This window comes from Diadema antillarum, unplaced genomic scaffold (genome assembly GCF_040938485.1).
Source record: "Diadema antillarum isolate AM-2024a unplaced genomic scaffold, OU_Dant_1.0 seq00000194_RagTag, whole genome shotgun sequence".
Taxonomy (NCBI): Eukaryota; Metazoa; Echinodermata; class Echinoidea; order Diadematoida; family Diadematidae; genus Diadema; species Diadema antillarum.
The window spans coordinates 29,522-98,060 of NW_027271257.1; the positions used below are offsets into that span (position 1 = coordinate 29,522).

At 41.0% G+C, this 68,539-nt stretch overlaps 1 protein-coding gene across 1 annotated transcript; it reads left to right on the forward strand.

The window, feature by feature from the left end:
- The first annotated feature begins 15,122 nt into the window (after positions 1–15,122).
- Positions 15,123–58,123, forward strand: LOC139728722 (plexin-A4-like). The gene is made up of 26 exons (XM_071639663.1): positions 15,123–15,251; positions 15,982–16,147; positions 17,624–17,832; positions 30,274–30,381; positions 33,372–33,482; positions 38,811–38,904; positions 39,588–39,757; positions 40,202–40,350; positions 41,939–42,053; positions 43,646–43,782; positions 45,514–45,678; positions 46,530–46,623; positions 46,990–47,241; positions 47,639–47,797; positions 48,375–48,606; positions 49,238–49,377; positions 49,864–50,129; positions 50,787–51,000; positions 51,802–51,958; positions 52,527–52,624; positions 53,298–53,367; positions 54,056–54,252; positions 55,054–55,223; positions 55,820–56,032; positions 56,880–57,033; positions 57,656–58,123. The coding sequence occupies exons 3-26, from the start codon at positions 17,725–17,727 to the stop codon at positions 57,755–57,757; spliced, it is 3,675 nt and encodes a 1,224-aa protein (XP_071495764.1). The 5' UTR covers positions 15,123–15,251; positions 15,982–16,147; positions 17,624–17,724; the 3' UTR covers positions 57,758–58,123.
- The last annotated feature ends 10,416 nt before the right edge of the window (positions 58,124–68,539 follow it).

Genomic DNA, 68,539 nt, shown 5'->3' on the forward strand with positions numbered 1-68,539 from the left:
GACAGGCTTAATGTGTGTTGCGTCAGAGCGCTGATGATGAAAGTGCTCCAGCTGAAAGTGGGTTAAGGGTGCTTCCTCCCCCTCTCCGTCCGTCCCCGATCTCATTGTCTCCCGTGCCCCGCCCGCGCACTTGTTTCCTTCTCGGAGCATCTTCCTTTGTTTGACGAGAACTTGTGCAGGCGTCAAGAAGTTGTTTTATGGCACAATTAGAAAGGATTGTGTGAAGCACTCCCGCGGTGCGAGCCGAAATGACGTAAATCGAGAGGGGACATTAGCGCAGAATGTTCCACGGGTGAAGGATTCTCTCCCTCTTTATTTTTTTGCCTCCACTTAAAACAGAAAAGGTGCCATTTTTGACTCTTCACACAAGCCCCTGACATCTTATCTTCTTTAGAACCAGCTTCTTTTTTTTTCTTGATATTGTTGCTGAAATGGTTTGAAGCTGGTGGGACGGCTAAGCCGCGACTCGGATCCCAACGGTGCATTTGCTCCTCGCCTGCTCCATCTCGCGGAGACGGCAAACAACGCGGAGGCCTGTCAAGGAGTGAAGCGCAAAGTGGAAGGACCCCAGGGGTGCACCTGTTAGATGAGCCTGTGCGATAACGCCCGACGAAACATCAAAAGATGCCTTCTTGTGGCGCGGCATTGTTCTGCGAAAGATGACGGCAAGTGCACTGTCCAGCCGTGAACCTCTCCCCGGTGAATTCACCTTGCAGGTACAGGGAGGGTTGTGACATTTACCGTGCATAACTTTGATGGGAGATGGGGGGGGGGGGGGTGAAACCAGCAGACATAGAAGGCAGTGAGGAGTGGAGATCAGGTGGGGGTGTCACATGACTGCAACCTTGTCCCGAGCCAGGCTTGACTGGGTAGCGAGCTCGTAGCGTGAAATCTGGCAGCAGTGGAGAAAACAACAACAACAGAAAAACTTGCAAACCCCGCAGCCTGCATTCTGCCACACGTCACCATACACTGGGGTGCAACGCGCTGCTAATCACATCACCTCCCCACAAGCAAAAACTTGTTTGGCTCACAAGCGTTTCTCAGTCGCCATTCAGCGAGCAGATGACAGCAGGTTCGTATTACCTCCGGTGCCGGTCGTTAACGTGAAGACGAGAAAAGTAATGTGTTTTACAAGGAAGGAGGTGACATCAACAGCTCTTGTATGATTCAGGAATGTTTCATCAAAATCAAAGAGGGTTGTTTTGAACCCCTTTCAATCAAGAGAATGAAATCCTTATTAACTCAGAATAGGACCATTCAGGGATCTAGTACTTCAAGAGTTAGGAGGGAAGTAACTAAACATTCAAGTGTACAAATACCCTGGAAATCAAATTTGTGTACAGATAGAATACTCAAAAAACAGCCATAATTCCCCTGTGATAGCCCTTGAAAGTACAATACATATGGGCAGTTCCAGCGTTACGGACATTACATTTCAGACAAAATTTGCAACTTCAAAAGATCATTATGATAACAAAATATTTTCATTCTGAACTCATACAATGGAATCACTCACATATGATGCTAAGTCATAAACAGTGAAAATTTTAATCCATTTCACCACATCATATGGCACTTACTGCATAAAATGTTGGCCGTTACGGACATTACATTTTTTGGACATGACTTTTTGCATGCCTATGCAATCATTGAAAAGTCTGTGAGTTTAAGCACATAATTAGACCAATGTAGGAATAAATTGAAAGGTAAAGAAATGTTTAAAGAAAATATAATCACTTTTAGTGAAATAGATGGCACATGTCCCTCCTAGAGCCAAAACTTTGGCGTTACGGACATTACATTTTAAGCGTTACGGACATTACAGATTTGTCCACTTTCATTAAGTGGCAGGAGTCACATGCTTGTATTAATATTTTTGATCATTTTCACTTGGATGGTAATCAGTACACATTTTAAAATGTTGCCATAGCCCTTTCATGAGATCTTTTATTTCAGGAATTGCCAATTTGAGGACTATTTGTTCAATATAGACCCGTACTTTAACAATTTGTAGACTTTTCTATCATATTGGAATTTAATCAACTTATTTAATGCCTGCAATACAGTTGTGATTTATAAATAACATATATAGATCAGTCTTTTGACTTTCTACTACATTTAAACTTGTAATTACTCAAAATATAATTTTAAAGAAATGTTACGGACATTACACTTTTTATTCACATCTACATAGCCATCACTGAGCATAACCCTGCACAAATAAACAACTATTATTTCAACCAAAACTAATGCATTATCAAAATCACATAAAATAATGGCTCAACAAATGCTCAGTATGTATTTTTACACAATGAATGTTTAGTTTTACTTTCTTTCTTTTTCCCTACAGTTTGTTGAAGTACAACAGTCTTTTCCAGGGTCAGAAAAGTCTGTTTTGGAGAATATTGTTTATTCTGCTTCCAAATAACCTTGGAAGCTAGAAATGTGTTCTTAACCAATTGTGGGAGAGGGTCTAATTCTATGATTCCATCCTGTTCTAAGAATGGCTCTCCTTCACTACACTTAAAGAAGTATTCATGGATCCTCGTCTTTTCAGAAATTTTCATGATCGATGGACTATCCTCATTACATAAAGTCCAACCTTACTGTAATACATGGTACCCAGCAATCACTTTTCTGGATTGCTCTAATATCCAGATGTGGACTGGCACATGATTTTCTTTGCATAATTCGGTGCAAAATATGACTAAAAGTACATAACACTTTATTCTTTACAAAGTAATTGTAATTCAGGACATAAACATTGATCGCTATGGTAAAACATTATATTTCTACCAACCAAAATACTGTTGCTAGAAGGAATAATGAGGAAGTGTATTTCATTCACATTCCATTTGATTCCACATTATTGAATAATAAAACATGAAATTTTCATTTAAATTATAATATTGAATAGTCAATTAAAAATATCCTTGCTTAATAAAGTGTCATGCGTGAGCATATCTCCCTTATCCAGCAATATCATTTTATCCAGATGGCTACCGTTCATTGTATGGTTGGATATTGAGGTTGGACTGTGTTTCCTTAACAGACAAGTCAGACCACAACTGACCATACATTGTGTAAAAGGCTTTGTCCAGGGATGTTTTGACTGTTTCTCTTCTTTAACAATGTTTTAACATGACATTCTTGCCAGCATACTAGTATAATACTCAACTTGATATGCTGTTGCTGTATTACAGATAGCTTGTATCCATGTACCGGTATTTCATGGCAGAAATAAGTAGATCACAAGTAATAAGATTGTATAGAGGAATGCAGAAGATTAGTCAAAACCTTGTTGAAACACTGCACTTGTCGCTGAGTAAAGTCCCAAATCAATTTTCATACAAGGGCTGGGGCATTCATTGTGACAGATATCAATATTGTAGGGTAGAATACAAACTATTCCTCAAAATCATACGTACAATGTAGCTAATACTTTTTCCACAAATGTGTAATGTCCGTAACGCATTGGTTATGTAATGTCCGTAACACTTTTTAAAAGGAATTATGCAGGTTCCCGAAAAACTGCGTGGATATGTTGTGTGATATCACATTTTAGCTTTGCGTTTGAATTTAGAACAAAATTAGACCAAAACACAGTGTGTTACAAAAACTTTTACATCTAAAACGTTACGGACATTACACTTTGACAGGGGTGGAAATTCAGAAAATTGAAATGCTCATCTTTTAAAAAAGAATTATTTTCTTTCAATACCAAGAAGGATGATGTAAAAATGAGTCATCAGCTTTATCATAGCATAAAAATGGTTGCCTGAAAGTCATTTTATAGGGAAAATTTCTACTTCAGAAGAATTACATGCAAATTATACTGAATTTTTCTGCAATGTCTTAGAAAACAACACACGATTTCAAAAGCTAAAAAAATAAAATTTTTCCAAATTGTTCCAATTTTTTTCATCATATCAGTTTGATATGACCCTTCCCGAATACTTTCCAGGGTAAAACAAAGTGGTTGCTTGATTTTCATTTTTCCACCCTCAGGTAACATTTTTCACGGAATTGCCCATATATTGATAAATCAGATCATATCTCTATAAAAATTTGACACTTGTACTCCACGCATTTAAGTTTTGCTCCATAAGCGCCAGTACTGATGTGTGTGTGTTCTAGCTATATGCATACATTTTTATGAATAATATCGAAATTCCATGTCGATCGGTTAGCTGATTACACTCATTGCATATCACTGTCGTTCGAGACATATTTGAAAAAAAGATAGCGATAGTGCAGTAGTTCAGTTTAAAGAATCGGGTGATCAACCAGTCTATTTCAAGTCATTTTTGTTTTTGTACACTCTTTATCAAAACATTCTAATATTTTGCAGAGGGCATGTTTCAAGTACAGCAAACATAATACTCAGGGTATTGGTACACTTTAAGTCCACCTGTTACATTGCCAAGGATATAGTATATCTGTGAATGTGTCACATTGAGAAACAAAAAAAAAAGGTGAAGAAAAAACACAAAAAGGAACCTGTGTGCAGACATTTTTGCCTGAGTACATCCACAACCACATCAAGCGTAAAAAGGGCCAGACAAGAGCTGGCGCCCTGAACTTTATAGCTGATATCCGCTTGGGGCAAGCTGGAACACGCAGAAGGGCATGAGGAACAATGGCTTTGGGGAAAATGTATGGGGGAAGGAACTGACAGCAGGGGGGGCTGCTGACGTAGGGGACTTGCCTAATTTTCAGCTGGTTACACACGGCAGGACGAAAACAAGCTGTCCGCGTGTTGATTTTAGAGTTTGATACAGGGTGCGCGTGTTACTCGGGGGCTTGGTTGCATACTTCCCTGTCGCAGTATTTTGACGGATGGTGTGTCGCGTGCGCCCCTACGAATTCTGCCGCACGCAAGGCTGCCGTGCAGTCTGGGGTTACCACGGGGACACAGTGTTGGGCTCGATCAAAAGGTTATCTTCGGCAATCCGCAATCCTTTTTTGAGCATCTGATTGAGCTTCCGTGATGCATCATGCGATACATGAGCACCCTCTGCACCCAAATGCCCCGGTTATGCATGACAAAAGTTGCAACGGCGATGAAAGGTTGACAAACACCTCCATCGCGGTGGAGAACTTTTAATGTCCGACAGGATGATTTACAGAAGTTTAACGCTGAAGATGTGCAGCTGCTCCTCTTCTCCTTCTCTGCTCCTCTTACCAATAAAAGTCCGTCACATTTCTTGTTGATGCAATCTGCAGCTTTCTCACTTGACCTTTTTCACGAGGAGATCATGCTCCATCCACTTTATTTCACTTGCTATAAAATTTTGTGCCCCTCTTCATCTAGATTGATGGTAGAGACCATACATCGAGTCTGTTTGAGAGCAGTAATATGTCATGCATTTTTTACCGGATTTATTTTTTTTTTTTACAATTCATATTTCCCTCCTTCACATAAAAGAGTTTCACATATTTTGAAACTCTTCAATTACAAGTTTTGAAGGTTAATATGCTTAAGAGTCCTTTTTTTTTTCCTCACCAGAGTTCCAAGTTTTCGAGACGGGCAGAGTTTCTTTCCCCTTATGGTTGAGACAACTCTGCAATTGGAGCAAGAGCATTAAGGGCAATCATCCATGAAGTCGACAGAATCGTCTGTGACACGGTTACAGCAACTGCTCAAATTAATGGGGGGCAAATTCTCACGTGGCATTTCAAAGTACACGTACATTTCCGCAATCCTTGGATTGGGCAAAGCAGTCCTCTTTTTCGCGCTCTTTTCAGCGGGAAAAAGAGAAAATGCGACTGCCGGCAATCACACACTCAATCTGTTCTCCTTGTCGCAGCCACTTGGCTAATTCCTCCATTGGTTCCTTTACGGCATGAGCTGTGATGGTGTAGAAACTTGTGATGTTGGTAGTGCAGGTCAACCACTGTGATAGAGAGCTAGTGTAAAATGGTCAGGGATTCTACTTTTGAGCCATCCGATATACCTTGGAGACCTCCTAAATACTTAAGTGGTATTAATTAAGTACTACGGGGGAGCGTGGAGCTCGCAGTAAGTCTCCTGAGAGAAGTTTTTTTGTTGTTGTTTTGGTGCTTCTTTACTGCGTGCCATGAAGACGAGCGAGCGAGACTTGAGAATAGAATTGTTTGGTAGTTGTGTCATTGAGCAAACCACATGAAATATAAAGAGCTCGAGTAGTCGGTATCTGTTACTGCGCGAGAATGAAGAGTCGCCATGGCGACCGTTGCCTCGCCATGCAAGGTCGAGTCTCAGTTTGGGTTGCCATTTCCCTTGTCCCACATACTTCTCATCGCGTCATGGTTTTTCCCTGCCCTCCAGCGGCATGTTTTTATTACACGCTCTGCTGGTGCATCTCTTTGATCTAGCTTCGACCTGTTACTAATTAATGCATTTTCTCCTCCACTCTTTGTTGCATGACTCTCTTTTTCTGCATTTCGTCCATCTTTTGGTCCTCTAGCTCTAACCCTCTCTCTCTCTCGAATCTTGTTCACGTACAATTTTTATCATAATTGTTTGGTGGAGTAGAGCATTATCCTAAATTTCTCTCTTTCAGCCTCCTCCAGATATGCACCTCATCATTCCGTCTTAGCATCTCTTTCTCTGAAAACGGCTCCGTGTCCTCTTAATACGGCTGCCCTCCTCCTTCTCTGTTGTCCTTTTTCTTTCTTTTTTTCTCTCTCGCTCTTTCTTTCTCCCTCTTTTTAACTCTGCTTGTCTCTCTGTCTTACTATCTCTCCATCTATGTATGTTCCGTTTCGTTCCCTCTCGTCCCGTCTCTAATTTGTACACTATAATTTTGACATTTCTTCCTCTATTCTTGTCTTGCTCATCACCATTCTCCCATGTCCCTTCCAGTAATCTTGCTATCCATCACTGGTTCTCCGCGTCCCCCCCAGTGGGAAATGGCATCGTTTGACATTTAGTACTGGCGTATTTTCAGGTATCGTAAGTGTTTACAGTGCCAAACGGGAACGAAACCCATCCAGGAAGCCTTGTGCCGTTGTGTTGCGTCGTGTTGTTTTTGCGAGCCGTTTACCGATGCTTATCCACTCCTGTAAGGCATGTATAATTCAGGGAAAGTAGTCAGCGGCTGAGCCGAGCGCTGGGCCACGCAACCCTTTCGTCCTTGTAATCAGTAAAGTTTTTGAAAAGATACTTAGGAAGAAGTCGTCATAGATAGGCGAGCAGCCGTCAGGGATACGGGGTGTTGAGACACGTCACGTGGGATCGTGGTCGTAACCTTTTATTTTTCAGTAACTGCAGCCACTCCTGGTGGCCCCGATCCCGACCGGGGCAATCTTGCCTTCCAATCTGTAAATTGCTCGTCATGGTATCGTACCAATAACAATCTGAGAGGGGGATAAAAGGGAGTGCCGTGTGTGTTAACGATATTGAAGCATCTCACTTCTCTCTCAATGAAGGAAAAAATCAACCTTTACGCATATCCTGGCTCCTCGGAAGAAAAGACGAGTGATGCTTTGAACACAAAGAATCAGATCGTGGCAAGAATAAAGAACAAGAGGATTTTAGGCAACCTGCAGATGTCTGATACTCACATAGAAAGTTTACTGGACCATACCCTCCCCCACCTTCCTGATATTTGGTAGTATGCATTTGTGTAGTTATGTTGTGTGTGGTTTTTTTTTCCCCCATTTTTTTTTTTTTTTTTTTTTTTTTTTTGATGGGGGAGGGGAGGGAGGGATTTATGTGTAAGTTTTAGGTGTTGGTTTCACAAACACTGAAGGATGACTTTAAGTATTCCAGACCCAGGTTACTATGAATCTAGATGTACACTGAGGGAACGAGATAGAGCATGCAGTAAAAGCCTTTTGCCGCTATTTTGTTCATCATATGAAAGGATGTCGTTCGATAAAGGATAATTCACAGCAAAAGAAGCAGATTATGACAATGCCAGATATGAAGTCACCGTATAAATAAATGCATGAATTCTAGTCTGTGGAAAGAAGAACTTGTTATCATAGAGACAAAAAGAAATGGCCATATACCATCAGGAAGAATTTCATATCTTCAGTAGATAGTAAATGTAGCCAGACCATTAGGCCTATGTAATCATAAGATATTGATACTTCAGGGCCATTTTGGATCAGACGTGGCTGCTTGTTGTCAGAATATGAAACCTATATCCAGGGTCACCGATGGGAAAAGTGAAACACTGCTGCTAATAATTTCAAGATAGAGATGGTCCAAGAAGAATAGGAGATCTTTTTTTTTCAATCATTTTTGGCGACCTGGAAACACCATATTATGGATATTTATGGAATATTGAGGGTTAAGCTCAAAGGAATAGGCAAGCACACCATCTCCCTCCACATCCCCTCCCCCCCCCCCCACCAACCCAACCGCCAGGGGGTTTATTTATCGGCCCCTCGCTCGGACATACCTGTTGGCGAGGGAGTGTTTGCATTTGTAATGGGGGAGCAGCCACTCCGAGCATCGCAGGCGAGTGCACTCGTGTGGGGACTAATGCTCGTGAAATAATTCATGCGCAATGTTCTCGCATGCACGACCGATAAGGAGCCGGAGGATGAGCGTCCCCTTCGTACGTATTTCCTCTTTCTCTCTCTCTCTCCCGCTCTCTCTCGCTCATTCTGTCCCTCTCGGCTGAAGACGAGAGAGGATAGAAAGAGAGAGATTGTTAAAGTTTGGCTTCATGCGACTGTTTTACTATTCCAGTTAAGTAAATAAGCATAAATGTTGAGAAAACAGTACTCCAACAGATCTAGCTTTTGTCTTCGCTCCATCTTCAGATATCTCTTCCGTTATCCCAGCGTTGTGCTCACTCGGCATTCTCTGCGGTCCTCAAAAGCATCTTCGTGGCTTCCACGAATGTCTGCCGGTACCTCCTTTTCCACGCTTGACTGTCCCTCGGCAAACCAGTACTCTCCCACTCGCAACTCATTCAACTTTCTCTTTGTTTTCAACTTTATCACTCTCAGCCCGCTGTTTTGCCAAACATGTGTCCCACTGTTTAACTTGCCACTCCAGAATTTTCGCTTTTTCTCGTTTTTCCATCTGTCTCTTTCTGTCTGTATCTGCGTTTTTATTAATCCATTTTCTCTTTTGTCTTGCATGCAATGTTTTTTTATCTTTCTAAATGCCTCTTTTAAATCGAAATCCCATCTTAGATGATGTTTGCATATCTTTCTTTTTTTAAGCCGTGCCACCATCAACATTTTCATCATTCTCTCCCCATTTCTTTTCACTACTTTTTCTCATCTCTCATATCTTCTCTTCCTCTCTCACTCTCTCCCTCTCTCTCTCTCTCCCTCCTACTCACATGCGTACACTTTCTCTCTCGCTCTCGTTACCGACCAGCTCTGCCGTTCCTTGCCACTCTTCCCTGCGTGGCGTGCTTTAAGACGTCTCCGCCTCGTGCACTCCAGAAAGGCATCCCTGCTCTTTGCTCTGTTTTGTTTCAACTCCATCCCTCATGGGATACCCACTTACCGCTTCAGCAAGCACGTCATCGGAAAGGTTGTGAAAATATTTTTGAAAAAATATATATGTACATATAGAGAGAGAGAATGAAAAAAAAAAAGATGCAGCACAATGCCCTGGAGTTATCTAGGGGTTAGAATTCCTGCCCAAAAAAAAGGAGAAAAATAGATAAGAAAAGGAAATTGCAACGAAGAAAAAAGCGAGACAAAAGTTAACTGCTAGCTTTCATTGTAGTAACACCTGTCCTATTTTTCGCTCGGGCTGCGGCATGAAAGGGCAGAGGCAGAAATACAGATCTCAATTAGCCTTACCCGTGAAATTCTCTCTCGCTCCGAAGAGAGAAAAAGCGAGGGAGAGATAGAGAGATTTAAAAAAAAACAAGAAAGGAAAGGAAGAAGAAAAGAGCGAGAAAAGAAAGAAGCTGTAGGAGCCGTGCCTCTTGCGGATGCAGAGAAACGAATTAGTCGTGTCAGTGAACTGTAATGACCACGTAATGGCAGACAGTTCGGGGCGTAAATGCACGTCAATCTTGTCCGTAATTAGACTAGTGCCAGCACTTCCGAATCTCTGAACTTACCGAAGCAGAAGATACCTAGTGGGCTTCCTTTTTCTTTATTCACTTTTTTTAGGATACAAATAAAAAATTTCAAATCTGGTGCATTATTGCAATATGCTTACAATGCAAAAACGTTGTATGATGTTGTAACTCACAAGCACTGATTTACATTTCCCAATGAAGATGTAGGAGTTTTTACATCTAATACTAGTTTTACATACGCTGTAGAAATGCAAGACAATTATTTAAGTGTAGGACTAGATAATGTACAAATGTGCAAAATTGAATCATTACATCTGGACGTACATGTATGCAATACTGTTTTTAATTCTGAGAACGGTTTCACGTCTGATCCCGGACACTTTTCTCGCAATTAAAAACAGTACCAGTAAGTCCAGATACAATGATTTAATTTTGTACCTTTATTGAATGTTACCTTGATGAATCAGAAATTACATCTATTGACTAGATTACCAGTTTTATTTTTATTAGTAGTGAGTAGCCTTGATTTCACTTGATAACAGATCATCAAATTTAAACCTAAGGGCTTGTGGGTAGTGGTCATCATTAGCAATCAGAAGTACAGAGTAGAGTAGTGTCAAAGGTTTATTGAGATTTTCCCTACACCCTGTTGTAGATGTTCAATTTTTGTTCAAATTTGTGAGTTGAGGCTTATTTCAGCTCAAATTCAGATTTCAGGCAAGAATCAAGGTGATATTACAAACGTACAGAAACCTAAGAATACACACAGTACCAGCACTCCATTGTCTCTGGTACCTATGAGACAATTTACTTCAACAGTAAAGTCTTGTTTTCTCAATGGATATGGAAGAATTTATTTAAGGAAATCCATAGAATGCTTGACCTTTGAGCCGTGAAATACAGGTGCGGATTGAGCTAAACTACTATTGATACTGTTCTCGTTCAAACAGCACTTGTCGGACATCATTCGATGAAGAAAATGTGAATGCCATTCCACCAGCCTAGCTGTGACATGTTACTCATGTATGTGTCTGTTAGCGCAAATTAAGATCGTGTTAACAGTCTCGAACATTTTAAGTGAACCATTTCAGCCGCCAATCAGGAATCATCTGTGCGGAGCATGTTCCTGTTTTCCACGCTCAGTTAGCTGCACAAACTTCAACAGAGCAGTGACGGTTTCAGTCGCTTGTGGCTACAATCGACGGTGAAATGCTGTGCAATCGCAAGCAAGCGTAGAAGTAGGCCACAAAAATATTGGAAGATTTGGGAGTCATCAGCGAGGTTGCTGGGAAAAAGGCGGAATGAAGACATCAAGGCAGCCATATTTATTTGCATGATGTAAGGAACTGACCCAGAATTTTTTTTTGCCGGATGCAATGATATTATGCAAACGTATTTTGCAACTCTATCGAGCGTAATTTATAGTCAATCATCCCCAGTCTGCACCTGAACGGGGTGGTAACCATCCATTTTCCCCCGGCAGGGGGAAGGATCGTGTAGTCTGCATCGCCAGATCCAACCAGACTCCTGTGTGTGCCTCAGCAATGGCCTCAGTGTGTGAGCAAGCATTGTTGTGAAATTGTTGAACCCTTCTGATACAGGTAGATTGAGTGCTAGACAATATTCACTAGTAGTAGCCCTGTAGCCGTAAGATGGCATGCCTAACTGTTGAAGTAAACATGCCGCAGCATTTACTTCGCGATTACAGTGAAGCGGTTACGCACTCTTGCCGAATCGTCATCTTTATCTGTACGTCTGTGCGTGTGTTTTCGTCAAAGGGCAATCAGAACAATTTATGCCTCAAGCAATTTAAAGTTGATATGTATTTAAGAGGACAGAAATAGCATCTAGAAATTGTCCAATGCATTTGCCAAAGCAACCACTGCCAAACTTGACCCACAATATTCATGGAAAACTGGCAAATCTGCAAATGGAAATTGCATAGGAATATTACAGGCCTTGACAAAAATGTAGCTACAGGATTCCATGGTTATTCCATCTTACAAGCTGCTGTCAACTTAGATTAGTCTGTTTACGATGATATATTGCAACTGAGACATAACCGTTTAGGTAGCGCTCAATAAATATGAGGTCATCGTAAGTGGTGAGAAGTTGGGGCATTGCCTAAAAAATTTAGAATCTCATTATCGTGGTCCAATACATCATAGTCCATATATTGGACCACGATAATTATGTACTTCCATGTGAAATGAAGCTAGAAAGACGATGAAAATGACATGGTCTCATTTCTGACTCATGAACCACGTTTGACCTTTCTCTTTTGCATTCTTTGGAGGTGGTTTGTTTTCACAGACTATCATGCACTGTTCGATCGTCTGCTTGCTCTTTCGTTGCGCATCACTTATTTACGGCTTCAGGTTATGGGCAACGTGTCGACAAGACAAAACTCCCAAATTGCTTTTGGGAGTGTGAATTGTGCGTTTGCCTCCCAAGTAACCTTTCTCGTGAAAAAACAAAACAAAACGTTTGTTCTTGTGTGGAGACAGAGAAGTGAGAGAAGGAGAAAGATTGCTTAATTTGTTCTATTTTTTGTTTGTTTGTTAAGCCATGGTTTTAATCTCTTGATGATGTTATCAGAGTCAAGCGATGAATAGAGATGTGCATTGGTGATGGTGACATGCATGTGCAGAATTCCAAACTCTGGCCATTGCTCTCTCTCTCTACGTCCTTGTTTTGTTCAATCTCGTAATCGCGCCGCGAAGGGATCGCTCGCTTTGATGAATGATGATCGCCATGTGGTGAGAAGGAGTAAAAATTGCAGTGCATCATAATTCAACGGGAAGGGGGGAGCCATCCCTAGTACCAACAGTTTTTCCACCCAATCCCCGGGTTTTATGGCGCATTATTCCGTGAGGTGACTGACACGTTCCTGTCCTCTCGACTCGGCTGTTACCAGAGCCCTAAGAGGCCCATCAATTTCATTGCCCTCGCAAAACAGGCAGGAAGCAAATCGGCATCTTGATTTGTTAGTATGGAAATGTGTTGCACCGAGGGGGCCCCCCCAGCTCAGCTCGCCGCGAGTGGAGCGCCAGCTAAGTGCGACAGATAAAGAGCCGTGATGAATGGGAGTGTGTGTTAGAATTGATCAATAGATTTTTGTTTCCATATTCCCTTGCAGATATTGCTTTTGATCTCCATACATATCTGCCGTTTCACGCAACACCTCCGTATCTGTCATCTTCAACAGAGATACAGAGCATGCTTGAAAACAGAAATGGATGCCACCTCACTATCTTTGGGGGCTGAAATTCCCCACAGTTCTTTGGAAGTGTAACAACACACACACCCCAATACATCTAGGCACAAACTACAGTTATACTTTTTTTTCCTGTCTTTCTTTCAACCGCTGTCTCTGACTGAGGATTGTGACCGAAAAAAAAATCGATGGAACTGTAAACTGTGGATGGAGGCTGGTTTAATGGAACACCGGGGACCTCTATAGGAGATAACTATCAGATGGAGAAGTGGGGGGATGTACACTTTGCACTGATGTGTTCTCTCGCGAGCTGCCAGTTTGTGTGCTGAGGGAGAGAGAAAGAGATATATATATATATATTTTACATGTATTTAGAACAGAAGCACTCCCATGGAGATAGAGCATGTGGGAATGGATGGAAATAAATGTACTGATATATCAAAGGGGAGGGGGGGGGGAGGGACTAAGACCCAAAGAAGACAGAGAAATTTTAACGGGCACTTTGAGGGAGAAAAAACTTTTAATCAGTTTGTCAAATCTCTGTGTCACCGAGATAGAAATGCTGTGCTTGGCAGCCTCTGTTCTCTGGGGAGCCATTGAGAGTGTATAATTCCCCCAGATGTCAGTCAGTCCTAATGCACTGTGGCTATCAAGGGGTTTTGTCTGTTTGTGTGCAGTTTCTTGTATTTGTTTGTTTGTTTGTTTGTTTGCTTTATGAAGGAGACTTTGCAATATCTTTCCGGAGAGATCAAAGTTTGCATACTAGTGGTTTTGAAGAAGTTTTCTGGCAAAGTTGCCAAGGGAAGTTTGCCTTATTGTTCTGTTGGCTGCTAATCTCTGTCTTTTTTGTGTTTGTTGTGCTAGTTCTTTTTCGGGGGGGTGGGGGGTACATTTTGAGTTCAGAGAAAGATGAAGGAGTGACTGAGATTCAATATGGTGATAGTGAAGTGTCTGGATTCACTACAGTTTCATTAGTATCATCTAGTTCTTATATGAGGTGAAATTAGCAGTATTTCAAAACGGTATTGATGATGGTGGTTGTTGTTGTTGTTGTTGTTGTTATTGTTGTTGTTGTTCTTCTTCTTCTTGTCGTCGTCGTCGTCGTCGTCGTCATTGTTGTTGTTGTTGTTAGGTCAGAACCAATCATAGAATTGAGACTGAAAACTGGCGGGCCTTCATTTTGTTGAATGTCTGACTCACCATTTTTTAATTCAAAGTGGAATGCAGCTTGAACTGGTTTCTAAAGCTTAAAGCTTACAATGTATCCCATGACTTGGAATAATGAGTTATTAACCTTACCACACTGACATATCCTGTAACATAGTACTCTCATAAATACCTCCTTTATCTCAGTCTTTTTTAATTGTCATCCATAAAGATCAGAATTGGAGTCGTCTGAGCAGATGCTCCGTCATTGTTCTGTACAAATGTTCATGCCCCTAACTGATTAAGGAAAGTCATACCTCGGTACTCCATGAAATGTTCACTAGTAGGCACAGAAGATCAGTCTTTCCTGACCTTTGACACTCATTGCCCATGTTGACCGTGGTTATGTTTACCAACAGGTGTACCCCCCCCCCCCCCCATGCAATTTTTGTTCACATGCATATCCATGGTATGAAATTGTCTTAAGAGTTTTGTCATAGGAACAGTTAGAAGAGAAATGTACAAGGAAAGTTCTTGGTAGTATGGGCACTGCATGAAATTGCTACAAGTTATGTACATTTTTTTTTAAATCACAAATAGTTGGTGCTGATGCTGCCATTCTATACTTGAAAATGTCCTATTCCTTTGTTTAGCAGGTTCATTGATTTGTAGGGGGGTTATGGATTGATTGTTTCGAGTGTGTGCTAATTAGATATTTTTTTTGTTTCTCCTCCCCATCCCCCTATTTGAATCTTTTCAGGTGCACAAGGTGGGACAATTCAGTTTGCAGCGGCTCGGCGGACCTCACCACGCGACGCTGGCTGGGCTGGCGAGACCAGTGCATATCCATCAGGGATGTCGATCCCCCTAGCACACCTATTGACACATCCATTGAGGTGAGGAAACGTTTGTAATCCCTGCCCCCCCCCCCCCCCCCCCCCACACACACACACACACACGCACACATTTACTCACTTATTATGTATTTCTCTGGGTGCCATTTCAAGATTTCACGATGTGTGTTTGTGTGTGTGTCGTATTGATTTGAGAGGACATTTTGATTCTGCTCACACTGAAAGATCAACCCTCATGTTGCACAAGAGTCAACATGCACACAGCAGGGACCCATCATCAATTACTTGATGTTAAAAAAAAAAAAAAATAGCTGAGAGTGATGCTGCGAGACTTGCCAATGGTGATTGGTCTTGTCTTTGGTTCGTAGTGGATATGTAGAGATCACAAATGTGTGATTATAGGCACAATTCATGCAACTCTTTATCAAGTACAGACATCAAAACTGAGTGGGGTTAGGAATAGATATACTTACAGTATTGATTACTAGGCAGTTTTTATTGTGTGATTAAATAAAGTCTATAGGCCTTTTGTCTGCCGTAAGTGCGACGAGATTAAGAATACTGGTACCAAAGAAACAAAATGGCTATGGCCTTCTTTGCATATGAAGTGGCACGGAGAGTGTGTTGAATATGTACAAGTTGTGTAAGATGTGTTTCTGTGTTGTTTCTTCAGTAAGAGGTGGGTGCTTTATCCCCAAAATAGCAAAGGAATCCCAACAACAGATGCTGACTTTTATGTCTATTTCCATCCTAAAACCACCTCCTACTGTAGCTCACGCTCAACGTGACCAGTCTGCCGCGCCTGACGCCCGGCGAGTACTACGACTGTGTCATCGGCGAATTTGAGCCCGAACTGGCAACCGTGACGTACAGCCCCGACTCCTCCCTGCTCCACTGCAACACACCGCCAGTCAACAGCATCCCCAGCAATGAGCATGGTAAGAACATTGCAAGGGATTGATGACGATAAAAGCCCCATTCATACACACCCACCAAGATTTAATTTTTTTGTTTGTTTTAATAAACTTTTTGCAACGCAATGCAAATACCGTTGATTCTTCTGTGTGGACACACACAAACTTTTTAAACCGTGCAATGCGCATCAGGCTGCAAAAATCGGTCCAAATTTTCTTTTTAACTCTCACAATGATTAGCCCTGTATGGCATGTGAGAATGGCTTGCAAAGAAACCAGAGATATTTTAATCCCATAACGCAACTTGTCACACAAGGATCCACACACTCGGGTGCCCAGGGTCGCTCTCCTACCATGGTTCAAGCATGCGCAGTTTTGAGATTCTAGGTGCTTCATATGCAGCTGAGTGATTCTTTTAGGCATGTGTGAACGGTGGCAAATAGAATAAATTTTTGGCATTGCGATGCAAAAACTAATAACTTCTCCGTGTGAATTCTAATAGTAAAAACAATGATAATAATAAGGTCTTCTTTATCCAGGGTAGCCTCTTCAGTGTTGCCACTGCTCTACCAGAGGGCCCTGCCATTATCATTACCCTAGCATTGCCAGGTACCCATTAATACACCTGGGTCGAGAGGGACATTGTGGGTAAAAACATCTTGTCCAAGGACATCAACACTTGGCAGGAATCGAATTCGGGTCCTCCGTTTGCGAGTCGGTAGTCGCATTCACTGTGCCACAGCGCCCCCAATGTGGATAAAGAGGAGAGGATGAACGAAGTCTAGAAAGAAAAGAGAGGAGGAGGAGGACAAAGAATAGAAGAAGAAAACAAAAAAAGAAAAAGAAAAGAAGATGACGATGACTGAAGATGATTTGGGTGATCTTCCAGAGGTCCCAGTCGTTGATATTACCTACATGTACCCCCTGTATTGCCAGCTATACATCTTCACACTTGAGATTATTGACAAGATAATTGACATGTTAACAAATTGTTCACATACTTCAAAACAATGATGATCTTGCTCTTTATGTGGCCAATTATCTAGGCTAACTTGTCGAGGTATTGACTTTGGCATTCAGGTTCAGGGCCCCCCTACCTCCTCCCCCCCCCCAAAAAAAAAAGCAACAACACAACAATAATAAACAAACAACTTAGGACATCATTTGAATAAGATAGACCACTTAGATATGACAACTCAACAGACCCACATAAAGGCAATGTTGCTGCTAAAGAGATTGATATGTTAGTGGTACATCCCCATTCATAGACAGATGGTTTGGTGAATGAAAGCAATCGAACAGATGAGTCGATCACTTGTTAGGAATCCAATTCGAAAAATTATAGAACCTTAAACAAAGGACTCACTTGGTTTTAACTCTCTTAATTTTGCTATCAGGGGTAAGAAAAGGGGGAAAAAAGATGAACCTAGTAAAAAGAGTACACTGTGCTCAGTTTTTGTTTATGTTCGTGTTTATCGTTCTTTCATTTTCTGCCGCTAGGATCCCAGCAAGTCAAGCTGGCGCTGCGTGCCTCCGAAACGGGCCTGGAGATCGCCGAAACCGAGTTTGTCTTCTACAAGTGCTCGGCGTTCTCGAGCTGCATGGAGTGCGTGGACAACCACTTCGACTGCGAGTGGTGCGTCTTCGACAACGTGTGCAAGAGCAGGACGGACTCGTGCGGCAGCAAGGAGATCGCAGGCAACAAAGTGGTGAGAGCAAGCTCAAAAAATATTTCAGTGACTTCATTCTCTGTTCTTAGTCCTGTTTCTTGTATTTAACCCACTCAGAACCAGCATCTTTGCATACCGTCGACAGTGTATTCAGCCTTTCTGCCCCCGACAGTGAGAGACTTATATAAAACACCGTTGAAAATATGTTCTCCATGTCATTAAGATGCTGTGTATTCGCTGTGTGATGGTTTATGTCACAAGCGGTACACTTTTTCGGGTAACCATGAATGTTTGCACAGTGAACGTTCAAGTACGAATCATTAACACAAGCACATATCCAAGATCCAATATTCAAGATGAGATTTTGAATTTGTATTCAGATATATACTTACAGGTGGTGTGGAAATACGAAAACAGACATGAGCTGTATTTCTCTTGGCTTTTTTTTTCTCTCTCTCTCTCTTTATCTTCTTTCCCTCGATGCCACCTCAGTATGCAGCTCGCTGCGAATTTAAGGCATTGTGTATCCAAAATAGAATCTTAGCGATACCATATGAAAGGAGGGGAAAAAAAGATGGATAGAATATCACAGGTTGGGGATGAAAATAAACTAATTGACGCATTCCCCACTCGTTTCAGACACGGAAAGAGAAGTCGCTTGGTAATTCGAATGGATTTCTCAGCTTGGATGACGGAATACCTGTGTATTTTGTATCTATAAAAGACCTGACTCCTGTCAATTTTTTTTTCTCTCTCTGTGTCTGTCTGTCTGTCTGTCTGTCTTTCTCTCTCTCTCTCTCTCTTTTCATTTGAAGGGGTGGGGCATTTTTTTTTTCCAAAAGCAGCAACCCTTTGTCATTTTAAGCAGCAACCCTTTGTCATTTTGGAATTACTTACGAATTCTTTGTGCAGTGACACTATCGTCATAACTCTGTATAGCCTTAACTTTTTCCTCCACTGAATATTTGAGGAAAAAACAAAATCTCCCCTTGATTTATGAGTTATTTCAGACTTGAGTATTGCAGACTAGGTATGTACCTTCATGTTAGTTCACCGAAAATTTTAAAAAAAAACAGAAGCTAGATTACTTGCTGCATAATTTCCAGCCACTCCTATCACATTTGGCTTTCCTTCTGACAGCAAGGTGAAGTCCTTGGCTATAAAAGAAAAAATAAGAAAAGAAAGGTCTTTGGTCTGCTATCATGCTCAACATGCTGTAGGAGTCCTCGCGCTTGGCATGTAGTTCGTTTGTCTTGGCAGGAAGGAAATAATGAAGGAAGGGAATGATGAGATTTTTTTTGAAGTGATTGGCAGTGTTTTCTGTCAAAATGGGAAGTGGGTACTTAAGTTTGTTGTGTTTTCTTTCTTCTTTTTTTTTTTTTGGGGGGGGGGGGGGTTGGCAATGTTTTGGCTCTGTCGTAAGATTGCAGTTATGCGGCGGTAGCAGCGGTTTGCAGTGATGCTTTGAATCTTTTCCAGCACAGTAGCAGATGCTGGGCATTGGACGACGGCTGTTTTCACAAAGTCGATCATGATGTTTACCCCAGAATCTTTTTGTCCGAGCTTCAGAAACTGCTCAAAAGTATACTGGCATAGTCACTCTGTCCAGCAAAAATACACCCACACAACACCTGTTTTGCAATCGCTTCACTGGGCTCCCCGTTTAATGATTGCATTGTTTTTAAAATTTTGTTGCTTGCTTTTCATTGTGATCGTGGTTCTGCTTCCCATCACAATACCTCGCTAATTCAAAGTTACACTCCCACGAGATTATGTTGATCATCCGCTTCTGATTCCCTTGTTGTCCCTAAAATCACTAAATCACGGGGGAAAGATCATTTACTTTACTCATGCATGCCCCAAACTCTGAAATAGCCTTCCTGATTACGTCAAAGCATGTATGACATGCGACTCCTTCTAAAAACATTAAAAAACTGTTTTGTTTTTGTCTTTGATTTGCTCAGTGTTTATGTACCTTGAGCACTCTACAGAGTGGATTTTGCACAATATAAGTTTTATATAATTATATGAAAGGATCACAAATATCACCTTACCTCACCCCCTTTTCCGCATATATGCATTCACACATGCAATATCACAAGGCATAGGAAGACCTTTTGTAACAGAGATTAACAAGTACAGAAGAAGGGAAAAAACGTTATTTGAAATGGCGTGCATGCAACCACTGTTAATAAAAAGAAAAGTGCAAAATTTATTATTGATGGTAAATCCTTCTGCCATGTCTGTTTCGTTGCAAACATCATTTGTAACTTTTTCTCACCGCATAAGAGAGTATGTGCAAATTTTATGGTATATTTCTTTGCTCTACACAAATCTCGTTACTCGTACTCATGTCATCCGAAGAACGAATCTGCATCCACAGTTCTGCACTTGTAGATGCCGATCCCTGCCAATTTCCTTTCTTGCTCGGACTGGGAAATTCGGTGGCGGCAAAACATCGAGAAATGAGTGACAAACAACATCTTTGTTGATGTTGTCTGCTTGTTTTGTTGGCAGCCGCATCTTACTGTTAGGAGGCCGATGCTGTCAGAGTGAATGACAACTTTGCAGCGTTTTGGAAGCCGGATGGTTTGGGATTGGGGATATGAGTGTCTCTGAAATTGGGAATCCCGCAAACTTTATGGCAAGAGGAGCGAGTAGCTACATCAATATTGACACGTCCAAAGGAAGCGTAGAACATTCATGCAGACTTGTTTGTTGTTGTGTGGGTGGTTTATTTTTTTGTTTTGTCTGTTTGTTTGTTTGTTTGTTCATTGTTTTGGGGTTTTTTTTCGCATGCACTGCGTTGCAGAGGGAGTCTCACACATACCATTGTGTTACGGAGGGAAAGGTGTAGAAACAAATTATTCCGTCTTGTCGTTGGGGTTTGCAGAAACACATGGATGATATTACTGCATTATTTTGGTGAGGAATCATTTTTTTTCACATTCGCCGTGAATGGAATCTCAAATGCACTCGCAGAAGTCATTCAGTTCCAGTGGGGAGAGTCTTCTTCCATTTACTAGTCTAGGTACATGTATAGGATGCATAATGGCGCATCCAATAACGCCACCACATTTTCAGTCACCATTTATATTTTTGCTGTATCATTGCTCATGTTATAATTTTTTGAAGTTAGTGTTTTTTTGTTGTTTTTTATGGGATATAGGAGAAGAGGGTTGGCAGGAAATTGTGTCCATTTCATTTTTTTTTTTCAAAAGCAAAATCCCAAGGAAGGTCATGGTGCTGAATGGAAAGGCAGTTTTCATTTACTTATTTTTTTTTCCCCACTTTCCTTGGTTTTTTTTTTTTTTTTTTTTTACTCTCTCTCTCTTCTAAAAGATGCATTTTCAGAGAGATGAGAAGGAGGAGATAGTTGTTATCTGTCACCAGCTCACTCCCCCGATCTCAAGCCAACTATAGATCCATCAGTCAGACCCAATCAGAGTTATGTTTTTAATCAAAACAGCAGATGAAACAGTGGACAATAGCCCCGGGACACAGAATGGCGATATTTTTCCTTTATCCGTCCGCTGGTTACATCTTTTCCCATAACTCCCCCCTTCAACCCACACCCCCCCCCCATTCTTCATTCCCTGATCTTACATCTCGCCACCCACCCCCCCCCCCCCCACACCAGCGAGCCAATCTCCCACTGGGGTCCTTTCGTGTCTGCGCTCGCTGTCTTCCGTTCGCTCTTTTGTGTCCAAATTGGACTGGCTCTGAATGATAACGTGACAGCAACGAGCCAAGGCTTTCCCCCCATAGACTCAACTCATGATTCATCCCCACACAATTAGCCATCGGGTTTATTTTAAAGGCCCGTCTCTTTCTCTTTTTCCTCTCTCTCTTTTCATCATATTAGTATGAATCGAAGTTTTGAGGGAAAGCGTATCGCATGTCGCATATTGTAGATATGCCACACCGAAAATAAACATATGTGCGATGTGATTCCGTCGTGACAGACAATGTCATTTGCCGTATTGCGCGAAGGTGAAACTGCAAAGTCCGAGGGGAGGAAATTCTCCCCCTTTTGACATTTTCATAGACTTGCCTGAAGGAAGTTTTGACATGCATATCTCATATTCCCACGTGCATGTCTGTCAATTTTGCCATGGTAATTGAAGAAAAATATTCCTCGATATTCTTGGAGGTGTAAATCTGCAGTTTTCGGGGGCATCCTGGGGTGTGATATCATTACTGGAGGGCATTGCTGTGGCTGATTGGTTCATTTGCTGCGCAACCAGTATTCATAATTCAAAATTTGGACGAGCAGTGAATGCATCGAAAGCAGGCCCGTCTTATCACAACACTAGGGCAATGGATGAAGTTACTCTTCGCAATAAACACATGGGGTTCAACTTTCCATCGCTCTATTCTTTCTTTCCACCCCCCCCCCCCTCCCACCCCCTATCGTTCACATGATGTCTACCCAAATATGATTTGGTATGAAGAATAAACACATGCAGTCCAATTTTGCATCATCCTAATATCATTTTTTTTCCCCCAATCATTTGATGTCTACTCAAAATGAGACATGAGCCAAAGATCACTTGCATAATTTCTATTCCCACACCATCTTGTGGCTTTGATGAGTTTGGTCATTAAAGTGCAGCAACTCATGTGCCAACCTTCTTCATACAGAATAGAAAGGCTGGGGTGCATTAAGACCTGTAAACAGATAGTGCAATATATACATTTCAGCAATGATATATTCCTGCCATGGTATATTAGAATTGTAGACATGTATTTCACATAAAAGTGGCTGCATTCTTAGACCACATGATATAGTATAGCATTGGGAGTACACATATCTTTCAGTGCCTTTCTTTGTAAGCAACACCAAACTTTTGTGCTGTATGTTTTTTACATAGGACCAATGCCAATGAACTTTGTGTGTTTTATTGCAGACGAGAGTGTTTCTTCCTCTGCATATATTTCAGCATCTTATGAAGACCTTCCTTTGTCTATGTTGATGTGTTTATGAGCATCACAAATTTTTGCACATTTACAGTAACAGTTTTCTATCTCAGTATCTAGATATTTCCATTTATGAAGGAAGTCATCTGTAGGGAAGCTGACTGGACCTTTAAGATTAAATGCTTTTCCCGTGGTGTTGTTGCTGCGTCTCGCTCTAAATAGCCTGAGCCTGTTCAAGTGGATACATTATTAGCGGCTTCATCGTGACATTGACTGGTGTGGGGGGGGGGGGGTGTTCAATGTGCTAGGAAACTGTAGTACTCTGTGTCATAATTATTCTTATTCAGTATCCCTGGTTGTCAAACTCCATTAGAGTTTAACAACCAGGAATGATAATTTTAGGGGCTGGAAAGTTTATGGGGCTCTTTTTATCCATTCTCTTCCAGTGTACATGATTTTGCCCTGGTCCTGACTTCAGACACACATTTCATCAGTCAATCCATTCACCTGTCTGTCTATCACTCTGTTCATGCATCTTGCAATCCTACTCTAGCTGTTTTACTATCTATCTATCTATCTATCTATCTATCTGTCTGTCTGTCTGTCTGTCTGTCTGTCTGTCTGTCTGTCTATCTATCTATCTATCTGTCTGTCTGTCTGTCCATCTATCTATCTATCTATCTATCTATCTATCTGTCTATCTGTCTGTCTGTCTGTCTATCTATCTATCTTTATCTATCTATCTATCAATCTACCTGTCAGTCTATTCCCATATCAATGTAGCTGTCTATTTATAATTAGGTCTATCAGTCAATCTTTATACCTATTTCTCACTCAAGGCCTATTTGTTGTTCTCCCTTTGCCCATTTCCATTCATTGTATGAGTAGAATCGTCTATACATTCTTATCCCACCATATATATATTTTTTTTTTGGGGGGGGGGGGAGGGTGGGGAGAGTTCTGTAGGCAGACCTACAAATTACTATAGGCAATGATAAAGATTGCAAACACTGTTCAGAAAGGTGGTGTGAACAGTCCAGAGCATCAAGGAAAATTCTGGGGGATTGCTGCCAAGTTCAGTTGGGGTCAGAGGTCGTTTGCCGATTACGAGGCAGCTGGCTGGAGTTACGTCCTTTTGACGTTCAATAACACCGGAAAGTATTACTCAAAGCATACCCACCAACCCCGCCCCATGTATACACACACAATATTGTGTTTTCCATGTCATATTGCTAAGATATGCTCATGATTCGAAATTGTAAATTACTATGTTTTGTGAAATTTCACTCTAATTGTAAGCTACATTGTACACAAATGTACAGTATGTATTTCTAATGCCACAGAAAAAGGGTTTGAGGTCATTTCTATAATTTCTGTTATATAGATTATCCATGCAATATGCACAATTAAAAAAAAAAAAGTCTGCATTATATACCCATTAGGACTCAAAGTCATTCTTCCAAACTGATGCATGTCGACAAGATGTGATTCCAGCCATAATTAGAGGTGGCAGTGTTTAGATGGAGTGACCCTTAACGGAAGGGGAGGGGGAGGAGGGGTATGGAAAATGTATAGTCGGGAACATCATTTCAACAGCTGAACATGAGGTAATTAGATTCGGGGGACAAACAGGATAAAAATGGCAGCACTGTGACATGGTACAGCACCTTATTTGGAGAATTTTTTTTTTTTTTTTTACTGAAGTTGGGGGGGGGGTCCTCTTCCGTCTGAAGGTTTATGTATGTATATTTGTTCTGTTGGGAGTCATGACTGAGCAACCTAAACCTGTATCTTTCCTATCCTTCTACCCTGGTAACATCAAAGAGGAAGTGTGTCAGTCTGTCTGTGTAGAGATGACAATGGATACTGCCATGCCTGTTTTTTAGAATTGGTGCGTATTCACGACGGAAGCATCATTTGTGGATCCCGCACGTCTGTTTCGTCATCAGGCAGCCGGGTTAACACCTTGTGTTGCTCGTCAAAAGTAACCAGAAACCCTGTGTGAAAAAGAGCATTATAAATTCCTTGGTGTCAGACGACTGGTAAGCCATTTGTCCCCTCTCCCCCTCCCCCCCCCCCATCTCAACCTTCCAAAATGCTGTTTGCCCCGTCAAATTCATATCACATATTTCGTCGATGATGTCCCCCTCTTTTATCGCCGTCATTGTTCGCCACCACACCACACAACAAGGAGAGCGCCATCTGAAATTGGACGCTCGAAACGACGATGACATGAATATCCATTCTGGATTCCCTTACCGCAATGGCTCCCGGCACACTGGGTGAGGTAATTGGGACTAATCTCGGGGGAACCAGAGGACTTGTCATTGGTATGCCAACCGCGGACATCCCCCACTCCAGAATCTGGCTTTTCCTTCATCCCCTCTTCTTCCTCCTCCTCCTCCTTCTTATTTTCCACCTCTTCCCTCTCTCCCTCTCTCTCTTTTCATCAATCACTCCCTACGTTCTCTCCATCCAGGCCCGTAGTAGTGACACGCTTTAATTGAATACCCCTGGAGGACGGAAAACATGATGCGGGGGTTAAGATGAACGACAAAATAAAAGGCAGAATTACCAAGATAAAACACCAGGATGGAGATTGGAGGAGGGTGGGGTGGGGGGGGGGGGGTCGACTTGGGACAAGAACAACCCATCACTGTCCATTTACACACGAGGGTTTCCATGTTTGTGACGTTCTTACAGCTCTGAAAGTGTCGTGACTTGAAAGTCAAACTCAATGACTGCTTCCATCTTCTTTTCTCTCCCTCCCTATTTCTCCCACACACTCTCTCTCTCTCTCTCTCTCTCTCTCTCTGTAGGTGATAGCTTGTTGAGTGTTGGCTACAGCGATGTCAGATGTAATCATATAATGCAGCCTAGTGGTGGCCCGAGGCCGTGCATGTATGGGTGGAGAAAAATGGATTTCCAAAAGAGGGAACGGAGAATTGGAAAGGGGGTGAACAAAAAAGAAAAAAAAATGCTTTAACCCCCAAATGATACAGGTGGCAGAATGACTGATTCTTGCAGCACGCTCTGACGCGGCTTTGGTTTCAGACAGACAGCCCGTGTACCAAGGATAACAGTCGTGCCACATTAGCTTAATGCGTATATCTGTCAAGATGCATCGTACGGGCTCAGTGAAAGAAACGGCAGGGAATATTTGATCATCCTTTCGTGGTAAACCCAGCCCTTCACTCCTTTTCCTCTCTCCTCAGCCTCCAAACGCGAACGTTTTGCTTCAAAAAGTCTCGATTACTCTTCGCAAATATCATCTTCTACATACACTGGGAAGGCATCCTGTCACAGTAAACTCTTGTGCCTTCAGCCTTTGTATTAAATTCCTACAAGAACTTAGTATTGATTTCCCCAACCTCAATGCACACCTCTTTACATTCTGCAAGATACACTCATTAATCAATTTCAGACGTGCCAGTCACTAGGGGGGTTGAAGATTCCTTGCGTACATATATGCATTTGGTTTGCGGAGTTTTCTCCAAACAATCGTCTCTTTGCCTCAACTTCGTAGAAGCAAGAGATTGTTTAGTCTAGTGTATGGTGTCTTTCACAAGTAAAATCCTGCGCATCACATTTAAATGATAATCTGATCAAAATGGTAAGGAGTGTTTTACGAACATGCTTTCCGGTCACAAACTCTGGGTGCGTTTATCAAATAATAAAATAAAATGAAATAAAGTTGAGGCAGAATCACGATCCTAAATGCATTTGAGGCATTATCGGCATCAGATAAATGCAACCGTGTTTTCAAACGCATTTAGAAATGCTAGTTTGAAATGCCATTCAAAGGGCGTTTTGAAACGTTTTTCAGACCAGGATTGCTTTTCTGCAAGTAGATAAACGCAATGCTGTTTTGAAACATGTAACTCCGAGCTGCCAAGGTCAACTTCCAGTATACTTTACATGCCGTCAGTTACAAAAAAGCATGCGCCTCAGTTGACTTCTACTTCCCGGGTCGAACGGCGCAAAGCAGCTTCACAGTGGCAACACTAGAATTGCCTGTTACATGATGTTTAGATAAACATGGCACCCCGAGAATCGCGTTTCAAACCATGTTCGTTAGTGTTGTATATTGGATTATCGTGACGTAACGCGCCTGTTTTATATTGTGGAAAAGTGAGCAAAGAAAATGGGATTCCATCGGGATTCGAACCCGAGACCTCCGGATTGCTAAGCTGTATCACTTCGGTGATCCCTCGCATTTATCCCCAAGTTGAATTATCCTTCGGGTTTATGCCAGGTTCAAGTGTGTGCGTGTGTGTCACACACAAACACACTGCTATAGCTTCTGACCACCCGAGCATTGAGAATTAAGGGTTTCTGGGACGAACACTGCACTAGGGCTTTCTATAGCTCAGTCGGTAGAGCACCGGTCTAGCAATCCGGAGGTCTCGGGTTCGAATCCCGATGGAATCCCATTTTCTTTGCTCACTTTTCCACTAATAATTTATATTCTTTCTGGTCAGTTTATTCTGTCTTTATTTGTTACAAACTCAAAAAGCTGTATCACTTCGGTGATCCCTCGCATTTATCCCCAAGTTGAATTATCCTTCGGGTTTATGCCAGGTTCAAGTGTGTGGGTGTGTGTCACACACAAACACACTGCTATAGCTTCTGACCACCCGAGCATTGAGAATTAAGGGTTTCTGGGACGAACACTGCACTAGGGCTTTCTATAGCTCAGTCGGTAGAGCACCGGTCTAGCAATCCGGAGGTCTCGGGTTCGAATCCCGATGGAATCCCATTTTCTTTGATCACTTTTCCACTAATAATTTATATTCTTTCTGGTCAGTTTATTCTGTCTTTATTTGTTTTATATTGTGACGCATTAAGCTTTGTGAATGTTACCATGAGTTACTATGTTGCACGAAATTGTTATGCGTGACATTGAGTTGTTAGCAAGCTAAGGTGCAACAATTAAAAGTAACATTAGCTTAGTTTGAAAGAAAAGAAAGGAGAGTTGAAGGAGAACCAGCTTGGTGACAAGACCATAATAACCTGTCTGAAATACAGAAGGGATGGATTTAGCTGCAATTAAATGACCGCATCCATCAAAGAGACTGTGTGCGTGTGTAATATGTGTAGCGTGACTCCCTTATAATCAGCTTACAACATTAGCACCATTTAAAATGCGTTTTGAAATGTGATTCTCTCTCTCTCGATAGATAAACACAGCCTCTGTTATGATAACTAGATGGTTAAAGGGGAATTTACCCCATATGTATATCAGTATGATATTGGTTTGGTTAATGGTATTCAGGGAGGAAAGAGAATTCTAAACCCTGTTTTCTTTTCTGTGTGTATAGCATTTGAGCTTTTTTTTAAGTCATGATTTGTACACAAGCTATCCACAACTGCATATCATCTTCAGAAACGATTTGAAGGAAACTTCGGAGAAACGGCCGTTGGGGACTCTGGTGTCTTTCACACGGTGATTCATCACATGGGTGCTATTAATTTTCCAACAGTCGTTGCATTACAGCACAAAGAAATGCTTTGGGAAAAATTAAGTACCTGAAGACATGTGTGTCTTGCAGTCCTGACTTGCGGGCGCAACTTCTTAAAAATGCAATACATCACACTGTGGAAAATCTCTCTCCAGAGATTTGGAAAGTCTCGCGATTTGCACCGTTCTGAGTCATTTTTTGTCACCCCCAAGAAATGAGCAGTCCACATGAGTGAAATCACTGAACCGCCCTGCTCGGTGGAATTGCAGAGACGCATTTCTCATGTAACACGGACATTGTTTCAACAACCAATTACTAGCCTCCGTCATGTCCCTTCATTTGTTCACGCATCATTCGCTGAAAAAACTCTTTTTCATTGAAAAAAAAAACACCTGAGAAAAAAAAAAGTTGAGTCATGGTAGTCATTACCTTCACCCTCCAGAGAGAGAGAAAAAAAAATCACCGAAAATACATGCTTGTTCTCCACGCTATAGTGCCTATGCTATGGCTGCCGTTTCGGTTCCATGGGGAGAAAACGAGACCAAATTTAGCATGCCACTGATAGGGAGAGTATTGGGCAGGAAAGTGTAAATCAATTGTTGCCATATGGCTGACCCGATGACAGTTAATCAGACAAAACCACACTACACTGCTTTGTTTGGGAGGAAACGGAGAAAGAAGAGGGGTGAAGATACCAAACCCCCCTACCCTCCCCTGCCCCCCAACGCCAGAACTTCTTCGCTAAACGTGCATAAACTTATCTAATTGGATGTTCCCATGGAAATTGTCTATTTGTGGAATACTTTTTGGCCCATCTCTGCCACAATTATTCCAGGCAGGAAGTGGTGGACGGTGACAGAAGTCTGTTTGAAAGGAAATGAGTAATGAAAAGACACTGCGAGCCCATTTTTTTTCTTTGCTGTCTTTTCTTAAGTGGTGAAGCATTTGTATTTATCATTTTCATTGCCATGGTACATCTTGTACTTTGGTAAATCTTCAAGTATCTACAAAGTGTACTTAAGCCTTGAAATCTATTAAATAATGAATGTGTTCTCTTGTGATTATCATGTCTTTATCACAACAATAGAAGAAATGTTAAAAAAAAAACTCTTTCTTCTAACACCACCCATTGCCCTTTCCTGGGCATGTGATACAGTACATGTGGGTGGTATACACAATGTTGAGTAAGATTACCGCACTCTGTTGGCCAAGCAACAGTGGATTTCACGATGATGTCTTCTTTTTGTGGATTTTGATTACTACCCAATAATGCTGATATCATATAACAAAATTAAAAGATACCTAGAAATGAAAATGTCACTGTTAAAAAGGCAGATTATGATAGATCATTCAGTTTTTGCATTTCAGTCAGAACAATGTATCGTGCTGTTTTTAATGCTAGTAATGTTGTGGCTGTTGAGAGTAGCTGTGAAATCTGACTGTAGTACCACACTAATGACAGGTCATCCAAAGTGTATCAGTATAATTATCATCTATGGAATGACAAGAGCTCATATCTCCATATATTCAAAAACGTCCTAACTCAATTTTGATATAAGAAATAGTGACTTGAGTTTTAAAACATTGCAATTATTAGCGTAATCCAAACCAATGTTTCTGTATCATTTGATATCAACAGTGATGCTGTTTTATAAAAATGTTCTGAAAATGACCACCAAAAAAAAAGCTTGATTTTTTACATACGAGGTCTTGTCACCCCCAAGGACAAAACGATATCATGTCATACTCATTTGATACCATATCAAACAATCATCTACTATGTATGTAGCTATCATTACCTTGTAATTGTTTTGATACATATAATCTAAAGAGAAATGAAGCACACAGCATGTGTAAAGCATATGTAAAGCGCTGCGACACAACTTATCGTCGGTATTAAGAATGCATTACAAATGCAATTATTGTATTGTATCTACACAACTTGAATAGCGTTGTGACACAACTTAAAGTCGGTAAGAATGCTATACAGATGTAATCATTGTATTGTATTGTAAGAAAAAGATAGGATTTATAGCTTGTTGACGAGCTATTTTATTGTATCCAATGACTATCTCACTTTGTTTATGTCTTTCCACAGACAAACCCAGATACGTGCCCACGGATCTACAACGACACGGAGGTTCTCATCCCAGTCGGGGTGGAGCGAAGCTACACCATCAAGGCTGCGAATCTACCCGGTGGAGGGGTGAGTCGAAACCTTTTTTTTCTCGGCAAACTTGATGTCATTGCAGCCCCGAGGATATTATTCCTCTGATTATTATATCAGGGATGCCACAAAATAGGTCAATTGCCAGAATGGTGGCGAATAAAAAGAACCGAGGCAGTTAGAGTCGAAGCCCCCCAAAATGTGTTGTTGCATTATTGATCGATGTTATCATATTGGGATTGCCTTGCTCCAGAGGAACTAGTGAAACGGGAAAGAAATGAGAGAAAATTTACAATTCAGAATGAATGTTTCGTGCCGTAATTTTCTGCAAGCGAGGTTCATTACGACATCCACTTACAATGTACACAAGGCTAAAACGAAAATGTTTATTTGCAAGTCACTGGGATGGGGGAGGGGGTAGTTTTGTGTGCGTGTGTGTATAATGTTATCATTTTGATACATTTTCAAAGCACCAACTCAGTGGTGGATTATGAATAGGGGGATATATAATGTGAGGACTTAACCACATGTGCAGCATTTGTGCCCTTTCAAATTTACACCATTAAGGACTGCTAGGGGTTGCTATCTAAAATTTATAGTGTGAATGGAATAAGTATGTATCACATGTCTCCATGTTGCTGTGAAATGTCACATACATTGGTACTGAAACATTCTGAGTTCTTCATAATTGTGTCTGTTGCGCTCAACTATTAATCATCAAAAATCAGCCAGGTTAAAACGGAGCTTATAAGCTCTCAGTTAAAGTATGGGTTCACTAAATTTCAAGTCCTGCATGATGATTTTTTTTTTTCGGGGGGGGGGGGGGGGATTTTTGATAAATTTTTTTTGCACAGTCAAGTAAATGTAGACATCATGTGACAATTGTTTGTACATTTTGAGGTTTAGACAAAAGTTACCATGGCACTTCAGAGCCAAATTATCTACAGTCATCTGAAACGTCGTCTTCCCCCAAAAAAAAACAAAATATGGATGTTCTTCATGAAGTGAAATTTCAGTATAGCAACAGCATTTATGCTTTCATTGTTGCTCGGAGCTATAAAAAAAAAAAAAAAAAAAAACGAAATCGTCCCGATTCCACTGCAAAGAAAGGAGATGCCTCGTGAAAAAGGTGGACACACGTGCATCAATTTCCCGTTTCCTCTGACAAGTAGTCGAGGGCGCTGGGCACGCGGTATTGATGACTTCCTCGAACGGTGGATTGGCCTTCGGTGGAAGGAAAACCTGGTGGATGGAGAAAAAAAAAAAACTCTCTGGCTAGCATCATTGAGGGTGCCGTTATGCCAGCTTGAATTAACGTTTCAATCCATCAGTCTAAAGCGTGATGACTTTAGTCCTCCCACTTTAGATGACGCCTTTAAAAAAGACAACAACAACTCCAGAAAATGTACATAAGATATTTCCATGCGGTCTTCTCATTGATCTTTGACCGATTTAGCTAAAAGTTCCTCACTGACTTTGCTGTTCTGTGGGGGTAGATCAAGACGGTCCGTTTTGACAGTTTATCAGCCATGGAAATATTTCAGTTCAGAAATTTCTGCATAGGAGGCTAAGGAATGGACAGGAGGAACCAGCTGCAGGACATCATAATCTCAAAGCCTCACTGAGGTCTTTAGCAGAGACAGATTTCAAGTAAAAACCTAAAGCAAAATTAAGACTTTAAATGTTAGTTGAGCTGTTGGACATGATGTAGCTCAGTGTAGATAGTACCGTATAGAATCTCAGTCGCGAGGCCCCTGGCCTGAGTCTGCTTACGGCAGTGGTTGTGCCCCAAGGCATGGCACTTAATGTTCATTACCTATTACTTCGAAGGGGACATAAAGCTGTTCTCTGTGTCCCGGTAGCTTCATCATACACTACATGCTTCCTTCCCCATAGTGGCCACATAAAATAAATCCAAACAAATGACACAAACAAGCACGTCGACATTCAATCGTTGACTTAAATATTTCTTTAAAGGTGTATTGTCTGTGTAGATGAAGTTTTGTTCCATTTTCTGGGGGGTTGAACGTGAGAGCTTTTACCGTAAACCAAGCGCCTAATGAGTTGAACATCTCAAACATTTTTTAGGTATGGCCATGATACATGAAGCAATCAGTGGGTCAGGCGATGTTGGGTGATTGCAATGTTGTGCACAGTTTACCACCCTTCATTAATTGACGATCTCAGTCGCCAAAGCTGGCACCCCGCATAATGTTTTAACCATCAGGGGCACTCAAGCGTCTGATCGGCCCCGTGCAGCCCTTTTCGAGAGAGGGCAAATGTTCAGGGTTCGCTGGCAGACCGAGTGGGATGGTGTGAGAACACGAGTCTAAATATTCCATACCGGCTAGTGGGGCCATCAGTGAGAGATTGCTATAGTTCTGTGTTCAGGGCCCTGTTTTATGAAGAGTTAAAATTGATTATATAGTTGATTTCAACTTTAAGTCTATGGCAGCGTGTGTGTTAAAGAAATTTAAAATCAATTTTATCTTTTGATAAAACGGGGCCCAGGAGTTTTGACCACACCCTTTAAAGATGCATTCTCTTTAATATCTCTTTCACACTTCCATTCTCTTCCCTCTAGGTCTCTCTTTCTGTATCTGTTTCATTTCCTCATACTCATCCATTTGTCCTGCTTGTCTTTTCATATTTTCTACCCCTTTTTCCTTTTGCTCCTTTTTCTCCCTCAGTTCCTCTTTTTCCTGTAGTGCAAAATGATGGTGCTCCTAAATCGTAGTCCAGCAACCATATCTGTGCAAGAGATTTGTGCTCTACTCACAACACTCAAAACCTGCTTTCAAATCAAGTTCTTGCCAGCTCACACCATTCGAAATATATGGGACTTCAGAGAAGTGTAGTATTCGCCCATTCTGAGCAGGAATTGGATGGAGAGGGTTTTCAGTTTGTTTGTTTGGTTGTTTGTCTTTTCAGGATATGTCATTTGAAAAATAATGCTGGGATTGGAGCAATCTTGTCTAACAGCCTCTTTCTTTTTTTTCTCTCTCTCTCTCTGATCACTCTGTCCTCAGGAACAGACGACCGAAATATCCTACAAGTGTGTGTTGGACTATGAAGGCCGCGAGATGTCTGTACCAGCCGTACGGGTCAGCGACTCAGTATTACAGTGCCAGCCAGCCATCGTAAGTTTCCAATCTGAAATTTGTGCATCATCGCTCCTTGTTTTGACGCCTACTTGTAACCATGGCCCGTTGTCAACAGGGTTTTAATATGTCACCCCCTCAAATTAAAGTTTGAAGGGGGTCGGTCAGTCAGACAGTCTGTTACAAATGTTGTGGATCAAACTACTTCTCCAGTTTTAAAGCAATTCAAGAGAAAATTTGCACTCACGTTGAGCTCAGTGTAAAGTTGTGCAAGACACAATTTTCCATAGTAGCGGAAAGTGCATTGCCATGGTAATAGCACATTATGACCCCCCAAATGAGGTAAAAGACTTGTAGATCATACTATGCCGGTTTCCAGCCATTCACAAGAAAATTGGTACTTCTGAAAGGTGCAATGTAAAGTTGTGCACAACACATCTTTTCAGAGGTAACACATTGCCATGGTAAAAGTGCATTATGACCCCTATATCACGAAAAAAGTCGATGAAGATTAAAGTTCTTCCCCAGTTGGTAAACAATTCACAAGATATTTGGTACTTGTGGGAGTGTAATGTAAAGTTGTGCAAGATTCAAATGTAGCTGAAAGTATGTTACCGTGGTAACAGCACATCACTTACTGTTGATTATTATTAGCAGTATACCAGTACAAAAGTGTTTGGTACGGGTAGTAATCACCTTCAGTGAATGTTTCTAGTGTTGAAAGATGAGAATAAATATCATGAGACAAAAAAAAAAAAATGATAGTCACTTCATATGGCTAACATTTCTCTGCTTCAAGTTTTCTAGTAATGATAATATTGATAATGTTGATGTGAAAATATCCTCCAGTCCAAATATTTTCAATTGTGCATTATCATGACTATCATCAGCATGCAGATTATGACTGTAAAACCTGCTAAAAGATATGTGTTTTCAGTAGCATATTCAAAGTTTCAGCATAATAAATTGTCTTATATCATGTGAGGTATTACTCCAAAGAATTAGCACGGAAAATATCTCGAAAGAAAATGGTCCGAGTATGAATTTTGTAATGTTGCGTAGTTGCTATATGTGTAACTGACCTTCTGATCTCGTGCATCAGCCAAAAGGGTTGATATCCAGCAGAAATCATTGTGCGCATTGCAGAATGTTGTTAGCGCACTTCTTTGCGCATGGCAGAATGTTGTTAACCCTATGCACACTCCCACAGCTTAGCGTTAATCTGCCATGCGCAGGTAAGCGTGTTAATGACAATCTGCCATGCGCATGACAAAATGTAAGGATTGTCATCTGCAGAGGTTTAGCAGTGCAAGTTTTGTTCTTGTGTTGAAAGCAATTGAGCAGGTACTTGGATGATAGTAATTACAAGACTTTGTGTAAACTTTAAGACTTCAGAGAAGAGCTGCTACGAGAAAAGTTTATTGCCATCTACTTTCTTGTCTGTACTTGTTTTGTTTTTTTTGTGAGGGAAGGAGGGGATGGGAGGTGTCAAAATAGCATCAAGAGATGCAAGACCCGACATGGATGTGTCGGCACTTGATTCTTCTGGCTATGTTCTAATGTCCCCGGTCTAAAACAATGTCGCTAAGGAGCTATTTACAGCGGGGTTAACGGATGGCTATTGACCATGAAATATGTATCCCCTATCCATCTCCGTAATGGCCTTCATGCATACTGCATGAGACTTGTAGAACAGCCACCAAGCCCTGCCCTTGATCACCACCACACCATCTCTCTCCCTCTCTATCTCTCCTTTCTCTCTCTCCCTGTCTATCTCTCTCTCTTGTATCTCTCACTATCTCTCAATATTCGTCTCTTTAATAAGCCTTCCCACATTGTCTTCACCATGATAGATGGCAAAAATTTGTTCATATTTTTGCCTCTTTGTGCTTATATTGTATATTTACATTTTACAGTCAAGCTTGCTGAAGTCGACCTGGCATAAGTCAAATAATCGCCCAAGTCGAAGCTATTTCTCCAGTCAAAATAGATTCAGCTTGGGCGAGGTTGACTGTATGTACACATGTACATGCATATCTTCCGATGAATGATATTGAAAAAATTATATGTCATGTTCATTTACTGGGAAAGTGTGTGCATATACATACATACATGTATATCTAGCCCACACTTATGAATTGTATTAATCCTTCCTGGAGTTTCATGTATTCCTCCTTTTTTTTTTTTTTTTTGGTCATTCTACTTTCTGCATTTAATAATAATGATGATTATGATTATAACAATAATCATAATAATGATAATAATAATAGATAACACTTACTGTAAAACATGATATATTCGCGGCATGAATTTTCCGCGAATTGGAACCGGCAGCCTTTTTCGTGGCATGAAATTTTCGCGAAGTACCACTGGCGTTCAATGCATAATAGTGTAAACAAGGACTTTCGCGTGCATTTTAATTTCGCGAATCTTGGCGCTCGCGAAATTCGCGAAATTAAAGTGCACGCGAAAATTCCTCGTTTTACAGTATATAGTGCTTAATACTGACGTTTCTGAGTGCATTAATATGGAAAAATATTACATTAAAATACAGCATAATGTACATTGTATAACAACAACAAAAATTAGAAAGAGTAAATAAGTTTTGAGCAATAATTTAAACTTATCTACACTTTCAGCATTTCGAAGATTCTTCCCATTAAGTTTTGCCCCCCCCCCCCCCCGCTTTTTTTTTTGTCTGGGTTTGAATATTTTTTTATACCACCACAAATTGGAGTATTGAAGATCAAGAGCCTCAATCCAGAAGTCTGCAATGTATTGTATTCTGATCTAACAAACGCAAACAGAAAAACTGACCAGAAATGAATATTATTCATCAGTGGAAAATTGAGCAAAGAAAATGGGATTCCATCCATTTCCTTTGCTCAATTTTCCACTAATAAATATCATTCTGATCTAGACAAGTTAACAGCTGCGATAGCCATTCTCCAGGGACTTTGTGCAATATCTAGAATCAGCAGTGTGCAATTAAAGGCTTTGTGCGTTCATAAATCGTCCGTCTTACACAGCGTGTGTATGTCGCGCTGTAAAGCTCAATTTTTCGCATATGAGACCATGGAAGAGTGCCGTGCATGTTTACAGCAGTTTTCTCCCCTTTTTTTGTACATTTCTCAAATTTCCCCTCCTCATTCCAAGTTTGCATGCATGTATAAGACATGTGGGAGAAGTCTGGATGATAGATGATATATTCCAATTTTGAAGCCGGGATATATATATCTCTCTCTCTTTCTTTCGTTCTTCTTTGCTTAGAGTAGTACTTTTCGTTCTTTTCCTTCTCCTCAACTGGGCCACTTTCTCTACCTCTGCCGGTGTTCTTGAATGTCCATATAAAGTGTCTCTGCTTCTCACCTCTTGTCCTGGGGATCAGATCCCTGCTCCCATTAGATGTACTCATCAATTTTCCCCCATTTTCCTAACACCATTTTTTCGAGGTTAATCCCGCCACAGATACAGAGTTTTCAACCTGCACCTTATATTCCCAGGGCATGATGTTCACACCTTTATGGACAGCAGTGCTTCATATGGAATCTGTCACCCTAATTTTTTTTCCTCTTTCCATACTTTCGTTTCTTCTTTCTTTATCTGTTTTGTGTTTGTGTGTGTGTGTGTGTGTGTGTGTGTGAGAGAGAGAGAGTGGTGTGTGTGTCTTACTCAAGTGTTTGTATCTATTGCTCCTATCTCTTCAAACATCTATTCCTTCAACCCCCCCCCTCCCCTTCACATGCCCCGACCCCATCAAAGACAAGGAGCATTCGCAGTCAGTGAGAGTGCGGTAGGCCAACCACTGAATGTCACATGACTGTGAATTGAACATAAAATGTCTCCTTTTTTTTTGCCAAGATTTTTAGTGCGTAAACACCTGCCTTTGTCTGGTTTCATGTTTTTTTCTCTCTCGCTGGTTTGTATTACTCACCAAAGGTATTTGGATGCAGGTCTTTTAGATTCCGGTTGACCAGAATTGATTTCCCAAAGTGAGATTTATTTGACAACTCCAGTGTGACTTTCTCTTTACGATGTTTAAAGAACCATCCATCCTCTACTCGGCCAACAGAAATCCTTCTTCCACCCCTTCATGAAATCAACCTGTATCATTCGAACGTTTGCCACATCCAATCCAGGCTGCACCATGAATCTAATCTAGTCATCCCTTGCGAGTCTTATTCATCCACCTACCCCCCCCCCCTCTATTATTTTGGCAGCCCTCCTCCCTTGCAGGCACTAATGACCCCCTCCTCCACCCCCTTTTTCTTATTAACGCTCCGTGAGGAAGTCGCATTGCATCACCTGCCGGTTAAACTCCAGCAGACTGGCAAGTCCTCCGCCCTAAACACATTACCACAAGAGCTAATTGACTTTCCCCAGGGTTTTCTCTCTCTTTCTCCTCCTCGAGAAATCTCAAAGTCCACAAAAGATTTAATTATCCCCTTCCCCCACCCACACCCTGGTCTTGAATAGACTTCTCGCGTGTCCGAGGACACATAAAATGAATACAGTGTCCCTTTCTTCATTCAAGCTTTGGAGGGAGTGGTCTCAGCAGAAGATGTTTTGGGGGGGTTTTGGGGGGGTTTTTTTTTTGGTTGTTTTTTTTTTTTGGGGGGGGGGGGGGGGGGGGGGGGGGGGTTCCATTGTATTCTTGATATTGTCCAAGAGTGTTTTTGCTCCAGAAGCCTCATCTGTTGAAGGACAGAAGAGGCCGTCTCAGCAATCAGCTATGCGTGCTTCATCTCCATTTATGCATCTCAAGTTCCGTGTCCTCCTCCTCCTCCTCTTCCTCCTCCTCCTCCTCCTCCTCCTCTTCCTCCTCTTCCCCCTCCCCACCCCTTCCTCTTCTCCTTACCCCCCCCCCCCTTCCCCCATTAACTTTCTTTACGTTCTGTTCTTATGAACTCATTCCTTCTTTCTCTGCCTTCTGATTATGTTTCATTTCTCTCATGGGAAATTTGTGTGTTTGTTTTGAAGATTCCATTCTATCTCCCTCTCTCTCACTCTCAATGTACACACATTCTTAAGTTAATGCATTTTTTTCCAACACATCTCACCATCTTATCTCTCTCTCTCTCTCTCTCTCTCTCTCTCTCTGTGCCCTCTATTCTAACTGTCCTGCATGTGAAGTCAAGCAACTTGAGGCTCTTATGCTTGATGCTTTTATCTCCCCTCCCTAAAAGCTGCAATTTCTCAACTTTCAGCTCTGCTTGTGGTCCAGGATGTTCCTCCTTTTAACTTGGCTTTCCATGTTTTGATTTGTTATAGAGCTTCCTTTAACTCCCACACATCTGGTATTGTTGTTCCTGAAGCTAACCTGCAGAATCTCACCGATGTTCTTGTGTATTTGTGTGTTTCTTCCAGTACAATTACGAGACAGATGCGGACGTTCTCCCGGTGGTGCTCAGCGTCCAGTGGAACAACAACTTCAAGATTGACAATCCATCGGGCTTTACAGGTAAATACGTCTTTCTGATTTGCATTTTTTCTGATATTTGATTTGCTTTTGTCTTTCACAAAGAAGTGGCTCATGCATTACTTAGTAGGTGAATACCTGGAAATGAAAAGTTGTACAGAAGCATTTCAATTTTGGTAAAATTCAGTCAAACTCGAACACATCAAGATTGGATGAGATTTGGCCTGTCGGTCTTATTTTTTTCGGGGGGGGGGGGGGGGGCAAGTTGTAGATATTTACCTTGAGTTATGAATGTAAGCTTTTGATAGAACATTCAAACAGGAGGGTTTCTCACCTAATGTTATTACACTTTGGATCTTGACATTCATTAATTCTGACATTTCACAAGTTTAGCAATCACAATAAAAGATTGTGCTATGTTTGCGGCGAAAGGAAGACAAGCTTTTAGTGTATGAGCAATGATGATGATGATGATGCTAGAAATGAAGATTGGATGTAGAATGGGATGTTGAACTGTCTAGCATGTTCTGAAGGCAGTATTCCATCACAGCAATGTTTCATATTGCTTTTTCCAAGGGGGGGGGGGACCTTGATAATGTGATAATGATGGGAAAAAATGTGTGGTTCCTTTGAGGTCGTGTATTCCTCACAAGTTTTCCACCCCCGTGGATGCCTAACTGACAGCTATCGATTGCTTGCCTTTCAAACTCGCCCCGCTTTGACAGTGAACCTCTTCAAGTGCAACGTGAACCGCCCCAACTGCGGCGTGTGCATCAGCGCGGACACCAAGTACGAGTGCGGCTGGTGCGAGAGCACCCAGCAGTGCTCCATCGACGACAGGTGCTCGGACTGGTACTCCTCGGGGGATCTCTGTCCCACCCCGAGCATCATCAGCGTGAGTGCATCACCTAAAATTCCTGACCGCTTTAGGAATGAAGTTTAGAACCCTTTTAAAGCCAGGCTAGAAGTAGAAAATGTGTTGACTGTCCATCTTTGTTCCTGTGAGCTGTTTGAAAAAAAAAAGAAAAAAGAACTCATCATTTTGAAGGAGTGACCATTTATTATGGGTTGTGAAGGCCACAGTACTGCACTCTGTTCCAGAAATGTTGTATTGGATGGTAACTGGTCATCATGATAAACTTATATCCCCTAAAGATAATTAATAATGCCACCATGCTAAGAAGATGGCTTGTTGTAGCTTGGTACAGGTTCAAAATTGAAGTGATTTCATTTAAGTTCAGCTGTATCTGCAGTTTTGCAGTAAAAAGAGATCATTGCTGTTGTCATGGCGATTTGTTTGGCAGGGGTGTAACCATCTCTTTCTGTTCATGTCGGGTAGTTTTCCCCCAGGGCTGGTCCCGTGGAGGGCAGGACCAACTTGACCATCCAGGGAATCAACTTGGGTCAGTCTACTGCCAACATCCACAATGTGACCGTGGCCGGACATCACTGCGAGATGTTCCCCGAGAGATACGTCACTGCCACAGAGTGAGTGGGGGACACGCCCTTGTTTGGGGGGGGGGGGGGGATCACATACGTCTTCTAAACTTGTTTCCTTGGCAGCTGAACTGCCACCTCTGGTTCCCAACTTCTCCCCCTGCCCCCTTTCTTTCCTTTACTCAGCCACTTTCTACCCCCATACCTCCCATATTTCTACCCAAATGTCCCCCTGTCTGGAACCAAGTAACCTCTGCCCTCAACTACCATCCCTCCTTCTCAGTATCCTCCCCCTCCTATCATAAAACCCTCATCCTCCCCGCCCCATATTATCCACTCTTGTTTTCTCCACCCTTCTCCCTCTGTCTCTGATACCGAATGCTCTCCATCCATCTCTCCACGTTCTCTTTAGTTTTCTTTCTATTGATAATGAAGGCACTCATGATTTATTTTCAAATGTGTGAAGAACTTTGAAAAACTAAGTCCGCACCGTGTCATGTTGCAAGTTTTGGGTTGTCGTTTTTTTAGAAGCGTGCCACGGCAATAAACTCAATGTTCCTCGGTTCAATGTTTTTCGTGTCGGATAAAAATCCCCTTCAGAGGGAGAGAGAGAGAGAAACAAAATATTGCTGACAATCACAACAGTTTCTCCTCCCTTCGTTGCATTTATATCTCTTGGCAACTCATCCAGAGATATATCAAGTAAGATTACGTTGATCCTGCGCATATACACCATCGCTGGCTTGTGTGTTGTTAAGAGATTTATGTAGATGGCTGGATATGGAGACAGAGGTAGATTACAGACTGCTATGTCCCTAAACGCATCCATTTCTTTTGTCTGTACTAACTTTACACGATGCACAATTCAGATTCAGATTCAGATTCAGATTCATTTTATTGTCCATATAGGAACAAAGTAAGAGTTGCAACGTTTACATCAAATTTCTCGCACACAGCGGAATGCTTACCAGTGGAAATGTTCTATGGCAGTTTTTAGGATGTAAAGTAATTAGAAAAGCACTCGCAGAACACAGACCTCCACCAAGCAGCTCATTTTCACCCTTTCCAACCTTACATTCATGCCGAAAATTGCCCACTTTCCCAATACAGAAGCCTGTTTACGTCTTCAGCTTCCAGCTATATAGCACCTTGCCCGAGCAGAGCACGCGCTTTAGAGCGCATATGCAAACCTGAAATATGCCCAGCTTGAATTCCCAAGTTCATTGACCCTTTCTCCCAAAAGAACAAAAATTCTTCCCTTCAAAAATCCATAGATATTCCCGGATCACAACCAAAACCAAAATTTAATCATCTGTTCCTTGTGCCATTGTCGACTTCTCCTGCAAGGTGTATTCAAATCTGTTCACAAATTTGGGGGTTATTTTTTCATACAGACGAACCAATGCCGATGATCACTTAACCTCCTCCTACCTTGGCAGAAGTAATAATATCAGTGTTGCACATAGTACTCTCCTGGAAAAGTTCAGATTTTACATACCTAATGTGTCTCATCCAGGTCAGCTGTTTCACACGTAGCTAAACTGCATATTTCACAGATAATCACATTTCCATATCACCATATTTATATCACCATATTTCTTTCTTCTCTGTCGTTTTTCTTTTCCTGTCTGGATAACAGGATTGTGTGTATGATCCAAGGCGTCTCTAGTCCCACCAGCGGGCCAATCGTCGTTAAGCTGATGAGCGGGAATAAGACGGAGGAGGGGCAGACGGATGAGGATTTCCGATTTGTCGTAAGTGAGGCTGCGATGGCAGCATTTTTATTTTGCGGATCGGAGCAGTTCGGAGCTGGGTCGGGGTCTTTGCACAGAGAGGTGTTCCTTGCCAAAACATTGTGTGATAACATCAATACTTTATTGTTCTTGAGACTAAGATGAGTCGATGAATGTTGTGACGTCGTGCATGATGAGGGATGCTTGCATAATTACATCTTTTATAATGAGGATGCACTTCTAGGATCTTTGCACTTTTTCAATACTTTTTTAAAAAAAAACATTTATTCATGTTTGGGTAAGTTGTTATGTAGCTTAAATGCCCTGTCCAGGGAAGATGAAATATGATGTCATTGCTCACACGATGTGATGTGTGTTTGTAGGGGCGTGGGCTCCCACTGTGGGATAGGGGAATGGGGGAGATAGAGGGGGTATCATTTTATTCAGGAATGTTTAGCGGTTAGTCATCAAGTTCTTTTGTGGCTCCGGAGGGAGGGTTGGAATTTTCCTGTGACTTAGCACTCCTTATACACGTGTAATGAATATGCCACGTCCTTCCGGGAAATATGCATATGCTGCATTGCCGAGGGGAAAATGACATTCATGCATTGCATCAATAGTTATGAGGGGAACCATGACAATGGATGAGCAACTCATCTTTACTCTCACTTTAAGATCACTCTTCGGGGAGTGAGCGCATACGGTGTCTATCAGGACCCATTAGGGAGCCACCCAGTAATTGTTTGCCCTGACCTTTCGTGGCAGGCATGCCATTAAAATCGGGAGCCATTAACCCAGTAAAAACTAATCATATTTCCTGCCGGTACCAGCTTGTTACAACTTTTTGAGTAACATGACCGACCAGATGGTGTAATTGCACACAGGTTCAGATTTAGATTTGAAACAGAATGCTCAAATTTGATTTGAGACACAAAAGGATTTTTCAAAAGAAAAAGAGCTTGGACATGCTGTTACACTAGTGGCATTAGTTAGAGTTGCTCCAACAAATTCTGTTCAGAGCATATGTCTACCATTGGTACATGGCTAGCTCCATTTGAAGTGAATCTGAACCTCACCTGGTAATATCAGGCTGCCCAACTGGTATGAGCTTGCTAATCTGTAATGCATTGTCCTATCTCTTTTTCTCTTCCCTTGTAGTTTACCTTTTGTAGAGATATTTTGACTGTTCAGTGAATGTTAGTCATATATTTATATACATTATAAACAGTTTTACAGCATGATCTCTTGGTTTAGATATCATCTTTATATTGATACACGTCTAATTGCAGGTAGATAAAGAAATAACTGAAATTTTGTAACTGATGCCTTTAAAAACAAGACAATTCATTTCACTAGGATTTGTTGTTTTCATTCTCAACCCTTGAAATGCTGTGAAGCTGTGGATATTTTCTTTCATAGACTAGTACAGCATGTAGTACTAGCTGTTTGATTATCCCAGGGAGGTGGAAACTCTCATTCCACCTCCCTGATTACCCTGTGAACAAACAGCTAATTAAAGCCAACAAGGTGGCAGTTGACCACCAATAATGGATTCCTTGGCCACGTTCCCCTCTCACCTCTGGTGTCAATGTTCGTCAACATGTTTTTTGCAGGTTCCCAAGATCATCTCCCACGAACCGAACATGGGCCCCGCCTCGGGCGGCACGCGGGTGACGATCTCCGGCCACGACCTCGACGCGGCCAGCTCCATCACAGCCATGCTGGCCCAGCACGAATGCATCGTGGAGAGGTGCGAAAACTCATTACCCCAGACCCCATATTTTCCTCACCTGTGGTGTGATGCTGCTTCTCCCCCCCCCCCCCCCACCCTTCCTCCTCCTCCTCCCTGTACAGTCAAAGTCAACTCTTCCCTTTCTGCGTAAAAATATGCTTCGAGCCTCCAGGCAATTATGCCATTTTGGATGATGAATGGTTCTATTGTGTGAAGTGACGACCCTCTCTCACCTTTCTCCTTCTAAGTATCTTGTGATAACATTTTTTGTTTGAAGGGGAGAGGAAGGAAGGGGGAAGGATTTTTTGTAGATTTGATGAATGATCATGTCAGCTTGGGGTGGGCATGTTCACTTTTCATTTCACACAGGATGTGGGTGCATATGAAGAAAAAAATATACTATGCTTTCCTCATCTGTGTAATCTCCGAACATCGACCCTTCTCTCCCTCACCCTCTCCTCTCCCTCACCCTCTCCTCTCTCTCTCCCCCTATCTTTCTCCCCCCCCCCCCCCTTTCTCTTCTCACTGTTAGCCTTTTTTTTTTAAACCCGTAATGTGCCAAGTTCACTGATTAGCATGCACGCTAGGGTGCTTTCCTCTGCAATAGGAAAGCTGTATGGAAACCACATGCCAATGAGAGGAGATTATGTACCTAATCCTCCTGACCCCCATTGTATCACCTTGGCCTCCCTGTTGGACTGAGGCACATTGCGACACCTGAGTGGGCTTGCTAACTTTACAACTAGGTCAAGTTTAGAGGAATTAATGAATGCTGATGAGAAAAAAAAAATAGTAATAATTTGGCAAATTGATTTAAGTGCCATGGCACGTAGGAAAACTCGTGGGGATATCAAAAGACACAAGGTTCACATAACATTATATACCAAGGGTGGTTTATCTGATCTCTTTGATTAAAAAAAAAAAGTCTACATATTCCAAGATGACATAAATATTCAAGAGTTTTAGAGTGGCATAGGCAGAGATATGATTATGGTGTCACTATTTGTGCCAAAGCATAGGATACCAAGGTGTGATGTCATAGCCATCCATAGCCACTCAGTTTCTGATTTTCATATCAAAGTCCAAATTTTACCCGCCTCATCAGGCAAGCAACTGTCAGCATTTGTATATATGCGCTTGCCCTATATACAATTTTACTTGTCCTGGGTGAGCTGGCAAGTGCCCCTGTTATGTAAAGACATGAATAGCTTGGAAATTCCATAATTCATGATGGTAGATGAAACTTCTTGTATTAAGTTTGGTATATTTTACTTTTGTTAATTATAAGAGGCTCTTCATGATCACTTAAAGGGGAATGAAGTCCAAATATACATGTGGATTGAGTGAATGCAGTACAGTAGAATGCAGTAGAACACATTAGTGAAGTTTGAGAAAAATGGCACAATCCATTGAAAAAAGTTATGAATTTTTTAAGTTTCGGTACAGCCACCGCTGGAAGAGAAGACCACTACAGTTGGTGACGTCAACAAAAGTATTAAAATTCATAGTATTTAAGTGGATTGTCCAATCTTCCTCAGACTTACTGATGTGTTTTACCAATATTGCTGTATTCCTGCTATTCACATATACATGTACATAAGGTGTTTAAGTCTATTTCCCTTTGAGTTTTGTTTTGTTTTGATTTTTTAGTTGCTCTAATGTGTAGAAACTCCTTGAGTAGTATGCGTCATCTGTGCAAGAAACTTAAATTCTGTTTCTATCATCCTCTGCCCTCTGTGGAAACTGCAGTATCTCCCAGGAGGCGGTCATCTGCCAAACCACACCAGCCCCCGTGGGGGAGCGCGGGTACGCCGGGATGCGGTTTGACGGGCGCTACGTGGAGGGGACGCTCTTCTACACGTACAATCCAGATCCGGTCATCACTGGGATCAAGAGGTTCAAATCCATCAAGAGGTTTGTTTGTCCCGGAATCTTCCATCCCTATCTTTTATTTTTTGTTCGCTTATTTGATATTTTTGCAGTCGCTTTTATCTCAAGGGGTATCGAGGCCATATATTCTGTGGTTGCAGAATAATTTATTGCACCCATTCCATCTAAAAGCACTTGTGATATATCTAGTGAAACCACAAGCTTTATTTTTATGCAAAAGGGTAGCTGTGTTGAAATGTATTATCTCCTTGGACACTTTTTGGACACTTTGTATGCGGTCTTCAAAAATTGGAGGTTGAGTGGGCATTGCATTGAGGCAATCGTATATTGGATGCTGTTATCAGATGATAGCTGTTGATAACTAGTAGAGTAGTAGTTTGTATTTCCTCGTGAAAATAGTTGGCATATGATTTGTATTTCCTCATGAAAGGGTACTACAAAAAAGTGTTATATGAGTACACGTCTACACTTAAAGAATAAAAATTTTTACATGTGCATACAGGGCACTTCTTCTGATATGCAATTCCTTATCGGAGCACTGTACATGTCCGGCATGGGTGTTTCAAAACTTTGATAATCTCTGTAGTACAAGAGTTTAAGACCATTCAGTGCCTTCTATATGGCAATGTGTTTTGTGACAAGTAACATTGTTATTTCGAGGGGGAAAGAGTATCGATCACATATTGATTAATGATCAACTCTGTGCGTGGAGGGATCCCATTCTCAGAAATGATACAAAAATAGAGACACTGCATATCTTGTCTTGTTAGTGCTCTAATTTAGTTGCTTTTTGATGACAAAGTGTTCACTTACCTTGCAAGGTTCTTAACCCCCCCCCCCCTTCCTTTTTTTTTTTTTTTTTTGCTCTCATCTAGTGGTGGCCTGCCTGTCACAGTGGAGGGAACCAACCTCAATGTCATCCAGTCCCCCAAGATGGTCTTCAGGCTCCCCACCAGAACTGTCACATCGGTAAGCCTCATCAAATTGGCAACATCTGTTTGGGGTCACAGATGCTCTCACCCAGCCATGGTGCAAAATCTCAATCCCAAATTCGATTTGTCATTTAACCAAAACTGTGATGCTTGTAGAAATATATCCAGTGAATCAAGAGTGAAAATCCAGTGTGCTTATTTGAGGGGTATCTACATGTGCAACACGAATCATTGTATACAATCAAAGTTTGTGTTTTTGTTTTCTTATTAGATTGTGTGAAAATGTGCAGACAGATCATCATGGCTGATGATGAGAAATCAAAAAATGCACCCTTTTTGCATTGTCATCATATAACCACCTGATGAAACAAACTGCTGACATTTTATTTCTTTTCGCTAACAGAACTGCACGGTTACGAGTTCCGAGACCATGATCTGCCTCACGCCGAACATATCCGACGTGCGAGTGCTGCCCGAGATGAAGAGGGAGCACTACGGATTCATCCTGGACGGCGTGCAGAACTTCACCAGCCTCAAGCAGATGTCGGGCGTGCAACCGTTCGAGTTCGTCTCCGACCCGTACTACCAGAAGTTCCACGAGCCCGATCACATCAGGAAGTTCATGTACGGACAGCAAAAGCTGCTGACGATTCAGGTAAAAAAAAAGGGAAGATTTCCACCTGAACTTGCTTTTGTTGGCACGGTCAAATTGTGCAGACGTCTGTGTTTAATAAATCTGTCCTTTGAAACACTTTTTTTTTCAAAGTAATAGTTGTGTTTAGAAAACACTTTAGTAATTTAGGAATGTGCACCACTAAAATTGTACCACCTCCCCCAATTGTGCCAGAACCATGTTGTTTTGGAGTTGTCCTTAGACCTTCCCTCTCTTCTCGTACGTATATACGTCTATCTGCCGCACATTTTTTTTTTTTTCTGTGAATGGTTTCAGATTCATCATTGGTATCGAATAGCAACTTGCAGTTTTAGTGAAGAGTTATTTTGTGTGTTAATTCTCTCTCTCTTTCTCTCTCACTCTGTCCTATGTCATGCAGGGGGAAAATCTGACTTTAGCTTACGAGGAGAACGACGTGGAGGTTTACATCGGTGAATCTCTTTGCAGGAAGATCCTGCTGGCGGCGTCCAAGCTGTCGTGCGAGGCTCCCGACGAGCAACCCAAGAGCACCAAGGGGGACCTGTACCCATCAGTCATTGTGAGTTGAATGAATTGCTGGTACTCAAGTCTTTGTTTTGTGTTCAATCACAGCATCGTAAATAGGTAACCTTGTAGTTTATGTAATGAACGCCATTTGTTTCTGTAATACTTACAAACATTGGGTTTGTTAATGTCTGTACCTGATTTTAGAAGGGAGAGTGCATATTTTGTTTGACTGACTGGAAGTCTTCTGCTTTTAGCAAGAAATTCATTATTAATCTGACTTAAAGTCTAGTTTTGCGATATTCACATAACTCTGAACTAGTATGCAGATCCTGTTTTGTCTCCAACCCAATAAGATGGCAGGCAGAGGTGCCATTTTTTTTTCAATCAAAAAGGCAAAGCAGATAAAGGAATGTGTAATCAAGCTATGTTGATAAGTGGGGAAAGAAATTAAAATTACCCATGGCAAGATTTAGAGACAAAAGAAAAAATGTTGCTTTATATCTGAGACTTCATCTCATACTTTGCTATGATTTCAAAGTTGTGATAGTAGGGTGAGGTGGTATATATTTGTTCTGATTCCCTGTAATAAGAGTGAAGATGATATTCTCCACCTTTACCCCTTTCCGAAGGTGAAACACGGTAACCTGGAGTTCAATGTGGGCAAGCTGCACTACGAGCCCAAGGAGATACCCTGGATCCTGATCATCGGGGCTGCGGCGGGATCCCTGCTGGCCATCATCATCTTCATGATGACCCTGGTCGTCTACTGCCGCAAGGCCAACGCCAACGAGCGGCTGGTGAAGCAGCTGGAGCAGCAGCGGGACACCCTGGAGCTGAGGGTGGCCAAGGAGTGCAAAGAGGGTAAGCTAGCGGCGGACACCCGTCTCTTGGACGAATGATGGGGCAAGGTTGCCATGGAAACCTAACGATTGTGGAGCAGGTTTTTGTTACGGTCCTCAGGTGTACAAGAAAATGTCCACACCTTGTGTCTAAGGCAGTATATGGAACAGGTTTGGTTTGGTCTTGAGGTTAGTGAGAGACTAGAATATTGATGGTCACACCCTGTGTCCAAGGGATGGATCATGCAAGGTGTTGAAATGATGTGATGTTGGAGCTCCTGGAATATGAAAGACACCTTTGAAAGCGGAGTGGAATCTGTGGCTCAGGGAGAAGAGGTGGTAGGATGCTCCCACCGACAGTATAGGAAACATCTTGAAAATTGAGATAGCTAGGGGTACCTGAAAAATTGTGGTTATTATAGAATGGTAAGTTGAAAGTCAAACTGCAGGAATCTTCACAAGAAAGAGGACAGAGTGTTTGTTTCGACTCAGGTCTGGGACAGATCTGACAGTTGCTCTGAAGAACTCGAAAGACACTTCCAGAATAATTACACTAAGATCAGAATTAGAAAGCACATCATATTATAAATGGAATAAAACTTGAATTTTGCCCCTGAATGTAACTGGACGAATTTCTATTTTATCCTTTGCAGCATTTGCCGAGTTGCAGACGAGTGTGAACACGGTGACCAGCGACCTCGGCTGCGGCATCCCCTTCCACTCCTACCACATCTACGCCATGAAGACCATGTTCCCAGACCAACCCAACCACCCAGTGTTACGAGAACTTCCTGTGAGTATTCAGCAGCCCACACCTTCATTTCATATCTTCATTGAGGTGTGCATTTCATTTATCGCTCCCACATTTTCAAGTTTCCATTTGATGTACAATAATACTAGTGGAGGATCACAGACTCTATATAGCTAACTTGTTTCAATTCTGCAATAAAGATGACAGTCTACTGTAAAACCAATCATTTTTGCATGCATGAAACTCACAAATTTTGCCAGGAGGTGAGATTTGCCAAAGAAAACTGCATGTTAAAGTGTTTGTCTACACAGTGAATCCGATGCCAGAGACAATTCACGAAAGTTTCATGCCACAAAAAAACACTGTCGGCTCCAATTCGCGGAAGTGTCATATGGTGTGATTGTTTCTGATTTTACAGTATTACATGTGTATATTTAAGATCCTTTGCCTGAAAATGTCCATTAGTTTTGTTTGTTGGTCCATGATGGTAGATGAGGGTTACCATTCTTCTCACCTCTTTATGTGCAGCTGCCGAACGACCGCAAGACGAACACGGAACGCGGCCTGCAGATGCTGAGCCAGCTGATCGACAACAAAACCTTCCTCCTCTGCCTGATCACCACGCTTGAGGAGCAGCGCAACTTCAAGCTGCGGGACGTCAGCGCGCTGGCCTCTCTGCTCATGGTGGTGCTCCAGAGCAAGATGGACTACGCCACCGACATCATGAAGGTGCTGCTGGAGCGGCTCATCGAGAAGCACCTGGAGAAGGACCGGGCGCGGCTGCTGATGCGGAGGTGAGGAGACTACCCACCATTTGGATGCTCCTTCTCTCACCCTCAAAGACTCTTTTACCGACTCTCAACAACTTGATTACGCTTACCCTCCTTTCCACTGGGCTGATTTGTTTAATGTATGAAATGTATGAATATTTCTTTGTCCAAAACCTACCAAAGGCACTCTTTTAAGTTTGCCTGCCCCAGCTAAATACATATCAATACTTTCTAATCCACAGAACATGCATTCGATGTTGTTGTATCAGACACATCTCGAGGCAAAATTCTGAATGTTCATAAGGAAGCCAGTCTATATATCTGCATTTCATTCAAGAGTAAAGTGGTAGATGCCATTTGTGATAAGTGTATTGCCATTAACATCTTTTTGGCAAGGTGTCATGTGTGATAAAATGAAGACGGATTATTTCTTGTAATATCACAGTCATGTAAATAAGATGAATTTTGTGAAGTACAACGTGTAGGTGCCCATCAAATGCCAGATGACACGACTGTCACTGATTTTCAAATGGCCAGTGCTGTATTAGAATTTAGTCAGCTTGACCCAAATCTATTCTGCCGGTTTTCAGCATTTTTCAGCCTTTAAAGGCAGCACGTGGTCGAGTAAAATTTCGCTACCAAGCCGTAATGCACCTTTAACTTCTTCCACCATCCCAACAGAAACGAGTCGGTGGCAGAGAAGATGGTCAGTAACTGGCTGTCGTTCCTGCTCTACAATTTCCTGGTGGAGAGCGCGGGGGAGCCCCTCTTCACGCTCTTCTTCGGCATCAAGCAGCAGGTGGAGATGGGTCCCATAGACTCCATCACGGGTGAGGCGCGCTACGGACTGAGCGAGGTCAAGATCATCCGCCAGACCATCGACAACAAAACCCTTGTAAGTGTGTGGCCCTGCCGAACGCTGTTGTTCACTTTCTACCTGTGTGTCTTATGTATGCATGAGCCTTTTAGGACTTTTGAGGTGTCTTATTTCATGTCATTTTTATTGGATATACTATTCAGAAAGTCTCAAGGATAAGCAACCCTAACATAACTCTGCCATGAAGAGTAGCTTGATGTGACATTTGAAACCTGGAAATCGATTTTACTGGATATCCTTGGCCCGTGATACGAATGCATTTAAACAGACGTTACATGTCAACAAGCGGGGCTACCACTCATAAGAGGCTCTGCCCCCCCAATTGTGGCAAGAGTCATAGTTGTCAAGAACTTGCTAAAGATAGAATGACCTGCCCTTGAAAATGAATCCTTGGGGCTGTCTTTCACAAGCAAATCGCCACATTGGCAACCTAGAGTTGCCATGGCAGCAGGTAGGAAACAACCAATCAGCTGCCAGCATTTCAGAGTGTTGCTAAAAATAGTGTACTCATTTGCAACTTCATGGTAATTCCAAATCTCCTCATGAAATATAGCCTAATGATTATAGATCACTGCTTTAATCATCATCAATTAAAGATGCTTGGAAGTTCCAGTACAGTCACACTTGCCTGTTAAAGAGCAACCACCTGTCTATAGCAGCCACCTGCCAAATGCAGCCACTGAAAGAACATTTCCCCAAGAGAAAAGCCATGTAATCCTTTTTAAAGTTAAAAGATAGAACCATTAAGAGAATTGGTCTGTAAAATAAAGAAGCTAAATCTATTTGTTCTCTTTTGTGTCTGCCTCATCCCCTACTCAGACCATCTACGCCATGGGCCTCGATAAGGATGCCGACCCCATACAGGTCAAAGTTCACACGTGCGACTCCATCTCCCAGGTCAAAGAGAAGATTCTGGATGCCATCTATAAGACCACGCCTTACAGCCACAGACCTCCGAAAGAAGAACTAGATTTAGGTGAGTGACCACTCTGCAGTATACAAATCAACATATGCTCTGTAAGAACAGAAAATTTAAATGCACCCACAGAATTGAAAACACACACACACAAAAATGTACCTTAGAAATGTTCCATCAATGATAAACATTAATATGTGTACATGTACATAAAATCAGCAGCTTTAATGTTTTTGTAGTGACTGCTGATTTAGAATGATATGTTACTTTATGGTCATTGCCAAAAGCACAGAAAGATTGAAGCCATCAGATTTGTTCTCAGATATGTTTGATTTCAATTTTAAGTGCATGTGAAGCAGATGCAGCTGGTCGTTTGCTATGCTTGTGTTGTTGTTCTAATCCTTTATGAATTTTCTGTCTCTGAAAGACTTAAATTGATTACATGAGATAGATAAATGAAAAGGGCAATGGACTGACTTGGATGGTAGCCACCATTTAAACGTCAGAGATCGATGAAAGTGCAGGCAGTTATTCTATGGAGTAAACCTGCTTTTGATGTCTGAGGACCCCCTTCAAATGTTCTGCATGCACTTTTTAAAAATCTTTTCTCTGCTTCATTTCTCTGTAGAATGGAGGTGTGGCCTGTCGGGGAGGAAGGTGTTAGCAGAGGACAGTGGGGCAGTGGACGGAGAGTGGAAGAGGCTGACCATGCTGTCCGATGAACAGGTTTGTCTGCCCCTTTGCCACTCACCTTACTCTCTGTAAAGATCTTGGGACCACTAGATGTGCTGTCTTCACATCAAGTGCCAACAACAGTCCGGACTTGTGTTAATTGAAAGAGCTCCCCCCCCCCCCCCCAAAAAAAAAAAAAAAAAGTATCTGCTCTGTAAAAATGGGTCATGCACCATCCCATGTTGTCAATGATGTTGAATGGTACTGATAAAATACTTTTCTGTATATTTGATTCAATTCAATTCAATTCAACTGTCATTTTATTTCCAGCCAACGAAAAGTGTAAACAAAATACAAAGCATTCATTAAACAAATTATTGTTCTGATCATTTTGTAAGAAATATATCATGTGAAGTAAAGTTCCCTCCCTACTTTCTTTATTAAAAAAAAAAAATTATGTGAACTTCTGATTTATATTAATTGCTGTGTCACATGTCTGCACATTTAAACCACCAAAAGTGTGGATAATCCAAGAAGTGACTGGTGCAATAAATGAGCCAAAATGTCTTCTAGTATGTCAGTGGCATAAGCCAGTAATCGCCCCAATCATGTGTTGCTGCAATACTGAAATCCATCCTTTCCTCCTTTACGTGCTTTGGTGGGGAGACATTTGATGATGTCATTACTTTATTGTGACCATGTGGTGTTTCATTTCTTTCACTCATAGGTGCGGGATGGAGATACGATAGCTCTAGTACCAAAGCAGGGCTTCACCATGTCTGCCTTCACAACATCCACAACAGGAAGATACAGTGAGTGATGCGTTACCACGGCAACAGCAGATTCAGTCTTCCATCATTGACTTTTGCGTATTTAATGCCTCTAAGATTTGTAGAGGTTTGAATAAATTTGTGATGTTTCTCACTGTAAACTGGTAGGGATCTCAAGATATGTACGTATGAGAGGTCTTGATGGGAAAAGAGAATTGGACATTTAGAATGCTCTTGGAACCACTATCTACCAGGGAGCAAAACCATAGAATGTTAAAGATGCTGGTGTTTTTCTGGTCACCCCATCAGTAGACAGTTTTTCAGAAACATGCAGCAAGAATCTAGAAACTGTTGCTTTGACAGTCATATTAATACAGCCGTCAGATGAGACATGACAGGGGTGTATATGATGTTTAAGTCTACCAATATCATATAAGCATTTCTTAAAATTTTTATCATTCTGCTGCATAAACTCAAAGTCACAAACTTGGATGTTTGAGTTAAAACCGTCATACATTTTAGTGATGTATGCATAGTTTATTACACTGGTACTCAGAATGTGAGTAAAAGGAAGTTACCAGAATTACCTGGTCTTTTTCCAGATTTGAGAGTGAATGACCTCCGCGAAAGAAGCTGTCAAAGATTTACAATATCGAGATAAATTTGAAATGAGTAGTTGTGAAAGCCATTGTTATTACGTTCTGTCCCATCGTCGGCCGTCTCGCCTCCTCTACAGCAGCCAGTCCGTGTCGATCGACCACGCCCATGCTCGGGTCCTCGGACGTCGAGAATGGCCTCAAGCTGTGGCACCTGGTCAAGCAGAGTGACCACGACAACAACATCAAGGGCAACAACGAGAAGGACCACAAGATGATGGCCGAGATCTACTTGCCCAGGCTACTCACAACAAAGGTATGTTTCGCTTCCTTTCTATCATTGTTTTCTTTCATTCTTTCGTATTATTCTTTTCTTTCATTCTTTGGTATCATTCTTTTCTTTCATTTTTTCCAATCATTCTTCTTCTTTTCTTTTCTTTTTTACTTTAAGCTTTACGAGAATGTCTCTCGTGACTTTTGTTTTAGGAACTATGTCTTTTGCCTTGAAAAGCCTTCCCAGACTGATGATCATGCATTTTGTTTGGTTTTAGTTTTGCATGCACTGGCTGTTACATCAACCACACCAAGCCAAGAAATTTGAGAAATGAGTCGTACATATATTTCAAGGCCTTTGTCCTATACAGTCTGTGGGCATTATATTCATCATCAGCAATAAATGTAGCTTTAGATTGGAATGACACTGTCTTTATCAAATATGTTCATTTTTATTTTTAGGTATAATGGCAAAATCGTATATCAGTAGACACTTTTTTCAATGCAATTTCATTGCCAGAAGTTTCTGATTGTTTGTAAAAAAAAAAAGAAAAAAAAAACGAATGCCAAGGTATTTGTGATAATGTGTAAAATTCATTCATTGCTGGCTGGTGATATGGAGACAATGTCCTTTAATACCAAGACTTCCACTGGATGTGTGTTTGTGTGTGTACACCTTATGATTAAGACCAGTTACAATGGTGTCGTACAGCAAAACGAGCTAACAAAAACAAAACAAAAAAAGATTTATGTCACTGATGAAGCTAGATTTCTCTGTGTAATGACAAAGTTATCATTGGTGACACGAGTATCACGAGTTCACCGTTACTTCTCTGCCCAACAGGTGACGTTACAGAAGTTTGTCGACGATCTCTTCGAGACGATATTCAGCGTCAACTACCGCAGTAACACCCTCCCCCGTGCCATCAAGTATCTCTTCGACTTCTTCGACGACCAGGCCAAGCAGCAGGGCGTCACGAATCCCGAGGTGGTCCACTCGTGGAAGAGCAATAGGTGAGGACTGGTCCTGCTGTATCTCTTCCTATCAAAGGACATTGGGTCCAAGGACTAATGTCATTTTGATAGGACTGCAAATGTGATAATTTGTTTTTGTTTCATAGTATGTCGCTTTAAAAAGTGTAGGATACAGCAATCTTGTGTTTTTCTCTGGGTTGTTAGAGCTTATGATAACATATTTTTTCCAAAAATCCCCAATGAGTGGATCATCCCCTAAAGGCCAGATGATGTGTCCTTTCCAGTAACATACAGTGATACAAGAAACATCTTGTTTGGGGTATCTAGAAAATGTTTGTCCAATTGAGAATAGACCATCTTCTACATGTTGAGCTACTCTGAGTTTGTTTTTGTTCAAAACCTTTTTTTTTATCTTTTTTACCTGTTGAGGACGGGCTGATTTTGCTATACAGTGTAGCACGCATTTCCCATAGACACCTGCCCGAGTATACTTGGGACTCATTCTCAACGGGTTAATGCGGGCCAAGTTGACAGATCAGTGGCCTGTAAGAATCTGCGTAGAGTAAAAATGTGAGAGTCACAGGCGTGAAAATTTACTCATCTACATCTCCCTCTCTCAACTTTGACCCTGGCAGCCTTCCGCTGCGATTCTGGGTGAACCTCATCAAGAACCCGGACCACATCTTTGACATCTACAAGTCGGACACGGTGGACGCCTGCCTGTCCATCGTCGGTCAGTGCCTCATGGATGCCTGCTCGGTGTCAGAGCACCAGCTGACCAAGGACTCGCCGTCCAGCAAGTTGCTCTATGCCAAGGACATCCCCAAATATAAGGAGTGGGTAGCAAGGTCAGTATCGCCTCCAAAGTTATCATCACATATGAAAAGAGAGAACAAAATTTTTGGAACAAATTTCTTAGGTATGTTTCATAATCTAGTCCGTTTTCAGGGAGTCTTATTACCAACAAAAAAAAAGACATACAAGAATTCCCAAATTGGTTCGGTTCTCCCAATACATGCATGGTGGTTTTGGTAGGGTAAGGCCTTGGCCTGTACTATGAGAGCCCTCGTGAGTAAGTAATGAGCCTGCTGGGATTACCCTATGGGCATTTTCCTTAATTACTGGTTAACTGGGGAGTAAGATCAGGCACCTGTCCCCTGTAGTTTTCAAGCTATTCACAAGGCCTCCTCCATTTGTTTTCCCACACTCATACATTTTTATTTATTTATTCTGTTGTGCAGACTTGTATAGTAGATTGATATGTTTTTATGGATTTAATGATTATTATTCAAATTGTTTAGGAGGATGCAGCAATGTAGCATTAAAGGGACAGTATAGATTTGTTTTAGATGAGGCTTCAGGTTTTCAACTTTTTGTGTGAGATAACAAGAGACCTCTCATGAAATATGAAAGAGCATACAATTCTTCGTTTTGCTTTGTTTTTGGATATCTCGGCCATTTCACAACCAATTTTCATCAAATAAACTTTAAATACCTCTTAGAATTGTATGCTCTTAAATATTTCATAAGTGGTTTCTAATTATCTCACAAAAAGTTAAAATCTGAATCCACCATCTCCACCAAAACTTTACCATCCCTTTAAGGAGCTCTTGCAGCATAGCTGAATATTTAGATATATATTCTGCGCTAAAAAAAAATGATTTATTGTTATTATTATCATTATCTCATCTGAAGGTACTATGAGGACATAAAGAACATGCCTCCCATCAGCGATCAGGACATGAATGCCGTGCTGGCCGAACATTCCAACAGCCACCAGTACGACTTCCACACCCTGTCGGCGCTCAACGAGCTCTACCACTCCTACGCCAAAAAGTACAGCGAACAGGTGGGTCCCTCCTCAAAATGGCACCCTCCAAATAAAACAAAACAGAAACTGTTCCATTACTAAAGGAACTATGCAGTGCAAATGCATTTTGATTTGTATTGATTCATTATACAGTTCAACATTGTTTATGTGGCTAAATGAATATCTACATGTAAATATGTGACATACGTTTTATAATAATATTTCTACTAATTTTCTTTATGTTCCTTGGATATGCCCACAAAAAAATCTTCCAACCCAAGTTTCTTCGATTGACATCATTTGTCAATCATTAGACTCTCATATGAATAACAAAAGACATTGGAATGCTCCTTTCCCCAGACTTAGCATAACTTGCGAGTTTCTATGTTTGATAAAAGACATTGCAATGTTCACTCAAAGTGTGTTCAAATTTTGTTTAAAGTGAACTGCTGATTATGACGAATTCCTGCAAAAAAAGACCAATATTATTTGGAGAAACCTAAACACAACTCATGGAAAAATATTGCTACCTGACAAAATTGATCCATTTCTTGTCACCTTTGTTTTTTCGGAGTGTTTAAAGTGATGTTTGCAACAATTATATTCTTATTTCATTGATCTTAAGCTCATAATGCATTCTATGTGTTTTACCATCGGACAGATCTCCGAGTCGTTACAGCGGGACGAATTTGCCCTCAAGTACAAGTTGGCAGAGAAGTTTGCGCACGTAGAGCAGCTCATGGTGGATAGCGAGACGATATGACGGCGAACTGTGAGGGCGCCGCCAGACATCTGACGAGCAATCTTTCGCTATTTTTGCTGCTTTACTGTACTTGATGCGAAATTTCAGTGTTTTTGTTGGTTTTTTGTTTTTTTTGCAATATGTAAAGTGGGAAGTCCTTTTCTCGATGGACTGTTACTGATGAGAAACTGGCATATGTGTTCGATAACGATGTTACGGCATACTTACGACAGCCTCGTCAATCCGTGTCCTCGTGGGTCGGCTCCCGTCTATAAGTTATCAACTCTCGTCAGATTACGTCACGTCTCGCGTCACGAGGAAGTGAATACATTGTTTCACAGACTGCAATTATTCAAGCTTGCCTTTGAAATATATTTGACTGTTTTATGGAAGAAGATGATATCCGATCATGCAGCCAGATATTTTTGGTTTATGGTTGTTACGGTTTTTTTGTCTGCATGTCTTCAATAGTTTGTGTCACAAGTTTGTGGTCTGTGTTCTGTTTTAATCGTCAAAGGGGATCAGGACTGAAAATGATTTTTTTTTTTTTAAAGATGATACAGAGCATAAAAATGATTGTATGGGCACAGGGGAACCATCTCCTTTATGAAGAGACTACACTTGTCAAGAAGCACGCACAAGAGTGAAGAGACTTTATTTTGTCTGTTTCTTTACAAACAAGGGGATGAGACAAAAAAGCTTGCAGCAATGAAGTTGTCCAAAGGAGGAAGAAATACTGTATAAGCGGTTATTTTCGCGAGGGTTTAATTTTCGCGAATTTCGCGAATCACAGCTGGGTCGTGAATTTAACAACACGCGGAAATGTCGCCCTGCACCAGGGTAACAGTGCATGTAAGATAGCGTCGGCGTCAATCCGCGAAAACAACACCTCGCGAAATTGTCTGTGACCTTCTAATTCGCGAAAATACCTGTACGCGAAAATAACAGTTTATACAGTAGTTTACACTGAATCCTGCTGTAGTGTAGAAAGAGAACGGAACCACGTAATGGAGTTCATATCGAGATATTTTGATGGTAATACGCATTCGTTCATACCGTGCTTGAGAATGTTTGAACAGTGGTATGTTTTGGTCCTGTTCGCAGAGAGACTTCTGTTTTTCCAAGTTGGTCTGAACATTGATGACATTTTTCATGAGTTGATTTACACAACTGTGTGCTGAGAATGTAATGTCTTGTTTCGTGAATCGCTGAGACCTTTTTTTTTTTTTGTGGATTCAGTGGAACAATCAGAAATAATGACCAATCAGTTCTTCAGAATCCTGCCGCTAGTTTGACTCACTTTGACGATATTCCGAGGTTTTCTCTCTCCTTTTTTTTTTCAATTCCATCAGAGTAATAAATAGTGTTGATAAGTTACTGCGTGAGTGTATAGAGTATGATTTTCGCAGGCACTGACAAGCAATAGATCAAAATAACTTTCTCTACTTTGCTGATGTATTCCACTTTAAAATAAGGCCCTATTTTTTCTTTCTTACTCAATTTCATTTGGTCCTGTCATCCTTTGTTTTCAATGATTTTTTTTTTTTAGTGCTTTCATTTTTACTAGTCTTCTAGACATCAAATACCCGTACGGACTTTCATTGATTTCTTGGCACAACTTTTGAGCTTGAGAAAGCCTTTTAAGTCACTCTTTTCGTCTGCACGTATGATTAGACAAGGGTTGCTGTCAGCATTTTCTTCAGTTTCTCTTTCTTTTTAACATGGGTGAGTTTGTAATGTCGACTTCTGCTAATCTTAATCACAAAGTGACCTTGCTCACATGTGCTATGGCAAAGTTTAAAATGCTGGCAAAATGGCACAATTTTTTTTCTTTTCTCCCTTTCGTTTCTGTTGTCACTGGCGAAACAGGTTCTCGTGTATTGTCAGCCATTTTGACCGACACTTTATTTGCAATTTCAGTGAATGACAATGTGGAAAATGTTGCTTTTTGATGGTGCTTCTTTTAAACTTGTATGGAATATTCATTCTGAAATATGTGATGAGTCAGCTCGTGTTTTAGTAGGTTTATTATGTGGACCATCCTACACAGATATACTAGTTCATCGTGTCTAATGAGAGATTTTAGCTCAAATCCTATGAAAAGAAAAAGTTCGCTGAAGCAAGTCTTGTTTTGTGTCAGTGTTTATCTTCATTTAGTCACCATGAGGTCTGTTTTTTACTAAATGTGATTATTTGCAAAAGGAACAGGGTGCAATGTTATGTAAATTTCACATTTTTATGAAGAGTTGCAAAGTGAAAAACCCATGGCTTTTGTGTCAACACATTCGTGTTTCTTCTGTCAATCCTGTTAATTAGTAGTTTACCTTTCATGCATTGCTTTGATATTTAGCAGCAACAGAAAAAAAGAAAATTAAACAAAGCCAAAAGCAAGTGTAGATATCATTGAAATTTCATCACCAATTTCAGTGTCTGTCTGCAAGTGTAATCAATCCCAGATTTCTAATAGTAATTTCAATGTATGGGACTGCTGAAATGTCATAATGCAATTTATGATTACTTCATGTAAATGCTAATGTTACAATTCTCTGCATTCTTAATTACAGGCATGGGCTTACATGCTGTAAAATGTCATTAAATAGATTTCAGGCCAAGTGAGGGTTTGGCTGGACTTTATCATGTTTCAAAGAAAGTTATAACCAGGATGTGTCAGTTTTTTTGTGTATTCTAAATTTGTCCCTCTGCTGGGTACACATATGCCAGGCAGTTTTGAACGTGGTAAAGTCATGGCATCACTGTAATCATAGCATGTCATGTCACATAATGCTTTTTGAATATCAAGACTTTTTAAAGTGTAAAACCTGCAATATAGTATTCTCATAAATTAATCCTTGTTGATACCTATCGTATTTCATGCAAAGTATGTAAAAGCTATGTTGGATATACATGTATTGCACATTTGATATAGCACAAAACATACCCGTAGTTGTCAAATGATTGTACTTTATCAAAAATGCAACAGTTTCTGCGCCAACCATTCTGCGCCACATTGTGTTGAAAGCTACACCAGTTACCCTTGCTATACTTTCCTATACATCATAGGGTTACTCACATTTGAGAAGCAAATGAGGTCAGATCCTTCCAAAATTCTTCGAAGTATTTTCATTAAGCTTCAAAATCGACTTCGGACAGATGTCTGATCATTTAGCATGTGCTGATCAAGAATTTCTCTATTTCCTAAGAATTCATATTTATTCTGTTTCCAAAATGGAAATTTAATCTTAGTTTCACGGCCAATAAAAGTGGGCGCCATCGCATAAGAGACAAAACAATTATAGTAGCTTGTTATATAGCTGGTATCATAGCAACAGCCAATCAGTGTTCATGACTTGTGCTTGTTGCCATGGTAATTGCTATGATATTCATTATCAAGGCAAGTCTTGCAGCAGCATGACCACAGTTTTCAGATAAATGCACAACACTTCTTTCCCCTTTTCCAAAGGAGCATCATTTCATGTGAAAAAAAAAGTATGAATTCTTGCTAAGAAGCCAAGAACTTGTATTCATTTTCGTATGTCCACGTATGATGATTTACAGTAAGCAAAAGCATGAGAATGTGAAAGTGCTGGTTGTACTCATGCCAATACCCAGTCGAGACATATCAAAGGTGCGTGTTAGCAGTTTGAATGCTCCTTGTGAATACCAGTATATTTATATTTTAATAGAGTTATTCTATGATAAGACATTATGTTTCAAACTCTTTCATTTGGTAAGACAGAAAAGAGGCAGATATGGGTTTAGCGAGTCTCTCGTGTCACTTTACGAGACAGACTTCAAATATTATACATCCTTCACTCTCGCTTCAAGCCTGGCAAAATATTGATAGAAAAAGTTTAGTAAAGTAGAAGGGCCACATACACTTTGTTTGCTTCAAATAATTCCAGTAGCTTTGTTGCAGATAACTGTAGCCAATAAATTATTGTTGTTTGGCCAATCTTTCTCTGTCCATTCAATGGCATAGCATTAAATGTATTTATTGAAAACAAAATGAGAAAAAAAAAATACGCTATTTTTGCTACCAAAGATAAAATGCATTTTGAATTTGTCTCTTGCACAGTCTAATATTGTCTTGAGGATGTGATATCTGGTGTTTAATTGAAGTCTCACGTATTAGTTCATCCTAGGTACATTAAGACATAATTTATGTAAACATAAGTAATTTTGATGTAAATGTAGATTAGCATCGTCTGTTACGTTAATTGAGGCATAAATCTTGTGCCAAATGTTTCTTTGCCGGTCCATATTGACTGGACTCTTAAATTAGCTAGCCGTGCAGAAGACCAGAAATCAGTGATTTTCATCTCTATTAACTGCTACACGTTTAGTTTTACAAGAGTCGGATGTTTGTTTGTCATAGAGAGATTGTGATTTCAAAACCAAAGCTATCGTGCAGAAATCATTTTTTCGAATGTCAAGTGTGTGTGAAAAACCAAGATCGTCGTTTCTCACGCAAGTGCTCAATCTAAGACAGCGTCGGTCTTCATTGGTGCAAGCAAGAAGTAGTAACCACCCTGAATCATTACTAAAGATTCTTTATACCATGCTTACACATGCATTGTAATATTTGATGAACTCAAAACATTTTTATCTCGCACTACTCTACACTTAATTTCTTGTTACTCAATGCAATATCCTATTATTGCCGTCATAAACAAAATATCCTGAGTTTTTTGTCTATATACTGGGCAAAAAATTTCGTACAACACAAGTGCATTATGAATTCAACAAAAGGAGGTGAGGCAAGGTATATGTGCTGCATTGATAAGCTCAAAGAATTATGTGAGAAGATTCTCTCTATGTTTCCATTCGATTATGAATTTCATATAGCAGGGTAGATGTTGGTGTCAATTTTTCCGACATGATCAATCTTTTGCAATGTAAGTCAGGCATGCATATCTGTAAACAGTAAAAGGAGAGAAGAAGTTTTTCTGTATATCTTTTTAATTGCAATGAAAATCATCTCAAAACTGGGATATTTATCTTTTAATACGACTTTTTCATATATAAGGATTCAGTCCAGAATTTATAGGGAGCATTATATCAGAACATGTCAGAGGAGTCTGACAACGGAGATGTATTCAATTCGTGACATTTTTTGAAGAAGTCGTGGGGCGGAGTTGTTTTAGGTGAATGTGGCTTGGTTTCGTGGCCACGTCGTGGGGTCGGTCGATATTTTTCATGAATCAAGAAGTGATCTTAAGAGTCGTGTCTGTTCACACTGCTGCTTCTAACGATAAGACGATGTACACTCAAAAATGCAATGCCTACTGAACATAGTTATCCAGTGTTGAGTCTTTTTTCGAAGCTTAAAGCTATTTTTATGGCTGAGGCATTACATGATGGATTTCAATATTTTCAATGTGGTGACAAGTGTCAGAGAGGAAGATGTTCATATCAAGAAATATTATCGAATGTTATATCTGTATGAATGTATTTTTTTCTTGGGCCTCAACTAAAAAAAAAAGAAGAAAAAATGTTAATTGAGGATCCTAAATATTGTAAATGAATCGATGAATAATATGAAAATGTTTCATAGAAAATATATATTACTCGCTTCTGTCATTTCTTTTGTGCATTGGCTTCTGAAATGCGGATGAATTTGAATGTGAATTGATACACCTATAAAATTTGTTTGTTCCTTTTGCAAGCCTGAAAATTCTCGGTATCACCAATGCGCAGCAAACTTCCGCGCATGCTAAAAAGCCCTGTCACAGATGCACTGTGGGATTCCTCGGTGCCATTGTCGTTTCCAGTTGTCATGCACATGTCTTAGTTCCCATGCAAATCAATGCAATTTTCGTCTTTTTTTTTTTCGTTGCTGCTTTTTTCTTCACGTGGAATTCAACTGAAAAAGAGTTTAAAATTTCAAAATTTTTACTGATTTGCGGTCACTAGAGCCGTGGTTCACTACTGCAAGGCTTCAATGTGCTGGTCACTTGATGGAAAGCAAAGAAATCTTTTAACAAAGATTACCCCTGGATAAAGATCGAACGTGACCTAATAAGTGCATGTGCAGCCAAAACCAAGCAAGTTTGTCTCGAGAGCTATCCCATAATGCATCTAAAACGCTGCTCTGCACGAGGCACCTAGGTATTGGTGATACCGAGAATTAGGTTTCTTTTATAAGCTGGTACAATGTATATTGTATAGGTAGGTAATTCAGGTATTTCTACCGAATAATGAAACTGGATACTTCTTTATGATGGAGGGGGAAACAATACACAGATTTCCAGTGAATTTAATCAGACTCCCCCAAAAATCCAACCGCTATACTTGGTTCAAAAGGGGAACATATCTTCAAGTGACTTGGGGTTAGTTTTCCACTTCTTTTTTAAATGCTCTGAGGTGTATTACTGTAAGATTTCATGCATGGTGTTGGGAGACATTATTCTTCAAGCATGCAAATATCGTGACATTTGCAAAAGGGATATATCGTTACTTCAGAACCAGAAAGGCACAATCACGTTCTAAGATTTGAACATAAATGAAAATGAAACAATACATTTTCATGGAATAAGTTTTTTTTTTTAAATCAAAAGTGGATACATTCATGAGCATTGTTTGAAATATCAGGAAAAAATAGCACCCTTGTGGTTTTGATTTTGAACATTTTACTGAAAATGAAAATGATTTAAAATTGACACCCTAATGTAGAGGAAATCAAGCTCTGTGTGATACCAACAATCAATACCTACCTCAAAAAAACAAAAAACAAAATTGTAACACCCTTCTAGTTCTCAGCCAATGATATGACTTTTAAGTGACCACTAAAGAAGCAATGAATGCGTAAACAACCACTTGACCAGTGGCTTAAAGGGGAAAATCTGGGACAAAATAAAGTTAGATTAAAAAGAAAGAGTAAGATCTTACAAGCAAGCACAACAGTGAAAGTTTGATTAAAATTGAGGAAGTTATGAAACTGGGAAGTTTCACTAATTCTCATGTAACAGTTGATGAACAGTCAGTATGAAGTAGGCAAATACTGTAGTGAATTGATGTCATCCCCTCACGATCTGCCATATAGTATGTACATAAAATCATGAAATTTCCAGTTTTTTTTTATCAAGTGCAATTACATGTATGCTCCAGGCTCAAATCCTTCATTTTTTTTGCATACAGACAATGGAAAATTGTGAGGTAATGACATCATCAGCTCACTCACTTAAGTATTCATATCAACTGTTTTAAGACTGTTCTAAATTTGTTGTACGAAAATAAGCGAATTTGTGAAATTGCACAACTTCCTTGCTTTTAATCTGATTTTGATCAAGCTTTTGCTGTTGTGCTTATTTTACTCTTTCTTCTGAGACTAACTTTCAGCTGATCTCAAATTCCCCTTTAGAGGGATAGTATAGTATTGGTTGAGGTGGGGATTAAGTTTTTAACTTTTTGCAAGATACTAAGCTACTTTTGAAATGTTAAAGAGCTTACAATTCTAAGAGGATTTCAGTTGATTTAATGAGAACTGTTTTTGAAATGGCTGAGATATCCATAAACAAAGTAAAACAGAGTAATCCTAAGAAATGGTGAGTCCCACCTTTTGCTACGATTACTTTGTTTCAAATATCTCAGCCATTTCAAAACCAATTTTCATCAAATAAAGTTTGAATTCCTCTCCGGCAGAACATGGGCGTCACCAGGGGGGGTGCGTTGGGTGCGAACGCACCCCCCTTCAGATCCTTAAAAAAAAAAAAAAAAAAAAATCAGTCTGCGAGCGACCTCAACGCCGGACGCTAAATAATTATTCTTTTCTATTTTTTTTTTTTTTAAATTTTGCACCAGGGACAAAAAAAAAAAAGAATCGTCGGCAAAAACAATTCGCACCCCTGGTTCTGGCAGCACTGATTTTATACATATCTACTAGTATTCTACAGTGTTTACTATTTATCGACCGTACTGTACATCCGTACGATACGGAGCACTTATACACGTTTGCATGTACGTGTGCTTCTTACAAGTATTTAGGGTCTATGTACGTTACTTCTGACCAATCGATATTGCCAGCCCAAGAGCGAGCCTTAGCCTCATCAAAAAAAAAAAATGAAAAAAAAAAATGGAGGGGCAAGCATATCATTTTGCCCACCCCCCCCCTCTATAATTCCAGAGACGAGAAGATTTTCTTATCTTTTTTTTTTGACAGAAAAACAAAAAGTTACCCCCATATAAATATTGGAGGGACAAGAATATTTTAATTTTGCCCCCCCCCCCCGTAATTAATAATTCCCGAAATGAGAAGATTTTCTTGCTTTTGAAAGAAAACAAAAATGTTGCCCCCGTAAAAATATTGGAAGGCAAGCGCACCATTTGCCCCACCCCACATAATCATAATTCCCACGATGAAAAGATTTTCTTGCTTTTTTGTTAGAATTCAAGAAATCTGTCCAATTATTTCGCCCAAAAGCAGTGGCGTAACTACGGAGGGGGGGGGGTGCGCCCCCTCCCAATCCGCTTGTAAAAAAAAAAAGACTTACCGAAATAGTAATTCAAGTGTTAGTAAACTGCTTTTGAATGAAAGGGTGATCAAGAAATAAGATATTTTTCTATGATTTCTTTTAACCATAATTAAATAGGTATATAGTGTGAAACATTGTTCAAAAAGCCCGGACCCGACAAAAGATTGTGATTCATCGTGATTCCTGGTTGGCATTCTGCATATTAAAGCAGGATGTGCGCAGTGTACTCAGTACATCCGAACGAAGAGTCGCTACAATGTTGCGCAATGTGATGTAGAATGTACACCTTTGTACCTTACGCTTCGTTATCAAAGCTAGATCATTGATTTTGCAGTGTTGCTTTACATACTAGTCTATATAGAAATGTCTTGCATTGCCGATAAAAAGACTTGACCTGGGCTAATTCCTAACTTTTCCATGTACATAATACACACACACAAACCAAAACGCTCAATTAGTTTATAGGGGATGCTCTAAAGTGCAGATTTTGGACATCCTTCCCCTGCTTGGTCACTTCGACGCCACCTCGCTGGTCATACCTCCCCCAGTCATGAACATAAACCCACACCCTTGACTACCAGTGGCAGATCCAGGGGGAGGGGCGCACCGGGCGTCCCCCCCTCCCCTTTAATTTCCAAAGCGAAAAAAAAAAAAACATAGCTTCAAACGGCAGTTTTTGGACAGTAAAATGTCAAAATTTTCAAGCTCGCTCGCTCCGCTCGCTCGCATTTAGTCGTAATGCCATTTTCCTGAAGTTGCTGCCAGTAATTGCCGGCAGTTGCGCCTGGTGCGCCCCCCCCCCTTAATTTCCAAAGCGAAAAAATATGGCTACAAACGGCAGTTTTTTTTTTACTTGTAAAATGTCAAAATTTTCAAGCTCACTCTCTTTGCTCGCTCGCATTTAATCGTTATGCAATAAATTCACCTGATGTTGCTGCCAGTAATTGCCTGCAGTTGCGCCCGGTGCGCCCCCTTAATTTCGAAAGCAAAAAAAAAGCTATAGCTTCAAATGGCAGTTTTTGGACTGTAAAATGTCAAAATTTTCAAGCTCGCTCGCATTTATTCTTTATGCCATTCTGCTGATGTTACTGCCAGCAATTGTCAGCAGTTGCGCCCGGTGCGCCCCCCCCCCCCCCTTAATTTCCAAAGCGAAAAAATATGGCTACAAATGGCAGTTTTTTTTTACTTGTAAAATGTCAAAATTTTCAAGCTCGCTCTCTTCGCTCGCTCGCATTTAATCGTTATGCAATAATTCACCTGATGTTGCTGCCAGTAATTGCCTGCAGTTGCGCCCGGTGCGCCCCCCCCCCCCCCCTTAATTTCCAAAGCGAAAAAATATGGCTAAGAACGGCAGTTTTTGGAATGTAAAATGTAAAATTTTCAAGCTCGCTCTCTTCGCTCGCTCGCATTTAATCGTTATGCAATTCACCTGATGTTGCTGCCAGTAATTGCCAGCAGTTACGCCCGGTGCCCCTCCCCCCTTAATTTCCAAAGCGAAAAAATATGGCTAAGAACGGCAGTTTTTGGACTGTAAAATGTAAAATGTAAAATGTAATCATTATGCTCTCCTGATATTAATGCCAGTATTTGCCAGCAGTTGCGCCCCATGCGCCCCCTTAAATTTTAAAGCAAAGAAATATAGCTTAGTTTGTTTGTTTTTTTTATTGTAAAATGTCAAAATTTTCAAGCTCGCTCGCTCGCATTTAATTGTTATGCAATTCTCTGATGTTGCTGCCAGTAATGCCGGCAGTTGCACCCGGTGCGCCCCCCCCCCCTCCTTTATTTCCAAAGCGAAACAAATATGGCTCCAAATGGCAGTTTTTGGACTGTAAAATGTCAAACATTTCAAGCTCGCTCCCTTCGCTCGCTCGCATGTAATTGTTATGCCATTCACCTGATGTTGCTGCCAGTAATTGCCAGCAGTTGCGCCCGTTGCGACCCTCCCCCCTTAATTTCCAAAGCAAAAAAATATGGCTACAATCGGCAGTTTTTGGACTGTAAAATGTCAAAATTGTCAAGCTCGCTCGCATTTAATTGCACTGGCGTAGCCGGGGGGGGGGGGGGGCGATGGGGGCGGTCGCCCCCCCCCCCCCCCCCCCCGTAAGATTTGGACCGGGGATTTGGGAGGCGGAAAAAAAAATGCGTGTATACTGTATGCATGCACATGAAGCGGGTCTCCTTTGCAACCTTTCATCAAATAAGATATTTTTTTTTTAATATTTCACTCAATGTGTGCACCAGATCGTTGAATTTCAATTCAAAATATGCAAAATCTCTCGTGCTTGGGAGGGGGTATCCCCCTCCCAACCCCTCCCCCTCTGTGCCTCTTTCC

What these genes read in the sequence shown, in the direction of transcription:
- LOC139728722 (XM_071639663.1), top strand. Translation starts at nt 17,725, where the DNA reads ATGGAGTGCGTGGACAACCACTTCGACTGCGAGTGGTGCGTCTTCGAC. An exon ending in AGATCGCAGGCAACAAAGTG is followed by an intron (nt 17,833 to 30,273) that starts GTGAGAGCAAGC and finishes GTCTTTCCACAG; the next exon opens with ACAAACCCAGATACGTGCCC. An exon ending in GAAAGAAGAACTAGATTTAG is followed by an intron (nt 51,959 to 52,526) that starts GTGAGTGACCAC and finishes ATTTCTCTGTAG; the next exon opens with AATGGAGGTGTGGCCTGTCG.